At 40.5% G+C, this 72,089-nt stretch overlaps 1 protein-coding gene and 1 long non-coding RNA gene across 4 annotated transcripts; both read left to right on the plus strand.

Moving 5' to 3' along the window:
- Positions 1-6,314: 6,314 nt before the first annotated feature.
- Positions 6,315-32,192, plus strand: ACTR3B (actin related protein 3B). 3 transcript variants are annotated; one of them, XM_005150036.4, is made up of 12 exons: positions 6,315-6,494; positions 14,566-14,621; positions 16,382-16,506; positions 17,762-17,872; positions 18,237-18,332; positions 18,484-18,591; positions 19,871-20,014; positions 20,610-20,783; positions 23,395-23,487; positions 29,989-30,114; positions 30,556-30,639; positions 31,234-32,192. In XM_005150036.4, the coding sequence occupies exons 1-12, from the start codon at positions 6,451-6,453 to the stop codon at positions 31,327-31,329; spliced, it is 1,257 nt and encodes a 418-aa protein (XP_005150093.1). In that variant the 5' UTR covers positions 6,315-6,450; the 3' UTR covers positions 31,330-32,192. The 3 variants fall into 3 exon arrangements, with proteins under 3 accessions (XP_005150093.1, XP_030905701.1, XP_030905699.1); XM_031049841.2 differs by having other exon boundaries at positions 31,238-32,192; XM_031049839.2 differs by lacking the exon at positions 6,315-6,494 and adding an exon at positions 14,446-14,464.
- A 32,736-nt stretch (positions 32,193-64,928) lies between these two features.
- On the plus strand, positions 64,929-68,556 carry LOC117436765 (uncharacterized). The gene is made up of 3 exons (XR_004550096.1): positions 64,929-65,067; positions 66,724-66,946; positions 68,059-68,556. It is a non-coding gene; the product is annotated as an uncharacterized lncRNA (long non-coding RNA).
- The last annotated feature ends 3,533 nt before the right edge of the window (positions 68,557-72,089 follow it).

The raw sequence follows: 72,089 nt of genomic DNA on the forward strand, positions 1-72,089 counted from the left end.
TCTCTGTGAGCGCGATCCTGGCCTCTGTAAGCTTACTGGTTATTTTCATTACACAGCTACTGGAAATGTTCACATCTTTCAGGCCTAGCCTTGAAACAAGCTTGGTTGAAGTTGCCCAGTGAGTAAGCTGGAGGGAGGAAAGAAGCTATCAGATAATATAAGCTATTTTTCCTAAGAATACCAAAATGAAAAGCCAAAGACAGAATTTGAAGGTAAATACTCCAATTAATATAAACACTTGACAAATACAGCTGACTCTATGCTATTCCCATGTTCAATATTTTTTTTCATTAAATTTACAATTCATAAGTGTATTGCTGGTAATGTTTAGGGAGATAGGGGTGAATGGAGCAATCCAGCCCTTCCCTAGATACTAGCTAGACCTGTTGTTTTCTACATTTCTTCAGAAGTGCAGGGATAAAATCCTGATGTAAAACACAGTTTCTGGGGGATTATTTTTAAAATCTGAGCTGTAATCTATGCCAAAATCCATGGTGCAGCATCACAAAGCAAGCAGAACTGAGTATATGGAGCAAAAGTTTGTGTTCTGTTTTAAAGCCATGTAATGCAGTTCTGTCATTGTATATATACATATACACATATATATGTAAAGCTTGACTGTATCATTAATAATAACCAGATTTCAAGGCAGACTGTTTTGTTAACATAGGTGAAAGTGAGCATGAGAGTTTACAGCAAGTCTGCTGGCTTTGCTTGAGTTTGAGGAACAGCTGTTTTCATTTATCGTGAACATTCTGTATCATAACATTTACCTTAGAGTAAGAGAACTATCACAATAAAAATTGATTATTTACATAGGTGTCAGAGTTACTGCAGTTGATATTCTCAGCTAAAACTGGGTCTCAAGTCATGCTGGACTGGCTTCAAATTTCAGACTTGCTTGTGAAGCTCAAAGGGGTAGTTTCTCAGCTGGGGTAAGATGAAGTTGTTAAAATTCAATTTTAAAGGCAAAGAATGAGAGTGGTTTAAAATAAGCTTTGCATAGCCTCTACCTCAAAGATACTTCCTAAGGCATTCAGCTACCATGGTGATGAATGTGGTATAAATAGAAAATAGATTAGATAGATAGAATCTTAAATGTTTCTGAGTAGATCTAAATTAGCCGTGGCCCTTCAGGAAAGAGAAGTAGGAAGTCACCATGCAAAATTTAAGAAAATACACATCAGTAGTAAATCTAGAGTGGTTTCTAGAAAGAGGAAGGTAGGAAGCAGTTGATAATATCATGGCTGGTAATACAATATCAACAGGATTATTGGATTCTGATTCTATTAAACCCTAGCACAGCAAAAGCAGACACACAAGATGTTTTAGAAACTTGAGAAATACAGAAGGATTTTTACCTGTGAGACAAAGCCCTATTTTGAACAGAGAGGTGCTAAAAATTGCAATATTCCCCCATGAATCTATGAAGCAAATAAAGGATCCCGCCACAGTGGGATATACAATGAGGAAAGACACTCAGAAAAAAGTTACCTATTACCCAAAAGACATACATCTTTGTCTCCCATCAGCCAAGTTAACCCTCTTTAACTTGCCCTGTAACGTATGACCCCAATATAATTTAAAAGACAGAAAGTACTTTTTAGTCTGTTTGCATAAGCAGCTTGTCGTTTTCTGACACAATATATTAAGGTCAATTGTTCAGTAGGAATGAGTTTGTTTAGGCCCCAGTTTACAGACTTACTTAAAAGACATACAACTTTAGGTACATGGGTAATTCTGTTGTTTTCAGTGGGACTATTTATGTGCTTTAAATTACAGCTGGACTGAAGTACTCTGCTGGAGAATGGTCTTAGAAATAGCTGTGTACAGTTCTATGTAGACATAAAGACTATATAATAGGTTAATGTGTGCTCTACAAGATAAGTCTTTGTATGAATAGTTTGTACGGTGTTGCTGGGTTTTTGTTTTTTGCTTTGTTCCACATGCCAAGGGGGAAGCTTAGCTTCTCCAGCAATTTACCTGCCAGTGATTGAGCAATACTCAGTGGTTGCTAGTGTGTGAACACCATCTCTTGGTGACCTTTCCTAGTGATTGTATGATGACAACTGTGTGACAGCTGCCCTTGAACTAGCCTCATGTTTGAGATGATCAAGGGCTTAAAGATCTGTCTTTCATGCTGTTACTTTTTGAGCTTCTGACTTGAGTCTTTTTTGTGTGGTCATCAAATTAGAAAACAAGTTGAGACTTCAATCATGTATTTGCAACTAAGATGCAAGCACTGTTCTTGCCTGGTTAAATGAACAATATCAGAGGGTGTAGTTTATCTCAGTCAGAAGTACTTCACTACACATGATCTGGTAACAGTTGTCCACCACTTGGCAAAAACTAAAGGATGCGTGCTGACCAGACACTATCTAGCTGGACAGAAAAGAAGTTTTAGGGGATGTGTGGTAGTGCTCCCTCACCCTCATGTTACTTGATTCAAGATAATGATGACCTCTCTGTGAGGAGGCAGAGATGGAGGAAAATGTTCTCTGAGCCTCTCTGATGGTATCTACTAAATGAGAAGTGAGGGAAGAACATACTCTTAGAACTAACCCTTTAAGCATATGGCCTGCAGGTAAGTTCTTTGGGCAATGTAAGCCTAGTGCCAGCAGTAATCCTTCCACAGATCTTAGGTCTTATCAGTACCGTTAAGATAGCCTAGTGCTCTTATAGATCAGCTCAGCAATGAAGACAAGCTGACTGAAGCTGACCTCAAGCAGGGTAGAGGTTATGTAAATAAATAACCCCTTTTTTGTAGTCTCATTTCTTTGAGGGCATGCAAACACAGCTGGTTAACTTGCTAATATTTTGTGGTGGCCCTGGACTCTGAGCTGTCACTAAGACAGTGCCTGCATTTTATTTAGGCACTCTGACTCCTCATGGAAGATAATATATGTAACCAAAGCTGGGTTTCCATTACCCATCCTCTGAAATAGCAGTGTGATATATCTGGGTATGACACTATCAGCTTCGAAGATGCATGACCCAGAACACAACATGCAGTTCATTTTCATAACACAAAGCTAGCATAAATGCATCAAAAGCACTCTCTCTTACATACTGGCATCTCAAAGCTAAGTGCAGGCTTGCTTTTTCAAAGTTTCATGGGAGTTACTCTGTTACCGTTGAATAAATTCTCATGGGAGTAAAGGGTTATCAAAACTCCACCACCTTCTACTCCTGTAGATTACCTTCTTTATTGTAAACATACAGTAGCGTCAACACTTTAAGATAAAACCCTAAAATAAAGAGTAAAACCATAATCCTCTCCTGCCTACACAGTTCTCTTTGAGACTGAAATGAAAGAATGGCAGGTATTAGCTGCATCACTTAATGCATTCCTGGAAGGCATTTGGATGCTGTGGTGAAAAGGGGTGTAGACACACCAATGTAAAACAACATAGCTTCAGTTCTGTAACTCATGGTAGGCTCTATAGATAGTAAAACTGAGACCACATACACTTCTTGGGTGTCCATTTCCCTTTCAGTATACCTTAAACTCAGCTGACTGTTGTGGCCTTTATTGTGCTGAGAGTGGAAGGACATAATGATCCCTGTGGACTTAAAGCATGAAATGTCAACAACAGTGGCTGTGTTCTGAGGGAGAGACCATGATATCCTCCAAATACTGATGATTTTGGAATAATCTGTCATTCTCTAAACTGTATACATCAGGTGTCTCCTCCTTTCTTTTCTACCTGAGGAACTAGTTATTATTGTCACTTAAATAGACTCATAGAATCATAGAAGAGTTAGGGTTGGAAAGGACCTTAAGATCATCAAGTTCCAACCCCCCTGCCTTGAGCAGGGACACCTCACACTAAACCACATCACCCAAGCCTTTGTCCAACCTGGCCTTGAACACTGCCAGGGATGGAGCATTCACAACCTCCCTGGGCAACCCATTCCAGTGCCTCACCACCCTTACAGTAAAGAATTTCTTCCTTATATCCAATCTAAACTTCCCCTGCTTAAGTTTGAACCCGTTACCCCATCATATCACTATAGTCCCTAATGAACAGTCACTCCTTAGCATCCTTATAGGCCCCCTTCAGGTACTGGAAGGCTGCTATGAGGTCTCCACGCAGCCTTCTCTTCTCCAGGCTGAACAGCCCCAACTTTCTCAGCCTGTCTTCATATGGGAGGTGCTCCAGTCCCCTGATCATCCTCGTGGCCCTCCTCTGGACTTGTTCCAACAGTTCCATGTCCTTTTTATGTTGAGGATACCAGAACTGCACACAGTACTCCAGGTGAGGTATCATGAGAGCAGAGTAGAGGGGCAGGATCACTTCCTTTGAGGAGGTCACACTCCTTTTGATGCAGCCCAGGACACTTGATTTCTAGTATGTCCCTGAGAGAATGAATGTTTTCACATTCCTCATCCCTGTAAGACCATCAGCTGATGTATGTTATAGTTTCGTAGCACAATTTTTGTTCCAGGTTCTCCATTCAATTGTCTCTGTGTTACTTAGACTACAGACAGATGTCTTCTTCTAGATTCAGCTGGAACAGCTTAAGATGTTACTGCGCTTTACTCCTCCCCTCACTTCTGCTAACAAAGCAACTTGTTTGAGCACTTCTTAACCCACTTGAGGCACAATCAACTGAGTTAGGGCATAGCTCTTATTTAAACTGTTTGAACTATATCAGCTGATTGTGCATGAACTGGGTTAGGGAGCACTCACACAAACAGCTGGGAGAGCTACTAGGGTAGTAACTAATGCCCCAGGGACCCTGAAAAACAGCTTGAGTAGGGAAGGGCAGGACACAAATGTTTCAAACCTCTGCAGCTGTCTGCAAAGTGAATGTCTATATAGAACTTGTAGGCTGCATGTGAGCTATGGCAATAACTCAGTTTCTAGACGAGATGTTCTTCTCGGCTGTAACAGCTAGCGAATTCTTTAAAAAAAGGAAAGTTGTGAATTATAAGAAAGTTTACAGTGATGTGCCCGGATAGCGTATGAGCAGATATTCGCTGTGCCCAGCACACCATATTGTGCAACAGCATGGGAGAAGGGAAATTTTGGCCAGAAAAGTCAAAGCATATTCTTTCTTTTATCTGATGGATGCTAAAGCAGTGCCTTTCATGTGTTGTTTTGATTTGACTGGCCTGAAGATGGGGGCACACAGTGTTTATCAAGCTTCAATCCCCAGTTCTGGAGCCTACTTATTAGAGCCTGAGTGTTAGCTGTTTTAACCCACTGATAAGGGAGCCCTTCCAACAAACAAATTGGGCTCCTTTCCACCACACTCTGTATCTTCCAAAATCTCTGAGGGGAACAGAGTGAACAAATATGTTGAGCAAGTGTGCTCAGTTTGTGGTAACGGCTGAACAACCCCCTCCAGGGCATATATGCCATCTATAGCCAACCCACCAAGGCTAGGTATGAAGACCAGAGGATATGCCTCATTAATTCTCTAATACAACCCCTTGGTCTGCATGTGTTTCTGGTGTAGTGATGTGGAGTGGGAGAGGGTGACAGGAAACTACACCCTCATGGGAATCACACTTGTTCTTGTGGTTCATACTTAGGCCCAGGCATCTAGAGGGTCTATTTCTGGCATTACCACGCACTCACAGTATGACCGGGACTGAGTCATGTATGAGACATCATTATCCCGTATGTAAATTAGGCATCAACAACTTTGCAGGTGATGTTTGTTGCTGCCTGTTTTTATTAAGTGCTTTAAGCTTACTAATGTGATGTATTCTGGAGCCTGTTTACAGCCAACCCGGAGCATCTGTGGGCTGCAGCGTGGCCACCCGCACCCAGAGAAACACAGCTTTGTGGGGTTTTTACAACTGACTGGTTCAATGTTGGTGTTTTTTCCTGGGGCAAACCCCATTTTCAGTGAAACGTGAACTGTGAGGCAAGTCTTGCTCTGGAGGGAAGTTGCATCTGCAGTGTTTGCTGAGGGGTGGTGAACCCTTTCTTATTCTTCCTCCCCCTCACTGTATCCTTTGTGGTCATACCTGGCTTGAAACAAGCTTTTAAGGTGATGAGATCCATCTTGGCCAATGTTGGGACAGACAGGTACGGAACTGGGTGATGGAGAACCCCTCAGACAGCAGGAAGGCAAGTACAGCATCAAGCCCAGCACAAGGCTAAGGCCCTATTGACACACACGGCCTCTTACGAGCTTCCCCACCCACTTCCATGGCCCAGGACCGCGGACTCTGGAGCCCCTTCGTAAGCCCCTATCCCTTCACTGCCCTTACCCAAGATGGCGTCCCATGAGCAGCGGGGGCGACCGGCTGCTGAGCCCGCGTCACGTGGTGGCGGCGGGCGGCGCATGCGCTCTGTGGGTGGCGCTGACAGGCGACTGTATGGTACCCGCCGCCCCTCTGCCGATGCAGTGAGGCCGCGGTGTGCCGGGCCGGGGGAGCCGGCGGCGGCCACCTGGATGGTGGCGTAGCGCCCGCAGTGCCGGCTCCCCAGCATGGCGAGCTACCTGCCCCCCTGCGTGATAGACGGAGGCACCGGGTGAGTGCGGGGACGGAGGGGACCGGCGCTGCCAGTCGTCTGTCTAGGGAGTGGGGGTGCGTCCGCCGTGCCGGCGCCCCTCAGCCGCCTCTCGCTCCTTGCGAGGGCCTCAGCAGCCAGTCTGCTCCCCTGCCGCGGGTCCGGGCTCCTGCCAGGTGTCCCGGTCTCCTCTTGACGCTGTGGCAGAGGGTCTCGCTCCCTCCCGGGTCTTTCCGAGGCTCGTGCTGCGCACCGCTCTCCACTGAATATCCTCCTTTTACTCTCCCTCCCTGTTAGGAGCTTGGAGCGGGGCAGTCCCGCCTTGTGCCCCGGCAGGCCATGTGCCTCTGGGGAATGGCGTGTTTCTATGTGCCCTTTTCTCCTCTTGGGTCCAGTTCTTCCAATTCAAAGCTAGGTTGGACAGGGTTTTGAGCAGACTGGGCAAGTGGAAAGTGTTCCAGCCGGTGGCAGCTGAAATGGAACTAGATGAGCTTTAAGGCCCCTTCCAACCCAAACCGTTTTATGATGTTTCTACAGTTCTTGTTCGTGTTGTCTGACTTTGAAGTATTGCATGATTAAAATACTAAAATTGGGGATAACTTGGTACAAATGACGGGCTGGAGAGAGGAGACACATGTTCACTTTACTTGGGAGCTACACACTGGCACTGATTGTGATCCAGAGGCAGGTGAGGTGTGCTTGCTGGATGAGGTGTCTCTTTCATGTACAGCACCTGGACTGTAGTGGCCCTGCTGGGTTGCGTCTGGCTGTGCTTCTAGACAGCATTCACGGCTTCTTTAACCTTTCTAGCCATTACCTCCAACTGGCAATGAGATGGGAACTTGCTGCCTTATATAAGTGCTGTTTCTTGGTCATCCCTTTTTAACCTTTGTCAAATCAGTGTGACACTTGTTCTACATTAAGCTAAACCAGAAGTTGTAACTCAAGTGTTTGAGGACTACAATGAATCTAGATTGCAAAGTCTGTGCTCGGGAGGCATTTCAGGAACAGGTCTTTCCTACCTGTCTATGGCTAGAGAATACCCATATATTATCCAGTAGCCCAGTTCTGTGTCTTAGAAGTGGGACGTGTCAGAGGGAGCTATAATGCAGGTTATACTGAATATGTAGTTTGCTTCTGATAACATCTTTCTTTTGGCCCAACAGTTATGGACAACTCTGAGGAGAAGATGCTCGTCCATGAGTCACTTGTTAGGCTTCACCTGGATATCACTGCATTAATTTATTGCAGTAATAGACCTTTCCTCTGCAGGGAATAGGCAGTGCTATTTTCATTTCTTTAATGCTTGGAAAGATACTTTTAGAATTTCTGAAACTGAGCCATCTTAAAAAATCCCAAAGAAACTTAAAGCATAGAATCATAGAACAGTTAGGTTTGGAAAGGACCTTAAGATCATCTAGTTCCAACCCCCCTTCCATGGGCAGGGACACCTCACACTAAACCATGCCACCCAAGCCTTTGTCCAACCTGGCCTTGAATACCACCAGGGATGGAGCATTCACAACTTCCCTGGGCAGCCCATTCCAGTGCCTCACCAACCTTACAGTAAAGAATTTCTTCCTTGTATCCAATCTAAACTTCCTCTGTTTAAGTTTTAACCCATTACCCCTTGTCCTGTCACTACAGTCCCTAATGAATAGTCCATCCCCAGCATCCCTGTAGCCCTACTTCAGATACTGGAAGGCTGCTATGAGGTCTCCATGCAACTATGAGGTCTTTTTATGAGCACTTTTCAATGATGTGGTGTCACAATGCCTTCTCCTGAAAAAATGTTTCGTATTGTGAAATACGTCTGTATTAAATTATCACAGAACTTTTACAAGTCTTCTGTTTATATACCCTGTTTTATCAGAAATCAGCTCTGGCCCCCTCAGTGGGGAATACTGGCCTTCACAGCTGAGAACTTTGGGAGTAGACACCAGGTTCCATCTTGCATGTAATTTGGTCTGTGCATTACATACGTCTTGGTAGTTTCCTGGGTTCCTTCTGTTTCTTTAAAGATATTTAAATACCTGTTCTCCATAGAACTGTTGGTGTTACAGGGATATTAACTTGACATTTTTAAAGACTTCTGATTGACTTTGCTGCAGGGCACTCAAATATGGATGACTTTTCAACAATTAAATTATTGAATTTGAAGTAAGTTATCTTGCAGAATTCAAGAAGAAATGAGTCTGAACCAAAGCAGGCAGAAGAAGTAGCTTGACTCACTGAATACTCAGTCTCTGGAATTTTCCTCTGTGTGGGCTGAAAACCTTCTTATTGTTAGAGTGAATCTAACAATACACAAGCTTCAAACAATTCATTCAAATTATTCATCAAAGGGCTTTCAGATGAAAAACTTGGGAGAACATATAGCAGAAAGGAAATGTACATGCAGGCATGCACTGTGGAACATTGCGTATATAAAATACATTCTTCTGTTTACATCTCTGATACCGAATGAGGTGCCTTGTCCAGGCACTAATCCCTCTTCTTTTTTTATAAGGGGATTTAAGAAATTAGTGGGAAAGACTGTTGTTGTTGTTGTTTATTGCCTAAGGAGCCTGTTTTAATTTGCTGTTGTTTGTAGGCCTTGGTTCTGTAAAATCCTGGAATTTTTTAAGAAAACAAAGCAACAATGGGCGCTATAGAAAATAGGTACAGATTTACAGTGAGACACATTGTCATAGCAGGACAGGATAACATTCCTTTTTTCTGTTAGATAGATGACTTGAACTTTGTTATAAACTGTTCACTCTGCATTCACACATTTTGTAGAAAGCCATAATAGTTTGCCATCATCTTTTCCATTAGTATTTGCAGATGACTTGTCCTACTTCAGTTTTGATGCACTACATCTTCGTTTTCTTTGCATGAGTTTTTCCTCGTGATCAGTTTACACATTGCTATCAGTCTTCTTGTGGAGAAGGGCATGCTATTTTTAGTTTCTTAGGACTAGCATGCCTTTTTTGTGTTGCTGTTTTAGGTAGCTTTAAACTTCATAACTAATTTTATGAACCATATATTATAACTAGTTTTATTATCATTTAGCTGTGGGATGTCAGAATGCTAGTAGGTGGGTGTGTGAAACAAAGATATCTTAAAATACCTCTTTCCTTTTCAGTGTGTCTGTAGACACTGCAGGGTAGGTACTTCTTTTTGGGTGTGTTTTACTGTAGTCTATTTTTCTTTTATTAATGAAAAATTGGCAAAGTCTTTTACTGATGAGCTTAGAGGTAAACACTTGATTTCTGGGAGAAGTAAGCTGGACTTGGATTTAAACTTGAAGTTTAAAGTGTTTGTAGATTTTGCTGTCTGGAACAGCCAAATGTAGCTGGAACTTCAGAATGTGTTATGTTGCTTTACCCAAGTATTATCTCTGCTTTTTACATGTGCAGCTTGTGAATAGGCAGAACTGTAATTGCTGTTCTGGATCTAAGGAGCCTGAGTTAATTAACTGTTGTTTATAATCACAGACTTCAGTCCTGCAAAGTGCTAGACTCCAAAAAAAAAAGCAACAGCTCTAATGTGGACTTTATTCTTATGGTGACTGCTGATGCTTTAGGGTAAATTGTGCAGACAGATTTTATTTCTATTTGACATTTCTTCCTTCATCCCTTTTTTCTTTATTTCTATTCTTTCATGTCATCCTCCTTTGCTTCAAAAGTAACTTTTCACAGTTTTATGAAGAACTTGTGCTGCGAGTTTCTCAGGCATATTTGTAATAATGATAATCCAGGTTGTTTATGGCAGCATGGCATCACAGGGGTTCTGGTGGTAATAACTGTTAGCTATTTTAGTATCCTGGCTGTCAGAGAAAGTGTTGTCTCTGCAGAGGTTACCTTTTGTTTGTTTAAAAGAACTTCTTAAAGCATTTTGCTGTTCTCAGTCACTTAAAATCTGTATTTCAGAGTTGTTTTGTGGGTTTTTTTGGTGTCTGTGATGCATTGTTTTAAAGATCTGGACCAAAAACCAATAGAAACTGAGGAAATGCTAAAATGTTCACAGCTGGGCATTGGTCTTTTGCATACTTGTCCAGAGAAAAACTGGATGTCTTGCATTCTGAGTTAGATAAAGCAATTGCTCCAATTTATGATTTTTAAATGCTTAAATTACATTGTTCTTATGCTTAATAAGAGTTTTTCAGTATGTTTCTCTGGTCCTCAAAGTGGTTGAGGGTGCAGCATCTGTTTTCAAGTTTGGTTCATTTGTATATCTTTATGGTCATTTTTCTATTTTTCTGTGGTAGGACCTCAGAAGAAAACAAGGTTAGGACAGCCATTCCTTATGCAGGAGGTAGTGAAAGTGATTTGTGTTCTAACTAACCACTTGGGAAAAGTGGTACATAGGAGACAACACTATTTTTAGAAACTTCTTGTTTCAACAGTAAATAATTTATAATGATTTTTGAAAAAATTAGTAGTCCCTCCAAAGTCCATTGCGTGAAATAGCCATAGCCTATTGTATCAGTTTCCTACAGATCTTTAATGCAGCCTCCAGTATGATATATTTCTGAGCGTTACCAGTTGGTTCCTATCTCACTGGTAATAAATCTGCTACTTTTAATGAAATTAAGTTGCAATACTGATTATCTACACATTCCCTACAGCTGTCTCTGTAATTTACAGATCACAAGATGTTGCATTACCATTAGAGTGCTAGGCTGTAACCCAGGAGAAAGAAAAACATGTATTAGGTGCTTAAATATTCATTGGAGAAGGGACTGGAGACCAGGTAATCCCTTTTAACTCTTAAGTCCAGAGCCTTTCAGGTCAATGAATATTTAAATATCTTGTATAAAAGGGACAAATCTCTGTAGGAGATACTGGAAGTGGGTCACCCAAACACTTTAGTGTGTTCATGGTTTTAGCTCTGGAAGGTGGAATGTGTTTGGGGCCTGCTGGGCAGAAATAAAATCTGGGACCAAGTCTTCCATGTCCTGAGTGAATAGGCTACTGGATAAGAAAGGGCAGCCCAACTGCATTATCTGTTTTCCTTCTCTTCCTCAGTCATTCTGAGAGTAGTTTGATTTTTTTTCCTTCCTTTTAGTTTTGTCAGAACACCTGAAATACAGCTGCGTGTCAAGTCCATCTCTGGTTTGATCTTAAATAGACTTTAACAGTGGGTTTTTTTCTACATCCTTGCTTCAACATTGAACTGAGAAATTAGTCTTGGGTGATATGGTCAGCCTTGGGTGATATGGTTTAGTGTGAGGTGTCCCTGCCCATGTCCTTTCCAATCCTAACTATTCTATGATTCTAGTTATTCTCATAGTTCTAGTTATTAAGCTTCATGGGTTAATAAGGTGCAAAAGCAGTTCTCCTAGGTGTTACTTTGTGCGATATGTTCACTGAAGAGAACTGTTTTCCAGTGATACTGAGAAATAAGCTTCTCCTGTAGTTTTAGCCAGGGTTAATTCACCTAGTGAAAAAATAAAGCTATAAAATATTGAGTTTTGGTAACTTCAAGTAATTCTAGTAGGAAGATCTGATCCCTGCTTTGGAGGGAAAGTAAAGCTGTTGCAGATTGATAGTCCATGTCGAATTCTAGAGGGTTTTGTCTTTTTAATACCGTGAGTAGGTATGAGTTTAGAGTTAGTGGGTGCATAGAGGGGGGAAAGATGTCAAACTGAACTCTTGGCCAGACTTTCATTTAAGAAATGAGTTTGGTTACATTGCAGGAACCTTTTAATTTTATATATATATTTGTGCACACACATAAGAATAGTATAAATATATATATATATATATATGTATTTACATGCTTGGATATATACATGTGTATGGATACATTGACTTAGTTTTTTGTCACTGGGGCTTGAAGGGCTGGTTTTTTGACGTTTATGCCTGATTGCCATTTCAAAGTCTTAGAACTAGGTCTCTTGAATTCAAAACTGGTTTCCTTGGTTCTTGCTGTGCATTTGAGGAAAACTGACCTCAGAGGGAGAAATGAAGTATCCTGTTACGTGTCTTAAATCCCAGTGTAACTCCTGTTGTTGCTTGTTATCATTTAACAATATTCCCTAGTTAGGCCTCATTCTAAAATGTAAAAAAAATGTAATAATAATAATAATAATAAAAAGAATTCTTGCTAGTAATGGCCTTCTCTACAAGTCAGCCTAATCTAATGACCTGATTATGTTTAAGAGCCACAAAAAACAAAAAAAAAAGCATAAACATTTTGGATTAGACTGAAAGTCTATGCCCATATAATGGTGGTTAAAAATACTACAAACCAATCCTTGCCCTCAGAACATTGTTGTTGTCTTTTTAGCTTTGGTGAGTGTGGCTTTTTTAACTACTGTTTGAAGTCTGTTGAAGCTGTAGCTTTGAAAATAAGTTGAAAATATAATATTTAAATTCCACTGTCATTGCTAATTCACTTTTTATTTGATTCCTTTATCTAAGCCAACTTGACTCTTAAGGAGTGTTTTTATACAAGTTCCTCCATAAAGGGGAACTTACTGTTTAAGCTGTTGAAGAAGAAGCAACCCTCTGCTTTAGCAATGGCATAATGTTTGCAAATACTGAGATGAGGGTGTAGGCAAAGACCTTAAATTCACTTTAGGACCTAGACAGTGATTGGTCTCATTTAAGAAAGTCATAGCTTTAGTTTTCATGGTAAAAATGGATATGAATAATGCTGGTTTCCTTCAAGTCATGCTGTTACTGTACTTTTGTTTGAAATCTTTAGTCTCTGCAACCATTCAATTAATTTGCTGGGGTGTCATCCTTCTCCCCTTTCCCCCCCAGGAACTAGAGCTGTTTTCCATAGTGTGGGTTGTTAATTATTTCTAGTTATTAAAGACCTGAACTAGTTTGCAGCCAGTAACACCATGGAGATGTTTCAAGAGATTTGAGATTTTCTGTGGGAATTCCTGTTCTTTTTTTCTTCCCCACTTTACCAGTTTCTTTTTTCTTTTGATCCTTTACTTGTTAAAATAGGTACTATATGTATATTGAAAGAGATGGACAAGTACTTCACACTGCCCATTTCTAAAGCATTTTATTGGTGCATGCTTACTTTGGTGTAATGTGTGTGTATTACCACACATAGGCACTAAATCTGTGACAAAGTGAGTAGTTTGTGCAAGGCATAAAAGGGAATTGTGTCAGGATTGCAACTAGAGTTTTGAACTGTAGTTTGTATTTAAGACACACTTCCCTCCCCCCACCCCGTATTTGACAATGTTAACCAAATATGCCAAGTCTAATGACGTTTTTTTACCGAAGGATGGAGTGTGGCCTGTTTGTCTTTTTTTGTTCTCGTGAGACCTCACTTGGAGTATTGTGTGCAGTTCTGGTGTCCTCAACATAAAAAGGACATGGAACTGTTGGAACAAGTCCAGAGGAGGGCCACGAGGATGATAAGGGGACTGGAGCACCTCCCATATGAAGACAGGCTGAGAAAGTTGGGGCTGTTCAGCCTGGAGAAGAGAAGGCTGCGTGGAGACCTCATAGCAGCCTTCCAGTATCTGAAGGGGGCCTATAGGGATGCTGGGGAGGGACTGTTCATTAGGGACTGCAGTGATAGGACAAGGGGTAATGGGTTAAAACTTAAACAGGGGAAGTTTAGATCGGATATAAGGAAGAAATTCTTTACTGTGAGGGTGGTGAGGCACTGGAATGGGTTGCCCAGGGAGGTAGTGAATGCTCCATCCCTGGCAGCGTTCAAGGCCAGGTTGGATGAAGCCTTGGGTGATATGGTTTAGTGTGAGGTGTCCCTGCCCGTGGCAGGGGGGTCGGAACTTGATGATCGTAAGGTCCTTTCCAACCCTAACTATTCTATGATTCTATGATTCTTTCCTTATAGCTGGTCAACAAGATGGAGAAAGTAAGAGCTCAGTTTTCAGACTTTGAGGAAACACTACCAAAATTTGTAAGCTGAAGGTGTCTGAAAAACAAATAACACCTAAAATATTTACCACTTCTGAGTTTTCTTCTCAACAGGATGACACTTGAAAGCATAACCCAGAAAATGTAGACGTGGTACGTGATGTATTTGGCCTTCTGGTTGTGTAGTGAATTATAACTATTTTTATTTTTACATCTAAGTACATCTGATGACCTTGTGATCATTCTTTTTTTAGGTATACAAAACTTGGCTATGCAGGGAATACAGAACCTCAGTTCATTATCCCATCATGTGAGTAATTTTTTGTCCTTCCAAATTCTAATATACACCACTATCACTGACCACTTTCATGAGTAAATGATGTGCTTCCCACTCCCAGCTTGGCCTTCATAGTCTCTTGTCCATCTGGGAAGTGATACTCATTTCATTAGCATCTTTGGCTTGAGTGTAGCTAAACGGAACTCCTTGTTTGCAGTGAGCTAGGACTGTTGCTCATTAAATCAGCTCTTGGTTGCTATGACAAAGATGAAGAGAACTCCAGTCCAATTTCCTTTTTATCTCTATTATTTTTCTGCCAGGACTCTTCAGTAGACAGAGTGCAATTTACCTCCTGTCTACCTGACACCATGGTTACTGCCTGGGTAATCTGGGAAAGGTTTCCAATCAAATTAAGTACTGAAGTGCAGGTGGTGTCTGTGCTATTTACATTGTCTGGGACTGTAGACAGTTTAATAGTCAAAAAAGTTGTTCCTATTAGAAAATGTTCTTTTTGGGTGTGCATTTACCAATTAAAATGTTTTTGCCCATTTAGCATGCTTTTGTTGAGCAGATTTACTCTTAATTTTTTGTATGTTAAACTTGTTTAAAGTGTTTTACCTTTCAGGTGTTCATGATTTTAATTGCTGCCTTAGCTATACATATTTATAAATAGTAGCACAGACAACAGATGCTATTAGACATAAATATGTAATCTCCACTTAAATTAAATATTGCCTTTTACTTTTAGTAAGCTTGGTCAATTAACGACTTATTAATGCATCTAGACTGCCTTGTAGCTACTCACTGTAGAAGGTAAGAAAAGGAAATAATAGAGGTGGACATGGTCTTTACCAAATGTAGCTAGAGTGCTGGTTGTAGTCTTGCTAAGTAAAGTATTGTAAAATGTTCAAACCCAAACCACTGGTAAAGATGCAAATGTCTTGTGTTAAAGAAGTGGGGTATCGGGACTTTTCTATGAATTTATTATATGTCTCACTTTATAAAGCTATAAACTTGGGATTTTGATGTGTTTTCAAAAGAATTGTTTGCCTGTCAGTAATTTTTGGTGCTGATAGTATTTGGTGTGTTTGTGAATACCTGTCTACTTTCCCCTGTATGTTATTTAGATCTGATTATGACCTATTAAAGGAAACCTTTATATAAATAAGGTTATATTTTAAGAGTATTTAATTTCATTTTTATTTATAGCTTGCCCCAGATTTGTTTTGCTGTCTCATCTTCTTCCCTATAGCAGCCATCATCTAATAATTTCGGTGATAGTTGCAGCCTACTAATGGAAAACATAAGTGTCTCCAAAGATTTCTCTGTAGCGCTGCAAATTGCTTTTTCCCCTCCCCCCTTTCTTCTCACCAACTGGGATAATGACTCCAATACTTATTTCTGAAGTACATAGTTTATTTTCTTCTCCTCCTGTGCTCTTTCACTTGATTCTAGAGTTGAAACTCAGAAAATCATGTTGCTTACTGGAATGCTGCACTTGCACACGTTCAGTGACTGCTGCAGTCTATAACAGAATACATTTTTAAGATGTGTTAAGATTTTCTCTAAGCTCTAATTTACATTAATGAGGGTGACCAGAACCCTGTGTGATGCAATGAGAATGAACTCTTGGTATACTGGCTTGTCAATGAATCACTTACCTAATTTCTTCTGGAAACTATGCTTTCTATATCCCAATTTTTTTTTTCTGGAAAAGAATCAATAAATAAATAAATATTTATTACTTGGTATTTAGCAGTTTTAGTTTTGATTTATTTGGGTTTTATTTTAAGGTATTGCAATCCGAGAATCAGCCAAAGTAGGTGACCAAGCTCAGAGGAGGGTTATGAAAGGTGTTGATGATCTGGACTTTTTCATAGGAGATGAAGCCATAGATAAACCTACCTATGCTACAAAGGTAAGCATTGAGTATTTTTAAGACGTCTTTCCAAAGTTTCACATTTTTATTATATAATGTTGTAGGACTTTCTGATTGCCAGTTAAAACACACATTTGCTTTTTTGTAAAGTGGTTTTGTTGCTCTTAAAAATTGCACGATATGGTTCATGGCTTTACCTTTTTTGTTATTATCTGTTTTAATACTACTGTTCTGTGTGCTTGGTGCTGGAATCCTTGTGTAAATACCCATTGATCTGCTGCAGCTGTTCAGTTTTCAAAATTACTAGCTATTAAAACAGTCATAAACACTGAATATTTAAATTCTTGCTAGAAGTGTATTCTCTTAGCATGGCATATGAACTGGGGAATGTGTTGGATACTTTGCTTCAGGGAATGTCACAATTGTTTTGTGGAAGGCTGTCTTCAGTGTGGCTTTTCTGTGAGTCGTATTTTCCATACCCTAGTGAAAGACTTCTTGTACTCAGAAAATGTTACCGACTTATGAATTTTGTGGAAAAAAATCATATTTCATATGTCCTACTGTATTACTTAAATGTCGGCTGTGTTCCTAACATTGAACAAAATGTAAACATCATCCTTGCCAGAATTCTTGCTGAAAAAACATATAGCCTGTATGATCTTTATTACTTTTTATAGATTGGCAGGCATGTTGAAGCCAAGTATGATTCTTGACTTTATAAATTGTGAAATTTATACAAGAAGAGATTAAAACACAGTCCTGCCATAGAGCAATAGCAGTATTAGGAAGAGTCTGGATTCTGGCTTTTAGTCCTGCAAGCTAGAATCACAATTTGAAGTACCTGGGAGCAGGAGATAACTTCAAATAGTGCCTCCAAATTAAAATGAAAATGGAGGATTTGATAAGACAACCATGAGAATGAGGTGTTTTCATTCTTGCAGAAGTTCATAGAATCAGTTACGTTGGAAAAGGTCATCAAGGCCAGCCATTACCTCAGGACTGCCAAGACCACCACAAAATCATACCACTGAGGGCCTCATCTACCTGTTCTTTGAACACTTCCAGGGATGGTGACTCCATCACTTTCCTGGGCAGCCTGTTTCAATGCCTGAAGTAATTTTTCCTAATATCCAACCTAGACCTCCCCTACTGCAGCTTGAGGCTGTTACCTCTTGTCCTACCACTTGTTACTTGGGAGAAGAGACTGACCCCCACCTCACTATAGCCTCCTTCCAGGCTGTTTCTGGGTTTGTCTTTATATGGTCTAGAGTGTTAACAGGTTTTCTTGCTTCAGTGGCCTATACGACATGGTATTGTTGAAGACTGGGACCTCATGGAGAGATTCATGGAGCAGGTCATTTTTAAATACCTACGAGCTGAACCTGAGGATCACTATTTTTTAATGGTGAGTTAATGAGGCTGGATAAGAAAATATTTTTGTGTTCCAAGCACAAGCAGTGCTGTTGGAGGGTTTTTTTTCTGTAAATGTCTTGTAGTTCTTCAGCAACCTGGGGGGTGGGAGGAGAGGGAGGAGGAAAGCAATCAAAGCTGCATTATGCTTAAATTGTGTTCACTTTGTGATGCAGGCTACTGCAGGTTGGATTTTGGTTTTGAAAAGCTTTAATCACTTTGTTTAAACTGTTTGAATTACTTTTGGAATTTTCTGTTTTGAGTGCACTGAGTATGATTGCCATACCAAGCCAATCAGTGCATGAACCTTTAGCACTCTATTGAGGTGGTTTTCAAAACTTTTTTTTGTTCGTTTGCAGACAGAGCCTCCTCTGAACACTCCAGAAAACAGAGAGTATCTTGCAGAAATCATGTTTGAATCATTTAACATACCGGGACTTTACATTGCTGTTCAGGTGAACAAAGTGAATATGTACTTCTCAAGTGCAGTATAACTGCAGTATGTATATTCTTCTATATGCATGTCTAAAAAGTTTGAAACAGTGTTTTCTGAGATTGTAAATTAGCACAGTCTGTATGCTTCTAAATATAAAATTTCTCACGTAGGCAGTGTTGGCCTTAGCTGCCTCTTGGACATCACGACAGGTTGGAGAGCGCACTTTGACTGGAATTGTCATCGACAGTGGTGATGGAGTGACCCACGTAATCCCTGTGGTATGTAGCAGGATGCAGTCTGAAATAATCAGTAGTTTGGACAAGTGCAGGGTTTGTTTACTATGGATTTAAATTAGAAGTGTGAAATGAAACTAATCTTTTTTTTTCCTCCCTTATAAATGTTTTTAAAACTGTATATTTTATTTTGTGAACTTATTTATGCAATTAATTTAGTTTGCAGACTATGGGAAGGTCACGATAAGATATTTTCAGACCATCTTTTAGAGGCTTTTTCTGTGTGAAACCTTGTCTTACTGTCATGCCTCAGTTCTGTTCAATGTTAATGCTTATCATGGTTTTGGATCTCCTGCATGCCACCAGTGTCTGACAAGAAATGTCCTGCATTTTTGATTGTTTAATATAGGTTATAACATGTACTTTTTGTATGATTTTACTGTATTTTAGAAGTTAGTGAACTCTGCTTATATGGAAACAACTAAAAGACTGTATGTTCATGTTCATATAGAGATATATATAGAGTTGATCTCATACAGCTTAATTATGTTAGGGTGTTAAAAATACAAAATTGTCTTTGCGTACTGACATCTGTTCTGTTGATGTCATTTTGTGTATTTCTGAAGCATATAGTATGCTTGAATGATCAGTTATTTTAGAAATGAAAATTTTATCCTCTTTAACTTCATCTTGCACTTTGTTATTAATCTGGTTTTCTTAGTATTTTTTTTCATATGAGAAATGGTGGGGAAAAAACAGCATTTACCATAATAAAACTCTGAAAAGTGTAAAAAAAGGCAAAGGAAGAAATAATATTGGTTCAGCAGTACTAGAGTTTTCAGTAAAAGCATACTAAAAAAAAATATTGGTAAATAGGTTTCCTGCTTTTATTGTGCTTATTGATGCTTCTGAATTTATCTTTTAGTGTCTGAGAATTTTAATACATTTCATACCTTTTTCTATTAAGTTTTCAGTGGCAAACAGGACACAAGTGTTCTATTTATATCACATGTGCTTTCTGGATCAAGCCTAAAAGGAACCATCTGATCAAACTGTCTTCTGATGTGTGCAGGATTTTTTTGTCTTGCACCTGGTTATCTATTAGATAACCAGTACCTGTTTATATGTGGTTATCAAGGTCTTCTAAATAAAAATAATATCCCCTTTCCTCTGGGTTTTACATTTTTACAGTGATTTTACAGTTTCAAGGTTTTACTTCTAATTAAAAGTCAGAACAAAGTATTATAAAAACAAATGAGTTTCGTTATTAATTATTGACACAGTAAGTCTTTCCCTAAATATTTTTTCCTCTCCTCCTACATAGGCAGAAGGCTATGTAATTGGAAGTTGCATCAAACATATTCCTATTGCAGGTAGAGATATTACGTACTTTATTCAACAGCTCCTAAGGGAAAGGGAGGTGGGAATTCCTCCTGAACAGTCTCTGGAGACAGCAAAAGCCATAAAGGTACACCCTTCTTTATCTCTTAATAAATACATAAATAAAACTCTTTTGAGCTAATTTTTTGTCTTTAATAAGTTGCCAGTGGCTCTCTTAAAAATGCAGATGTAGGCAGTATATGTAATTATGCAAACTTCTGGTGGTTTATCAAATCAAGTGCAGAAGGAGAAAGAGGAAGAAAGTTTTCATGCTAGACTGTTTGGAGTGTTCTGCAGATTAAATCAGCATTTTAAGCTTTAGATTTGTTTAATATTTGCTTTTTAATAAAGAATAAATGTATGTAATGTCAGTAGGATGATTGTGTGGGTCTGATCTTGCAGTGAAAGCTTGCCAGTGAACTTCTTGATCGTCACAGATGTAATGGTTGAGGTGTTTTCATTTTGAGAGACTAATCTAGATGAGTCAGCTTGTAATCTTACTGAAACAAATAGGTCGTGCAGTGTCTTGTAGGGTTGAGTCTTCAGTAGTCATTTGGGTGAGAACATCTCTTGAACAGCCCCATCAGTAAGAATGCTTATGTTGTTTTCTGGTTGTGTTATACTTGATTTTAATGATGGAATAATTATTTTGGCAATCTTAAACGTATGATATTTCCTAACAGGAGAAATACTGTTACATTTGCCCTGACATAGTGAAAGAATTTTCTAAGTACGATGGAGATCCTCGGAAGTGGATCAAACAGTATACTGGCATCAATGCAATCAACAAAACCAAGTTTGTTATAGATGTCGGTTATGAAAGGTTCCTTGGACCCGAAATTTTCTTTCATCCCGAGGTAAGAACAGGGACTAGCAATATTAAGTTACAGAAACTTTACTATGCCAGTGAAGAGGGGGGTGGGGGGAGGGAGATATTATGATTTTTGGTGCCAGTGCGCCATCACGTGGCATTAAGGTATCAGTAAGTCTCCTAACTACAAGCAATGTACAGTTGCTGGTAAGTTAAGCACAGAACAACATGAGCACAGTAGATAATTGTTTTTAAAATGTCCCGTGTAACATTTAAAACATCTCACTCTATTTCTTTAAAAGCAGCCTAAAGTTGAGGAGAAATTGTTTGGGCTTACAGACTTTACATAGTATTTTCCTTCATTCTTTCATCGAAGGTTTACACCAGTGTGTCTGATTATGTTGCCAATCCCTTTGGGCACTACACTGCATGATAGTGTTGTATTGATAGTGTTCTAAGTCTTGAAGACTGACTTTTAATACTGGGTAAATTTATAAAGCATGATGCTAAATTTGTCTTTAAGGGAAGTCCATTAAAACCTCTGTTAGTGTGGTCATAAGTAAGATGTAGAGTTCTGGGAAACATTACAATACCTAATCTGTCTGGGGTTTGGTCCTTCAGTTTGAATGAGTTTCAGGATATTGTGGAAGAGGGAAAAATCAAGTTTTAATATGTTACAGCATAACAGAGAATGTCCTCTCTGTTCCTGTGCGCTCCATTGAGTTTGTTGCAGGCACCCATAGCCTGTATTAAAGAATTTAGTCAAGGTTCTTGTTAACACTGGTGAAGTTTCCCATTGTCTATTCTCCTATCAGAAGAATATTAAAAACCCTCAATATTAAAAACCTTTTGACTACATTTCAGCCTTAATCTTTTTGTGGTCAGTTTGTAGCTGTCTAATCTAGTGCCAACATTAAACCTCTGTGCTAAATAGTTTGTCCTGTCTGTTTATTTATTAAAATGATTTTACAGAGAGGCATTCAATACCATGTGAGACACCTTTTTAATAGCTTCCCTTTCCATAGTCCCTTCAAAGACTGTTAGGAAAAGGTTATAAAGGACTAATTTCTATTTTCTTCATTTCTTGATAGTTTCTTGGCTCTGTATTGAAAAAAAACCACCAAAAAACCAAAACAAAACTGACCTGACTTTCTAGACAAGCGAAACACACTAGATGATATGTACTGCATCCAAATAGAGTTTCTTGCTGGACTTTAACTCCTCACTTCAGAGGGTATCAAGTTAGCTATGTAAAAGCTGCCTTTGGTAAAGCTGTCTTGTAATCTTTTCCTATTTTCAGTTTTCAAAATTTTGTTCTGAAGTCTTTAATACTTTTGAAGTTAGGCTTTGGTGTTTGTAGTTACCCAAATTATTTCTATGCTTTTAAAATTGGGTATTTAACTTGCCATTCTCCAACCATATGGTGTTTGCTAGCAGACTGGAATTTTACATGTCATTTCTCTTGTCCCCATTCTGGGAGCATGTTATACTCTGCTTTGGATGCCGTAAATCTCATTTTTGCTTATCCCTTTTGCCCTGCTGTTTTATCAATACCTTTATGGAGAGCTTGGGAGCTCTCCATGCATAGTGACACTACTTCTTTCTTCTGTTTTAATTTATGCAGCTTCATGGTTTAGTTTCTTGCGTGATTAATTCCTACTATGGGAATTAGCTTGAATTCTTGGGGATTTTTCACATCATTCTTATGGCTTCTGATCTCCAAGCCACTTTCTTTGCTAATTTCTCTTTCAGTTCAATGTGTAGTTGTGTTTTGGCTTTTGTTATTTATCCAGTTAGATATTTCATCTTGTTTAGGATGTAAGAATGGAATGGTTTCTACAGCTTTGGGAAACTTTTAAAGTTATATAATCTTTTATATATCCCTATATATGTATATAAAAACTAATATGTTACTATGTATTGATAACTAATTTCTCAGCATTTAATCTCTGAAAGGGCAAAACTTAGGCTATGAACTGGTCTTCTTTTTTGTTTAGAACTCGTCAATTTTTAAGTGGAAAATTGCCACTGGTACTTGGTGTTTTCTAGTGTTAGCAGCTCTGACTGTCTAGTATTTATAAATGGCAAAATTTACTTTAGCAGTGTATTGGTGCTTGCATTGATGGGAATTTCCACTGAAGACCTTAAAGTATTTGTGCTTTTTTGAATGTTAGAGATTTTTCATGCTTTGGAAAAAAAAATTAAATTTTTGGTGAGAATTTAACATACGTATTTTAGTAGGTTTGAAAAATTTTTACAGGGGAATGTTCAGATTTGCACATGGATGTTTTTGATTTAACTTAAAATGAATGACAAGACCACACTGGACAGTAATAGTGTGTTTAATATTGCAGGACAACTCAAACTCATGTCACATGCAGTAGTAGGTTCATAGTGCAGAAACTGTAAATACTGAATTTATGAGCAAGGAAGATAATCTGAATTTCTCATCAGAAGAAGGAATTCTCATTTCCCTTGTACAAAAGTGAATTTGTTATAATGTAGAATAAGTGATGAGCAGGGGTAATACTGACTTTGATTCCCACCCACCCCCTTTTAAATGTGCTGTTACAAAATCTCTTTTCAGTCTCACTTCTGCCTTTTTGTTTCTCCATTCTTCAGATGAAAAATCTAATGCCTGTTCTATTTCTTTTTAGTTTGCTAATCCTGATTTTATGGAATCCATTTCGGATGTAGTTGATGAAGTTATCCAGAACTGTCCCATTGATGTCCGGCGTCCATTATATAAGGTACAGTCTACCTGTTGTAAGATTAACTTATGTGAAGACTAAATATCAATATTACCATGAAGTATGTATGTAGCTACCACTTCCCCCACTGTGAGAAATGTGAACTTTGAATAAAGTTCAAGTTAAACAAAGTGCCACTTCTGAATGAAGAATAATTGATATTTGTGGCTTTTTATTTTTGAAAGAAGGGTTATCTGTAACGGGCTTGATACGTAGGTAAGTATTATCCCCGAGGAACTGTAGCAGAAGGGTGTTATTGTATGTGTAATGTGAATTCTTGTGCATGAAGATCTTTGGCTTTTGCCTCTTTCAAGGGTTGCATCATGGTCTCATCCCTCTCACTCCCTTCCACTTCCCACTTTATTAAGCAGTGGTTTCAAATATGTTCTTTTTTTTTTCATAGTCTTGACTTGATCTGCCCATTGTTTGCTGTTTTAGCCAGGTATGGGACCCAGTATTAAAGTATACAAAGACTTAAAGTCTTTCAGGAGACTATAATTAGACCTGCTTAAGCTTGCCCAGGGTGTAGGCCAGAGACTACTTTCAGTCACTGATTCTTTCAGAAATTAGAAGGAAGGTACTGACAGGCATAGCCTACGGCAAGCTCTTTCTGTATCGGCAGCAGATCCTACGCTTCCTGATTGTGTTCTGCTTGTGCAGCAGCAGTGCCCTTTTGGAAATAACAGCTTAAAGTAATAGTATGGAGATGTTTGCTTGTGTAAAAGGTGGTAGTTTTCCTCACCTGTTAAAGTTAAGCTCCACTTAAGTCAAATCTCAGGGTAATTCCTAACTGTTAAAACTTTGCAGTCTGTTTTACTTGTCTAATAAACATATGCTGTCATTTAGAATGAGGAATAGTGCTTGAGAACAAATTTGTGGAGCAGATTAAAACAGGAAGTTAAACTACTTAAGAAGCTCATGTGTGGAATGCATTTTGCAGTACATGTCTTCAATGGCTTCAAGCTTAGGTGTGTTGCAGAAGGTTTTATTAAACTCTTAGTGTCTGGCTGTGCTTAGGGTCTTTGGTTTTTTTTCCCTGAAAGCCCAGAGTACCACAGAGCAACAGTTTCATTGCTCTGTAGAGCCAGGGATTAGTACTGACTTCAGAAAGTGGTATTTAAAAATGGAGGTTAAGTTACTCTTTCCTCACTATAATCAGTGTGGTGACCAGCCAGAGCCCTGTGCTTTGAAGCTGGGTTTCCATCAGATGTATTTGGATACTTCCTGAGTGTCCTTGCAGATTGTATGTGGAATGTAGCCTTTGAAGCATTTTCACAACCCATCTTTTGATGTCCTATTGTATCTTTTTTTAGCCTTATTGCCAGTATCCATGTTTTCCAGTCTGATCAACATCTCTCTTATGAGGCCCAGTTATCTTACCTTATGTTGATGCTTGGACCAGCAGGACCTTCATAAGACCAACTGACTTCAGCCAGATAGCTGAATAGCCTGTAGCTGTTCAATGCGAAACACAAGCATTCTTTCACATGTGATGAAGGCTTTTTAATTGTGTAATGGTTGCCAGCAGTGCACTCTTTTAATTCCCATGATTACATCATCTTAATGTGATTGCTTGGAAGAAATGATTTTTATTCTGTGTCTTGGACACAAAGTTGAGAGTTCTGTATTGCTTGGGATGAGCTGCTTTCTGCTGAAATGGAAGAGGAATGCTGCTGGGTTTAGAATCGGGGAATTTGCATTGAAAATTGAAGAAAAAAAAGGTGGATTTTCTCTTTTGTTTTAATCCAAATCTTTGGAAAGCAGAATGAAATTTAAAGAGAGTGCTCAGGTGAAATGATAAGAAGGGTAATTTTGGATCTTACCACATGGCTGAAATATTCTGGTGGCCTTGCTTTGTTAATCATTCCTCTGTGGAATTCCATTGAAAAGCGATGCATTCTGCTTGCAGCTAGAAATGGTATGAAACTTTTGTGGAGCATAGTGAGGCCTTGCATCACCCTTGGCATTCTTTGGGAAGAATGATGTATAGCTCATCTAGTTCAATTTTTTTGAAAATTCTTCAGCTTCCTATTTTCTTAAAATATTGTTCCGCAACCTTTCCTTACAATTATCTAATTCTGATATCACAGAAATGTGAAGAAATTGGAGAGAGCAGTGAGTGCCATGATGGGGGCCTGTGGTCTGCAGAAAAGTACGGTACTTCTCTCAGCTTTCAGGTTACTATGAGAATACTACTAAACACAGTGTAACTACTGCACACCCAGCTTGCATCAGTGGGAAGCATCTGCTCTGTGGTATAGCCACAACAGATGCCAGTGTTCGATGTTTTCAATGCTAACTGCTATTTAAGAGTCTCTTGAGCCTGGAAATACTCTGAAACTTGTCCTAATATTTGTCAGTTAAGGCATGAGTTTTGGCTTACAGTGTAAAATAAGAGTTACAGTAACTTTAAAGTTGGACAAAGGGCTTTCAGAAGTTCTAAAAACTACTTCTAACTTGGATTAATGGTAAATACTTTATGCAAAAACATCTTGTCATGCGCTGTGTGGTGTGTAGATGGCGCTGTCAGACTGCTGTGGAGCGTCTGGCTGACATCTGTGAGCTGCAGGGAGAAATCCAGCCTGTGATGAGTACAGTTTTTTTTTGCTGTATCGACCCTATTCTTGCCTTTTCCCTCAGAAATTGTAGGAATCTTCAAGCAGAAGACTGGACAGGGTTCAACTGACTTTTGTTTGTCTGGGCTTCAGCAAAGTGACATTTGCTATTAATTACTATGTGCAGAGCAGGGAGGCTCTGTGGGTGAGGTAAGGCTGGAAATGCTGCCAGGCCATTAGATCTGCATCATATCAGCTCTGAAGATAAGACATGGGAAAGGAGAGGTTTTTCCTGATACTTTAAATGGAAGCCTCAAGTGATTAACAGTGTTAGCATAGCACAGAAATACTGAGAAGTAATTAAATGTATGACATTACCTGTGCTAGCTGGTTTAGCAGTGGCTCAATACATCTACGGTGTTTTGTGGTTACTCTTGTGTCTGACTGCAGGCATGTTTTTGCATAACAGGATGCTCGTAAGTCATGCTGAAATCTTTTGCTATTAGTCAAACTGTTCAATGAACACTGAAAATTGTGATTTTCAAGAAACAAATTGTTTTTTTCATCATTAAAAGTCAAACTTATTTAAAATATTTCTCACAATACATTTACCTCTTTGTAATATGTTTGTTGTTTGATGTGTATAATACTTCTCCTTATAGTTTCCATACAATGTTGGCAAATACTGCCTCTTTTAACTAAATTAAGAGGCATATAGCTTGATTCACTTGCTCATTAAGTGCTTGGCTTCAGCTTGTGAACCTTCCAGTTTTTACCCATAACAATTTTTATTAACTGTTATATATTGCTTTCATTCCAAGTCTCTGGTGGTGTGGTTGTGTCATGTTAAACAACTTTAATTTAGACTATCATTTGGAAGGAAGGGAAACTGGGATGTGTTGTTGAAGTTTGTATTTACCAGAAAAGCAGTGGATGCTTCTCAGTTTGGTGCTGCAGAGTCTGAAGTGTCCAGCTGAGAGTGAGCTTATACCATGTTACAAAGTGCAGTGTAAAGATGCAGACAAGTTCAGTGCCTTGTGTTTCGTAGTGCTGAGTTCTGCAAAAGCTAATTTAACTTTATGTAATTTTTGATGTAAGCTTTATTTAGGTAGAGATTTCTGTTCCAGTAACTGTATTGTTTTTTTAGGTAGAGTCGTATCTCTGCAGTGTTACACTGTGCAGGCATAATACCAGAAATGGTGTGGAGAAAAGCTCAATATGCTGGAGTTCATATGAGAAACAAAGGGTATGGATGAGAAGTGAAAAATTTCTTGCCAGCCCTCTGAGACAACTAGTATTTACCCTGGTTTCCTTCTGGAAATGGCCTACTTCCATTACTTGTTGTGGTTAGCTTTTTCAGGTGTATGGAAGTTCTTGTCCCTCTTGGGGAACACACTCTTTTGAAACAACTTATTTTTTCAACCGGGTAGCTATTAAACTAAAAATCAGCTGGAGCTTCTTTCCATCAGATGGTATGCTAATCGGTGTTAGCTCTGAAACCTGTGGTATGCTCAGAGCTGTTAAACCAACCAAAGAGTGTTTGAATAGAGTAAGATCAGAAGCCTTGTTTAAAGGAATCAGATGGAAACAGATACTTGAAATCCTAACTTCCTTGATGTCTTTTTCTGTGAGGCCAGAGAATTCAGAGGCAGGCTGAAAACCCAAGCATCACTAGCAAGTTTTTTTTTTTTTTGGTGTGTTTGTTGTTTTGGTTTTTTTTTTGTTTTATCTGACTCTTTCTCCCCACCTTTATTTGGTCTTCTGTAAGTGGTGTTGTTTAAGGGTGACAACTGTGTACGGATTCTGCTTTCATTGTGAGCACGGATTACCTAGCTTCAAGACCTTGCAGAAGACAGCTCTACTGAGTTGTGATAACTGACTGAAGCCCATCCTTGTGCAATCCCTCTACTAAGGAGTTAGCACAGACTTGGGCCAGTGCTGATTAGAAGTGCAGGTAACAGGGGAACTGTAATTAACCACCTTATAACCACGGTTGATATCACCTGGTCCCTTATATCCAAAGTTCTGCTTGGCTGGGTTTGTCCAGTATGGGATAATGAGATGACTTACCTTTTCAACAAGCCTATCCCAGTGCTTCTGTTCTCCTTGACCAATGTTATTGTTACTTATTTCAGTGTGTAGAAGTACTTTAAGAATCAGAATCTGAGGAGCATGTAACCTCTTATCTTGTAACCTTGGAATCATAAAGGATCTTCTCAAATATTACTGTGAAATCTGTAGTTGCTTTGAGTTGGTCTGGGATATATTCAAGCAATTATTGTCAAGTGTATTCTGAAATCTATTTAGTGGTAGCATTGTCCACTTTATGGACATCCACTTGAAGTTTAATTTGCTTTGAATAGAATTACTGCTTTTACCCTCTTTGCCAACTTCATTATCTCCAGGTAATATTTTCTGATGGCATCTTTTTAATTACTATTTCATCACTCTAGGTAGGCTGTTGTCTTTTTTTTTTTCCCCCCATTACCAATTTTCTATTCCCATGTGGAGCATGTGACCACTTTGAGACAGAGGGAAGAAATGTGTGTATGGGGGGAGCAGGCAGAATCTCCCTCCTGCTTTTAATTTCAGGAGCAGCTGTGGTTTTTGAATCCTGCTTATACGTGTGGCTCCTTTCCTTTTCCCTGTCTTTGGAAAATGTTTCAGTAAAGTTATGGGTATGTGTGCTTTTCTTTTCAGTAAACCTGCCTTGTTATGCATTTTTTTATACTGTTGCTTATCCAAAGGTATGAAGAAACGCATTTTTCCTACTGTAATGTTTTTTATGATGTTCAGAGACTTTTTTTTCCTCAAACAAACAGCTTTCTTCCCACTTTACAAGTTACAAGCTTTTCCTTGTTATCTGTTGCTCAAAATTCAAGCACTTAACTTCTGTGCCCTACAAGTGTGAATGCTTCTTATATGTGTCTTTGACTCCAAATCTGTATGCAGGCTTCCTGGCTGAAAATGGTGGTTCAGGGGTTCTTTAGTTATGTGGAAAGTCTTGGTGTGAAGTGTCAAAAACTATTATTGAGAAAGAAACTATATTGAGAGATAATTTGACCTGTGTGTAATGAACTCTTGATCTCAGTTGAGTCCTCTGTGGACGTGTCTGTGGCACAGAAGTGGTTTTCGTAAGCATTAGTTAGCACTTTGATTTGCAGTTGCAGCAGTATGCAAGGGCACACATGCAGTTTTGTCATATAAATTTCATTCTTCTGATTATGAGTTACATTTTTTGCTGCCACCAATGCTTTAGGGTTCCTGTTCTGAATCTCCCCACCTTTAAAATTACTTTTCTGTTAGTGTATAATCCTGCAACATTATCAGAATTAAGGATGGGATGTTCTAAAACCAGGGTAAGAGGATTTTCATTCTGCTCTCAAAACTAATTCCTGGCAAGCAGGTATAGATAAATGAAAAGGAATTGTACCTTTCTCTGTACTGCAGTCTGCTTTGGAGGTGTGGTACCTTTTTGAAGAATCATTGGACTTGCTGGTTGCAATGTTTAGAAGTTTAACTCTGGAGAGGAGGAAAATAAGTTCTAGATAACTTTACAACTTTTGGGAAGGTGCTAACAGTAGTATGATGGGGCTAGAAACTTCTTTGGTATCAGGGCTAAAACTGCTTACAGTGAGCATCCCTGGGAAATATCTTGAGATGTAGTGTGTTTTTTTTTCTGCTGCTATGCACATGTAGAGTACTAGCTCGCTATTTTAATGGAATCCTTCTTGTTTGTAACAATATATCTAAAACTGTTCCTTAAAGAGGCAAAAAAGAAAGTAGGGGGACCATGGGCCTCATATGGAAGTTGAGCAGTGCTTAAGGTGTTCAGTATAGCTTGTGAGCTTCCTAATGATGTTAAGATCCGAGTAGTCACCTCTGCAGCTTTTGGGAAACTTGTTTGAAGTTACATTTAAAGAATGTGTCTTTAATTTCTGCACAGAATGTGGTTCTCTCAGGAGGATCCACGATGTTCAGGGACTTTGGACGACGACTGCAAAGGGATTTGAAAAGAGTAGTGGATGCAAGATTGCGACTTAGTGAGGAACTCAGTGGTGGTCGAATAAAAGTAAGTAGCCATTTGAAGTGCATTAATTACATGAGTAGTGAAACAAAGTTCAAAATTTTCATCGCACTAATGAAAATGCAGTGTTGTCAAATAAGTAGTGCATATGTATGTGTGTTGAATGTGTTGGTAGCCTTGCAATGTACGACATGTCTTCATAGAAATCTACTGTGAGCAATCCTCTAAGGTCAATTCTGGTTTCCTTTGGAAACTTATCTTAGTTATCTTAGCAGTAGGCAAGGGGGATTTAACTGTTGTGTCCTTCAGCATACTAATCATAAAGAGTTTTATGACTTGGTCTCCTTGGGTATATGGCAGGCTGAGTAGTAAGTGTGAGATAGTGACAAAGGGGTTAAGATGCCTGTGTCTTCAAGAATCAGATGTCAGTTTGTCAGGATCTTGACTGAAAATTTAAACCAGCTAAATATGAACTGTTTTTCCTAGCCCAAACCAGTTGAAGTTCAAGTGATAACGCATCACATGCAGCGTTACGCAGTCTGGTTTGGTGGTTCCATGCTGGCTTCAACAGTAAGTATTTATCAAAGTTGTTCTTTTTTTTTTCTAATTTTATTTTACTTGCATGTTGTCTTCTGGCTATGTTTGATCTCAGTACTAAGTTTTAAACCATTTCATTGTGACAGCCTAAAGTGTTCCATATTCCTTTACCCAGTTTGTATCTCAGTAAAATTTGTTCAGCACAAGTGGGAGCTTTACTTGAGTAAGGTTATCATAATTTGATGTAATTTTGAAGTAGTTTTTTGTGTTAGTTTCAATATAGTTCCTTTATTCTTTCAAGTCAGCACTAGAGATTAGCTAGGAGCTTAGGGGTATAGGATCCAAATCAGTGGTCTAAAGCAAAAGAGAGAAGCAAATACGCAAAAATGGGAGCAATTCCTGTCTCCCAAGTGGGATTTCTTATTGCTGTGTTTAAAAGCAGTCTTCTGTCTAAGCTTTTCTTGATTATATTTATATCCCAATATTTCTTGTTTTACTCTTTCAAAAATGTGATACTACATCGTAAAGCTGCAATCTACAAAGATACTAAGACATTAGTTTATTTGTTGGTTTTTCTACTTGATATATTCTTATGCTTTTGAGGATATTTGTTTTATATTTTCATAGCCAGAGTTTTTCCAAGTATGTCACACCAAGAAAGACTATGAAGAGTATGGCCCTAGTATTTGTCGTCATAATCCTGTTTTTGGAGTCATGTCATAATGCTCGTCTAATGGAAACAAGATCTCTGATATCTTGCTGGTGAAGAAACTCATGTAATGCAGAGGAAGGCAGCAGATACTGTAAATACTGAAGGAAGATGTGCTTAAGTCTTGGAAGCATTTGGATCACCACTGTGCACTAAAGCACGACTTACAGCCCCAAGTCATTTCAGTAGAAGCCATTTCTCTGCTGACTACTTTAAAGCCTATCCTTCCTTTTTCTTAAATGTGAGGTAATTGAAAATAGGTAAGTCTTGGTTTAAGATGTTGTGCAAATACTACTGAAGCTGAATCTAGAAGAGTAAGGCAGTGTTTTACTGCTTGTGGAAAGTTTTAAACCTTTCCCACTTGTGCCCTGATTTTGCAATTAAATCTTTAGCAATGGAGCACTGAATACCACATTGCCTTCAGGGAAGTTGGAGCGGATACAGGTACCTGCTCAGATGGATTAGATTGCAAGACTGGGACTGTACTTTGTAAATGTAGGGTTTTCATATCATTTTGTATTTTATGATATTGGTAGGGTGAATTGATGACTAGTTCTAAGCACGAGCAGCTATCAGTGTCATGGAGTGATGTTACGCATTTCCAGGTGTAAGGCATGTATTGGAGTTGTGCTGGTATTTTTTGGAAAACAAAAAAAAAAAGCCATGTATGCTAGAAACTTGATTTGTTCATGTTTGGATGACACAAACTAAGCAATTTAAAATATTGTTTGAAGTTTATTATAGCCACTGTTACTTTGTTTTGAATTTTCTGAAGCTGTTTTATAGAAGATGCTGTTTTGTTTTGATGTTGGTGAGTGGTGGATGACACATGGGCCTTGCACCAGTGAAATAAAAGCTGTTAACATCTTTATGAATGTCTGTGGTAGTCCTGATTCACATGCTTTTCCAGTTTATCTCACAAGGTTACCTTTCCTTTTATATGTTAGTATACGTGGAATCATAACAATGCTGAAGTTGGCAGGGACCTCTGGAGATTTCTGGCCAAGTCTCTTGGTCAGTGCAGGGCTCACGTCAAAGGCAGATCTGGCCAGACAAGTTTCAAGTAATATGAACATCTTGGCAACCTGTTCCAGGGCTTAACTACCCTATTATGGGTACATATCCTTGTGTTACAAACATGATGTTTGTTCTTCTATGGTTTAAATCTAAATAGAGTAGGAAATACTACTTATTATGTCTGTGTTAGTACATATCTGATCTGTCAGCAGAGGTTTTGTATCTGTTTGTGTAGCCCAATAAGAATTTTGCAAGATGCAGCAATTTGGCTTTAGCTGGCACAGAGGTATTGAGACCATGCAGTTATTTGTTTAGCATAAATTAGAAACTAAACAAAATGGGACTCTGTGACTCAAGCCCAGTCCCATATACTTTTGAACTTTGAGCTCGGCTGTCAGGAGAAACGCATTGAAAGGTACTTTGCTCAATCCTCTCCAAGAAAGAAGTGGGTAATCTAATACAAGGTGTATTGTTTCAGCTTGTTCCAGTGTTACATCAGCTTGTCTGTGTTTATGTTTCAAGCTTTGCCACTGCTGGTGTGCTGTGTTCTCAGAGTGTTCAGCACAGAGTTCCTGGGAGGCAGTGGCTATCTTGTGTACCAGCACTTGTCACACTGTTCAAGGAGGTGATTTTGTCCACTCTATATACAGCGCAGTTTAGGTGGCATTCGTGTCTTGCAGTGCTCTCGTGCCAGGCAAATGAAAGGCTCCAGAGCCAGCCTGAGAATGTCTGCTGCTGTCAGCTATTGTTGAAGCAGAGGTCAAGCTAAATCCAGTTCATCTGGATTATTTTTCAGCTTCTCTCTGGTGAAATTGGGAAGAAAGGGGAGCACTTTGTAATTCCTTAGGGATTTAATTGAGACTGTTCATTTTACACCAGTACATTGCAATATTGCTAGGTCTCATAACTGCAGAGAGGTATGGGGTTCATAAGTACATGTAAATAATTAAACTCCCTGTTACCTCTCCTACTTCTCTAGTGTTATTTCCTTTGAGTTCAGCTGATGAACATAACTGGGTTACATTATCACTCATTGTTTCTTACTTATATCTAGTTTGAAGTTTGGTGCTGCTTTGATTCTTGTCCCAGGAGCCCATTACATCTTCTCAGTTTCATCAGCTATTCCAAAATTGAAGATTTTATATTCCCTAACAAACACAGCATCTCGTGTTATAGATGAGTATATGGAAAGTCATGAAGGATTTTCTCCTCATTTTCAATTTATCTTCTTCTAAGTAGGGCAAGGAAGAACAATTAACCTTTTGCATGGGAAACAATGAGATGTGGATTTGAGAAGTCAGATAATAGAGGGCTTTTATGAGGATGATCATCACCATACATCTTGTGTTTCTGATGCCTGTGCAATCATACACATGTTCACTTTAAGAAGTAATCCTTTACAGTGTTTGTTGTACAGCAGTAAATTAAGGAACAGTGTTTAACTGGGGAGCCCAGCATTCATTTCAAGCAATTTTTCAGCGGTTTCAGCTGTCCTATTTTTCTAGCACCCTGTGGGGTAATGAGAAGAGTTGCAGTCCCTTTTACAAAGGGAAGATTGTTCACTGCCTGTGACAGGTGGTAGATACAGGTGTATGAAAGTGAGATAAATTTTTAATGTGAACTTGTATTGTTTGTAATTCTGTTGCTACTGGTATTCTGTAGTTTGGTGCAGGAGACAGATGGTTTGTGTCAGTTCCAATAAAGATCTAGTCAAAACAAGATAGTCTGCTGAGGCGCAGGAACCTCCCTGGCCCACAGAGTAACACAGAATTGCCAGCTGGATGATAAGGATCCCGTGATCTGGACTTAGGTAACTGAAGTTAATGAGCAGGGACAGAACCAGCCTTTAGGAAATATGAGGTACAGCTGTGCCATGGAATCATAGAAAGATGTGGGTTGGAAGTGACCTAAAAGATCATCCAGATCCAAACCCCCTGCCATGCACAGGGACACCTTCCACTAGACCAGGTTGCTCCAAGCTTCTTCCAACATGGCCTTGAACATTGCCAGGGATGGGGCAGCCACAGCTTCTCTGGGCAACCTGTGCCAGGGCCTCACCATCCTCACAGGGAAGAACTTCTTTCTAATGCCTAACCTAAATCTACCTTCTGGCAGTTTAAAACCATTCCCCTTTGTCCTGTAACTACATGTGCTTATAGGTATTTGTTGTCCTTTCTCTGAAGCATCAAAGCGCTTCAGGGGACTCTGTATCCAGAGGCAGGATGCACTTGGGAGAGGGGGGAATTACATTACCTTCCTTCAAAGTTCTCTAACTTGGGAGGGCTCAGCCTTTCTAGTGTGATAGGTGATGTCTGCCTCTGCTGGTAGGGACAGCTGCTGTGGAAACTTCTCATCAGGTTGAAGTGGTCTCACCTGCTTTTGAACTAGAACATATGAGAAGTTGGATCTAGGATCCAGGACTGGAGCAGGCAGGTTCTATTTTCTATATTTGAACTGATAATGCATCTGTAGTAGTAATCGTTGGTTAAAAATACATTAACTCTTGGATCATAGATTCTTGAACACTGCATTATGTACCTAGGAATAATCACTAGGCTCCAAATTACGTTTCCTTTTAAGCTTTTTGTTTATGGTCCCATATGCTGTATATGCTGTTAGGCTGTAGATAAGCAAAAGGTTTAAGCAAACTGTTTCAGCTTCTTTGGCTCTTATTTTCCAGGGTAAAAATAAAATGTTGACAGTGTTAGTGTGGAGAATACAAATAAGAGATGACCAGAAGAATATTCCTTAACAGCACTTGTGTGCATGATCTGTTATGGTTTCACTCCATTTTGGACTGGTTCAGCATCTACTGCATTTAAGTCCTCATAATGTCTTTCCAATGAATTGCTAGAAATCTATTTCTGTCCTTTGCTTCATGGTCGATGGACATAAGTAGCAGTTTATGCCAGTTTTCTTTCAGTAAAGATTTCACCAGTCAGATTTCTTTCTTTTTAATTGTTCATGCAATCAGGTACTCTTGAAGACCAACCATTGGTGCAGCCAACATGCAAAGTGAGAGTAGAAGTCCTGATGTTTTTGGGTTTTGTATTCTGATGGTTGTTAATTGTGGTTCTTTTTTTAATAGCCTGCATCACTGGCTGTGCTATCGCTTTTATTGTGGCTTGCTTGCAGAATGTTTTAGTACGTTTGTTCATCAAGTCATATGGTATGTCTATAATGCATTAGATGATATTGGCAATTAAAGGATTACAGCTAGGATATAATTATGGCCCTGTGGAATAAAGTTTTCGAATTATTCTGCTGCAGTCTGTAATTATACTGAGTGTGCCCTGATGCCAAGGATTAATAGAGGGATTACAAACTCTTTTCCTCTTAACATGCAGTTCACAGATACGCAGTTTGCAGTTCACTGGCTTTAAGGAGTTAGTGACCTATCATGGGAAATGTTGTTAGAGGATACCGTCTAGTGAGATGTTTTTCTTTTATATTATGCTTGCTTCCTTCCCTCACCCTGAGTTTATCATGTGGTGACTAGTTAGAGTAGCTCGGATCTTGAGTAGATGACCCTTAAATTGGGGTATTAAGGAAGTGAAATAGACAAGCTTCAGTGACAGCTTTGCAGTGTTAAACTTGCTCCTTTTTTGCATTCTTCCTTCAAACCAGAGACATTTCAGCTAGATGCTCTGGATTCTTCATCTCTGTGGAATGTAGAGGGGAGTCTTCATGACATATTGTTACATATTACACAACTAGTAGGATTTAAGCATTATACTTCTGTATATCTTAAATTATTTACTCTAAGAACCTCTGCAGTCAACACTTCTCTGAAGAACTGCAGTTGTTTAGTTGTAATGAAGGTAAGCTAATGTTGATGCTATTTAGAATGGATAAGAATTTAACTAAGGTTCATTTTTGAAATAGCAAAATAGTGCTGAACTGTTATTTGAATCCTCAAATGGGAAACTTAGGCTTCTTTCTGCCAAATTGCAAGTAAACTAAATGCTATTTAATTTTCCTCGAACTTGGATGATTCTCTTTAAGGGTATTATCAAACCTAATACTAACTTCAAAAATGCAACATCTTGCGTCTTCTTGTCAGTTCTGAGTGGTTATAGCAATGCTTGTAAACTAACTGTGCTCAAAACTCTTCTTTGGCACTGAGACACACTTGCATGAAACAGCCTGTTTTTAATGAAGATTTTGCCAATAAAGTGACTGCATGATGGCTGCTTTTTGGGCTGCTCTCTGGACTGCGTTAATTCCAGAGTTTTGCTCTGGCATTAGTTAGCTCAATGATGATTGGCCATGGCCAAAATGGTACTATGGATCATGCTTATGATTGAACAGTACGGATGTTTAATTTACCAGCATAAATTGAACCTGTGTATTTTCAGTGGTGGAGTGATACCAAAGATTTCAAACAGCCTATTTTACTTTATTAAGGCTTCAGATCTTTGCCATGTTGTTTTTCACATGAATCGATGTTTTAGGAGAATACTTCTACTCTAGTTGCTGAAGAAATGTGGACCTTGGGCTGTCAGATAACAATGACAAATGAAGACTCTCCAGTTGGTTTTGAAACAAATATTTTAAAACCAATGTCACAATTCTTAATGTCAGAAGAATATTTAAAGGTATAGGATTTACATAAGTAAGAGTACACATCAGTTTATACTCTTAACTTTCTGTAGTCTGGGTTGGTGGGTTTTGCAGTTTGTCATGGTTAACAGTGTGTTTTCCTTAGATTTTTCACTATTCTGCATGAGTTACCTCAGTAATGCTCTCATTACAGAGATGTGTCAAGCATCTAATTTGTCTTTGAGAATCTTTCCTCCTGGTCAGAGCATGTGAGAAGGCAAAAGAACCCAGCTTGACTTTTACATTTCTCTGGATGGCTTTACGGAACTATAAATTGAAGAATCTGTTCTGGAGTATTGCCACAAATAAGGCCTGGCAGCTGGAACTGGCCTGCTATGTGCATTGCATGAACATTAAAGCTCTAAAGTCTTTCTCTTCAAGCAGAAGCTGCTTTGAAATTGTAGTCAAAATTCTTCTTTCTCTTTTTTGTCTGTATGGTGTTTCCTGTGTTCATCGCTGCCCTGGTTTTCTTCTGTCTTGGACCTGAGAAGATTGCATGGAAATTCTGATGCAATGATTAAATTAACTAAAAAGATTGGCTGTGGCAAAATTGCACTTGTCATTGGAAAGGGGATGGCTTTTGGGGCAACTCTGCTAGAAATAGTTTTCTTTGCATAGTCGTTTTTCAGAACAAGGAATACAATTCCCAGTGTTTGGCAAGTTGCAGTCTTTTGAACCTGTGTGTTCCCAAATGGATCAAAGTTAATGAAATTGTAAAGCAGAATTAAATTTGCTACTAGATGCAGTAGCCATCCTGGTTTGCATAGCAGCAGAATAGTACTGAAAAATGAAGCGTTAAGACCAGCAGATGACAAGTTTAGTGGTGTCATTTTTTTCAAAGCTAAGCATTGCTTTCTTAGGCTTGGCTGTATGCGTGTAATAAAAACCAAAGAAAGCAAATCTTTCACAGAATACTAACTTAAATCTGTCCTGTGCATTAGAGACACTGGGTCATGAGTAGTCCAAGGTCTTAATAACTGAAGGTATCGCTGAAATGAATTTCCCGTTACTCTTCTGGGGCTAACTGTAATTGGGCAACAGATCAGTACTATCATGAGTTAGACTGCATAGATATAAATATCCAGAAATTACACTAAGTAAATTGCAGCAAGGCCAGCTCAGTTCTTTCCCAAGGGAAGGACTGCTTGTTCCAATCATGATTTGGGCCACAGGCTTTTATAGCAGGACTGCAAAAGTCTTATAAAAATTGTATTAGAGTAGGATCAGCCACCCTGGAACGTATTATGCTTCCAGCTGTGAGCAAATTTGTCCCAGAAGCCCAGTGAATTTTGTGTGAGGTTCCTAATTTTCTCAAAATCCTTCCTTAATGACGTCTATTATTAAAGCTATTTCTTCCTCCTGGGTGTGTATAGAGAAACAAGCAACCTGTGATTAAATGTATGTTGGGGTCCTGGCCATAGTACTTACTGATTCATGAGCAGTTGTGTTTTCAGAAGCAAAAAGACAATTATGCTCCAGAGAGCACACTTTAATTGTTCAAATAGGTACATTAAGCTTTTACACTTGAATAATAAATTATCTGGAAGTAGATCTTCCTCTTTGCAGCTACTTTTTATCTGCTTCAGACACCACTAGAAATCACCAGGCAGATCAGCAGCCCACTGAGCTTCTGACCATGTCCTGGGGGTTGGTACTCACAAATTGTCCTTTTCAGGGTTGGGTTATGGCTTCTGCTGCCTTCGGAGGGATAGTTCTGTAGTTTCTGGAAGCGAGATGCCCTGCATTAAGCATTAATGTTTTTTTTAAATGCATGCAAAAAAAAGCAAAGGGCTGGCTGGAGTGGAAAAAAAAATAGCATTGAAGATGGCTTGGTTACTGTATTTTATGATCACAGGTGTAATAAGCACAGCATTTATAAGCTGGAAAATGAACATAACAGGCAAGAGCATGCATACGGCATGGACATCAGGGTAAAAGCCACCTTTCTTTAAATGAGGCAAGTTTGAAATCTAAAATACTCCATTTTCCTTATTCACTGCATTGTGGGTTCTGCTGAAATTCCCAGTAACATATCCAAGTAGCATCAATTATGATGATGATTTCTGGATTAGCACACCTGAGAGTTGAAATGGGATCAATTAGATTGCAGGAAAGGCACAGTCCTTCACCAGAGCCCCATTAGCTTTGGCTGTCCCAGAGTGGTACGTGTTTAATGACTTGAGGAGGAGTCACAATGGGCTGCTTGCCATTTTCTCAGCCAGATTAGGTTAGTCCATAAAACATTTTTGATTAAGCACTCTTTCAGGTTGTCTTTTTTTTTCTTTCTTTTATTTTTTTTTTTTTTTTCTTCCTGTGGAAAATAAAGCATTCAAATCCCTAAACTGAAATTGTTCTTTTCCAAAGGATGCTAATTTAAGTGTCATAAATCAGATATGACTATTACACTGTGCTTTCACAATGATTGGGTCTGGCTGGGGTTTACCTTTCCTTTGGGACAACAGGCAAGTGGTTCCAGGATTTCTCACCACTTTCTTCTTCTTGCTCTGTTTGTTTGTTGGAAGGTTTTGGAGGATAAGTTCTCATTTCATTTGAGAAGCTGTCTCAGAAGAGTTTGGTCAGTGCTTGTTTGGTTTTGTGAGCAAGACTCCAATAAACCTAATATTTTTGCTAATATTATCTACTGTCAGAAGTGCATTCAGTATGTTACCAGACCTTTGCAGCAATAATTAATGGTAGATACTAATTTTACTCAATCCAGATGATTTTTGATATTATTGCTGAGCAGTAAGGCAAACATACCACAGCTTGTCCTGCCTGGTCAACACTCTCTTGTCAACCATGCTGTCATGGTTTTTCAGCTCTCTGGGCAGCTCTGTGGAAGGTTGCAGAGTGGAGCTAGATGTGAGCAAATCCACCTGGAAGGGGAAGTGTTACGAAAAACATGTTACTTTACAACCATTCCTTCTTGTGAAGGTGTAAATTCTCATGTGAGGAAAATAGTCCTCACATTTGATAGTCTCGATTTCTTTGTGGGTAGTCAAATAACTTAGTTGCATGCTGTGAAAATGGGGTTATATTCCTCAGAAGAGATGCCTTTTTTTTGACAGAATTCATCTGTTCCACTTTATGATTCTCAATGATTTCTAAATCTGAGCTCATCAGTTTAGCTTTCTTTTGTGATCTAAGGAGAGGAGTATGTGCCCATGAGTGCAATTTGGTCTGAAATAGGTCAGATGAATGTGGCACTGCCTGTTTCTTTCCATGAAGTTAGAACAAGATATGCAGCTGAGCTTAGGTGAGAAGAGTTTTCTTTCCAGAAGCTCAAATCTGTGTTGCAAGCTTGGGCTCAGATTTTCTGGTGGTATATCTGGTCTCCAGCAAGAACAGATGTTTGCTAACCCATCTTCAGAAAAATTGGACTTAGTTTGAGAGTATCAGGTTAGAACTAAGCCCTCTGAAATGCTGATAAAACTGATTTACTCCTAGAAGCAGGGAAATGCCCTGTATTTCTTAATGAAATTTCTGATAATGTTTTCATGTTGTCCTGAATTTGAGTCATCCATGTACCAATTACCAGCTGATACTAGCACTAAATTGAGTATAACAGTCACAATCAGATAAACTGAGTGTTCTTTCTTTCCATGCATTCTTCATTATTCAGTTGTACTTCATGATGCTGTATTTTAACTGTAATTTATGTGAGTCTGAATATTATGTCTTTTCAAAGGCATTGGGTTGATGTGCAGTGTCAGAGCTGAGAAGGTTCATTTCACATTGCTGCTGTTTATGACAGTACTGCTTATGTTCAAAGATCTTCTTATGACATAGAATCATAGAATAGTTAGGATTGGAAAGGACCTCAAGATCATCTAGTTCCAACCCCCCTGCCATGGGCAGGGACACCTCACACTAAACCATATCACCCAAGGCTTCATCCAACCTGGTCTTGAATACTGCCAGGGATGGAGCATTCACTACCTCCCTGGGCAACCCATTCCAGTACCTCACCACCCTAACAGTAAAGAATTTCTTCCTTATATCCAGTCTAAACCTCTGCTGTTTAAGTTTCAACCCGTTACCCCTTGTCCTATCACTACAGTCCCTAATGAACAGTCCCTCCCCAGCATCCCTGTAGGCCCCCTTCAGATACTGGAAGGCTGCTAGGAGGTCTCCATGCAGCCTTCTCTTCTCCAGGCTGAACAGCCCCAACTTTCTCAGCCTGTCTCCATACGGGAGGTGCTCCAGTTCCCTGATCATCCTCGTGGCCCTCCTCTGGACTTGTTCTAACAGTTCCATGTCCTTTTTATGTTGAGGACACCAGAACTGCACACAATACTCCAAGTGAGGTCTCACGAGAGCAGAGTAGAGGGACAGGATCACCTCCTTTGACCTGTTGGTCATGCTCCTTTTGATGCAGCGCAGGATACGGTTGGCTTTCTGGGCTGTGAGTGCACACATCTTTGAAATCATCTTACTCCTGGACTGTAGCTGTTCTTGGGTCCTTTGTGTTTCATGATTCTGTTTTTAAAGTTATTTTGCTTCTTAACTTCATTGAACTATCAACATCTCATCCTTCTAACAAGCAGCACTACAATGACTTGCTATATTGGAATTTATCAAGTGCTAGAGATGTCAACTGAGGCATTTATTATAGCTTTGTAGTTCAGTAATAGGGAGTTCAGATTCTGGGGTTCTGTTTTAGTATCATAAAGGCAGACATTAGTTTATCAGGGACTGTAATTCCTGTTCCTGTCTCTAGCTGTTGCCACTGAAGGTAAAGACCAAACTCCTAAATAGCTGTATAAATTAATTTTGTATCATTTGGGATTGCTGTAACCTTTTCTCAAACAAGAACGAGAGCTTCTGAGGAAAAGCAGGCAGGAGGAGAGCAATGCGTTAGAGTTTAAACATGTGCAAACTGAAAAAAAGATGGGGACTAAAACCTGAGCAACCCGTAAGGGGAAGGAGGACCATTTGGAAATCACTTATAGCCAGTCTGAAGCATTGCCTACAGTCAGCTTAACACTTGCCATTCAGGGCATTTGGACAGCTACAGCTTAGTCATGTTTTCACTGTTGCTATAAAACTGTACACAGTATTTCCATTCTCTGCTCTCAGCTGCTGTATGATGGTTTTTATTATACAGTTGCCATCTGTCATTCAGGCTATTCAACTGCACAGTATCCAGCTATTTGTCTTGCACTGAAAATTACTGCCATGTGTCCTGTTGTTTCAGTCATGTTTGCTTCTTGTAAGGTCATTACCTGTCTGATCCCCTTACGCTCTGTAGTGGACAACAGCAATTGCCATTGACATCAGACTGCTGTAAGTCAGCTGTCTCTAAATTTTGAGGCACATCCCAAGTTCCTCATTATGAAGCCATGATTCGTATGGTGAAGGTAAGTTAACCTATTAGGAATGACTACAAAGAAGAAAAAGACATGAGCTGTTACCTACACTTATTTGTACTATTATACTGGCTCTTCAAACCACATCATGACTTGTATGGTCAAAAAAGTAACAGAGAACAAGTGACTTAATCACCTAAGTATTTTTATGGCCTCTTTGGAGAAGGAGAAGCAAAGGCAAAGGACAGTAAATTTCTTGCTGTAGAGCATACAAAGGATCAGTGTCAGTGGTAAAAACAGAGCTGAAGCTCAGAGTTCCTCTCTGAGCTCAGACTGGAGCATTTTCCCTGCTTGCACACAGGGTTATTAATATTCTCTTGCTGTGGGCTGCCGTTGTACTAGCACGTTACTCTGAGGATAGGCTTCTAATTAAATTGTTTACAGATGGGTGATTTGCTGGACTACCCACGCAGTGTCTTAATAAAACTGGCTTTCCTGAGGGTGTAGGGTGTTTCAGTAAAAGAGGTCTTTCAGCCGCATTGATCAGTAGGGCCGAGCACATCATGGGGATCTTGGGTTCTCTGGAGGAAAATTTTCCCTGTGAATGCACCAGGGGAAGTGTGGCAGCTCAGCCTGTGCTCATTCTCTGAATGACTGAGAAGCAACACCAGCAGCTCAGATGTTGCTACATCTATGTTGATGCTCTTTCAGACAACACAGTCGTCTTCATCAGGACACCTGGAAATCCATCATGTGGGTTTCTGTTGTGCTGTAATGCTGTCTTTTGAAAGCATACCATGGGTATGGGGGCTGTCAGTGGTTGTAGAAGATCAGTATTTCATGGGTTAGTGTTCATGAATAATGTTCATTTATTTAGTTATCTGTTGGCAACATTGGAGCAGAGTTTGTGAGACACCAGCTTGTACTCACAAGAGCTAATGTTTCTTGTCTCCTTGGCTGGGAAGGACTTTGCCAATAGATGTTTCTGGCAGCAAGGTGGAGCCTTGGGCTGCTTGGGGAGGAGTCACCTATAAAAAGCATGTACTGGTAGCAGCCAGGATGGAGTAACTGTTGTTTTTTCCAGGCTGAAAATAGAAGAGCAACAACAGTGGCGGCAAACAGTATCTCCTGTCACTCAGTAGTACTGTGAAAGGTGTCTTTAGTTTATCCTCTTGCTTGGGAGCACAGTGCAATTCTGTTAGTCAAGCTGTTATAATATGTCATGCATAACTGTAAGAGCTTTCTTAGGGAGTCAGAAATAGTGTTAATTCACTCAGATGGCTGCATTACTCTGGAGCGTGTTGATTTTTGAACACAAAGAGTTGTGGGGCACAGAGGGACAGGGAGAAGGGTTGAGCTGACATTTAGTATAAAGCCCATGGGTTGTTTTCTGGGCATGCCTTTACTCCATAGTTATGTGGATCTGCTGGGTGAAATTCTGTATCCATCTTCTCTTGGAGATTGCTAGGTTTATCATAGCATAGCATTTTGTCCTCATGATTATCACAGTACTTCTGGTAGTCCTAAGCCAAGAGCCTGAGTTGCTGTGTAGGCTCGCAGTGGGGGAGAAGAAAACTTGTAATGACAGGACAAGGGGGAATGGTTTTAAACTGATAGAAGGTAGATTTAGATTAGATATTAGGAAGAAATTCTTTACTGTGAGGGTGGTGAGGCCCTGTGTCGACTCCTGAACCCAGGACACCTTCACACAGGTTTCCCAGTGAAGCTGTGGCTGCCCCGTCCCTGGCAGTGTTCAAGGCCAGGCTGGATGGGGCTTGGGGCAACCTGGTCTAGTGGAAGGTGTCCCTGCCCATGGCAGGGGGTTGGAACTGGATGAGCTTTAAGGTCCCTTCCAACCCAAACCATTCAGGGGTTCTATGGTCTATCGCATATGGAAATAGGGGTATTTTTATTGCTCTGTAATTTTCTCTAGGGAAGTTTTTAAAAATTCAAATGCTTTTGAAAAGGTGATTTACTTCTGCCTATTCGCTGTTGTTCTAAACTTGAATAAGAACTTGAAATTTGTTTTTTCTTAAGTTTGTATGAAAAATTTCCCAGCTGTCATCTACCATCACTGTCTTGAAGAGTGTCCATTAACCTATCAGTTCCTGCTTTCTAGTCAGTTTTAAATCCTTGTAAGCATCAAAATCCTGCCATTACACTTGATAATGCAAAAAAAAAAAAAAATCCAAGCTTCTGGCCAGTTCATTGCATGAAATTTTAACTGATGCAGATCTTTTTCTCTCCAGCAAACATTTGTATAAGCAAAACTAAATTGCACCACTGTGGTTAGCCTACCACAGAAGTACAAAGTCATAGCTATTGGGCAGCTAATTCCTTCATTACTCTGATTTTTTGTGTGGGCAAAGTACTCCTGGTATATTGCCAAGCAATTTTTTCAAGGTCATTTCAATTTAATGTATCATACTGCTTAATTCTGCTCCAGCTTTCCCTGATCTGCATTACCAATCCCTGTATGCTGTAACAGTTTCTTTTGAAAGCATACCTTAGTTATACTTTTCAGGGTAGTGACATGGCCAAGTATTAATAGGGAGCCTTTTCAAGGATTTCAAAGATGCTAACAAAATCTGTCATTTACCTCAGTGTTCTTTGCTGGAATATAACTGGGGCACTTGATGGAAGTGTGAAGGCAGCCCAAGAGCCTGGATTTGATTTACTTTCTCCTTTTCAGAAGTGCGAATCTGCAGAGGAGAGCTTTCAGGCAATGTTGTTAATTAGGAATCTGATTGACAGATTTTGCCAGTTTCATGTGCCCTTTAGACAGTCAAAATGTGTCTCTCATCAGTCTTACCAGGATCCCTCACTGTCAGTAATGATTCCATGTAGCACTGTTCAGTACTCGCTGTCTCACTGGAGATCAAATGCAGAGTAAAATGTTCAGCAGTCACTTAAACTGGGTCTGGGAAGGCTGCTTGTTCCTCATCTTCTATCTTTGTCATCTCTAGAAGAGCACAGCTTAGGAGAGGTGGTGGGGTAGGAGGATTCACTATCCAAGGGGATCTTGCAGCTTATCTGGGGGAGAGTGGTCTTGGTTCTCTGCTGGTTGTATAGGATCCTGAAACTGCCAGGTGTAAATAGCATCTTCCAGTCAGTGCAACCAAGAGAAACTTTTATACAACTCGGTGTTTGATACATCCCATACAGGTCACATGTGGTGTAACGCTTTGTAAGCCTAGATATACTACAGATCACATACACTACCTCTCCTTTTCCCAGCCACAGAAATGGCCGCATAGCTATTAGCTCTTATAAGTAAGATTTATGCCTTAGGTTAAAACAAATCTGGTAAGAAGCCCCTTCATTAGAACAGTTAAGGGTGGCAGGGTGGTGTCATGTGTTTTTTGTAGAAAACTGTTATTTAGAAAAAATCAAAATTCTGAATCCAAGATGGGGAGCATTAAGGTGAGTAGCACTGAAGGAGCAGGGAGGAATAGCTCAAAGCTTCAGTAGAAAGCATGTTTTAGTTCTGCCTGCTCCTATTTACACCTGCTTGTCAGTCTGTGCCACAGACAGAACGTGCTGCTTGCTGTAATAGCCTTTCTGTTGTTACGTGCATGTATTCATCTTGTGCTACTTGTCATCCCACAAACCACTCTCATCTAACACCACATTAGCATCCAGATGGCCAGGATGAGGGGTCTTCTGGTCCCAGGAAGGATGTGATGGTCTCTGTTAGAGTCAGAATTGTGCTGACCCTTCTAGGAAAATCACTCTGTCTTTCAATAAAACACGTTACCTTTGGGAAAGCTGCTGAGTAGCAGCAGGACTTTTTCATTTGCTTTGCTGGCCAGCATAGGGAAAGAGTGCCAGGAACACAACAAGTGTGAGTTTGTATATCCTAGTTTCTGATTTCTTGCTTTTCATAGTTGGGTACTCTGAGAGGACACATGATCATAGAATTGTAGTATAGTTTAGGTTGGAAGGGAGCTTTAAAGTCCATCTCCTTAAGCCCCTCTGCAGTAAGCAGGGATCTCTTGAGCTACATCAGGTTGCTCAGATATAGTCCAAACTGACCCTGAATATTTCCAGGTATTGGGCATTTGCCCTCTCTGGACAACCTGTGCCTGTGCTTCACCACCCAGACTGTAAACATTTTCTTCCTTATATCTAGCCTAAATCTACCCTCTTTTAGTTTAAAACCATTAACCTTGTCCTATTGTAGCAGGCCCTGCTAAGAAGTCTGTCCTCATCATTCTCATAGGGTCTCTTTAAGTATTGAAAGGTCCCAATAATGTCTCCCCAGAGCATTCTCTTCTGCAGACTGAACAAGCCCAGCTCTCAGCTTGTTTCCATAGCAGAGGTGCTCCAGCCCTCAGAGCATCTCTGTCGCCTCCTCTGGACTCATTCCAACAGCTCTACATCTTTCTTATATTGGAGCCCAAGAGCTAAATGCACTACTGCAGGGGGGATTCTCACAAAAGTGGAGTATAGGAGAGAATCATCTCTGTCGACCTGCTGGTCATGCTTCTTTTGATACAGCCCAGGATATGGTTGGCAGTGATCTGAATGACAGTTCAAAATTTAAGCTTTTTATCATGGTATAATGAAGAAACTTTAGTTTTTGATCTGACTGAAGGCAAGCAGGAAAGCATATGTGAACTACAGCCTGGCAGTGGTGAGATTTCACACCACCCTGTCTCATCCTTCAGCTGTCCTTTCTGTGCAGCCTATGCTGTGCTTGACTTGACAGCCTCCTGTTCAGATTCAGTGCAGTAAAATGAGTCTGTATTTGATAATCAAGTCAAGCCCAAAGTGCCAAATGCCCCTAAGAGTAAAGCAGGAGTATTTAGGAAAGCCTTCTTGTGGGGTTATGTTTTCCAACAGCCATATTGTTTGCAAAATATTTTTACTATCTTTCACCTACTTCTTTTCTCCTCTAACCAGAAGTACCCTGGCCTCCTAGGTGATGATTGCTAATGGGTTTAATTTCATAGTAGAAATATTCCATGTAGCAGTGTTTGGACATCACTGCAATAGAGTGATTTACCCAGTTGGCCAGCTGCTCATTGGTAGATAGGTGTTAGCATGCCGTGACTCTGTGAATTAAAATAAACCAGCAGCCAGCACTAGTTTGTTAGTTATGGAAAGGGAATTAAGGTACTAATTGGAAATGGAGTGCATAAATTTGACTGGCATGAGTTGGAAATGCCTCAGGAAGCTGGCAGTCCATCTCTGCAATGTTGTTCCTCAGAAATTCTAATTAGAGATAGCGATTGGGTTCTTTTAATTTTCTTCCATGTGCACTCCAAGCAACATGAAACCAATTAACTTTCTTATTGCATCAATCTATTACTTTATGTACAGAACATAGTGATAGAAGACATTTCTATTTGAATTTTTGCCTTTTGGGCCCTTACTAGAAAATCAGATAGTTTCAGTTTATTAGACTATTAGAGACTATATAGGAACACAAATTTTTATCTTATTTTTTCTACCAGAAGAGAAATCCTAAACCTTTCTGCTTCTAGAAACTTTCTTTGTACAGTGCTGGTGATTTCTCAGCAATTCTCTAAAACTTGATAAGGATGCCAATTAATTTAGATGAAGGAAACTGCTTTGCAGTTAATCTCTGAAGTCCAACTGCTATTCTGTACATAAAGCTCTTCTTGGCTAGGAGTAGGTACTTAACTAGGATTTTGTTTTGAGGCAAGGAAACATGCAAGCCTGAGTCTGAGCACTGTGTGCATTCATACAGAGGATGAGCTTTAACTAAAAATAAGTGTCTTGACACAGCTTTGGATGACGAATAGATTTAACTTTCACCTTCCTGGCTTTCTTCTCTTATTTCTCAGGGAAAGTTATATAAAGCTATTAGCTAAAGTTTTACAGTGTCTCTAATTACTTGATTAGGTGTTGCCCTAATGAAGAGAAATACTGAAGTGAGTCCTGTGGGAGTTGGGAGAAGGCAGGAAGAGATCTGCATCAAGACCTCGTGTTACTCTAAGTTCTACGTCTATTAACTTTCTTTATCAGTTATTCCTTCATGGCTCATAAATCAAGAACAACCATAATGACTTCTGAGAAAAAGTGTCTGTATTTGGGAAAACTCAATAAAGGTGAAAACTGGAAGAGACTGAAGTACCTCATACTATCTAGGTGTAGATATATGGGATTACAGACCCCAAACCATGCCCCATCATGGCCTCACATGTTGCTGCCTGTGCTCTGTGATGCAGGAGAAGGAAGAGGCTGGCTGCTTGCCCTGTAGGACCCTCCCCAGTCTTTATCACAGTTGTGTCCAGCTCTGCTAGAGATCCAAACCCAGCTCTCCCCCAGACAGATGCAGCAGGCTGAGAAACCAGTTTCTCTGTTGCTCACTAAAGCAATACAGGGCAGCTGTATTTTATTTTCCTCATAAACTGTGCTGAGGTCCTTGATAGAAGATTAAAGCATGACACGAGTCCTCCTTATTTGCAACAGCACAGTCCAACCTTTGCAAGTGTTAGATTTAGGAAGTGTGACCCCATCTCCATGGATCTAACCTTCTTTGCTCTCTGGAAAATCATCTGTTTTCATCTCCTCTCCCACCTCTTCTACCCCTCCAGCAGTCCTTCCAGCCACTTTTTGGTACCTACTTCACACCTGAGGATGGGGAGAGGAAAACGACAGGGTAGGATGGTCGCTGCCACCTAATACACAGTGCAGGGATATTGCTGCTGGGCATGTAGGCATTTCAGAAGCAGAGAGAGTAACTTGGATCCCATGTGTCTGCACAGGCTCAGGAAAAGGGTGTTTGGGGCTCTTAAGATGCATTAAGATCTGTGCCCTATTTCTGCTGGGGATGAGGCAGCAGTTTGGGCAGTAGGTTGGTCACAGACCATGAATCAACCCTGAATTTATCAGCATTCAGAGGGATTTAAAACAAGTGGAATCAACCTTTTTGAGAATGTGGAATGATGTTAATTACTATGACTGCAGTGAGTGTAGGCTCTGCCCTTGTCAGGTTCCCAGGAGTCTGTTTTGCTGGAGGAGCACTTATCCCTTTCTCCTGGCCAGTAAGTAGCTGTGTATCATAATGAATATGCTTCCAGTGTGTTGGTTACTAGGGCAAAGCTCAATCTCCACATTTGCTTTCTAAAAATGGGAGCCATCCTTTGGCTAGTGCTGCCAGATGTGTTTGAAGAAGTCCTGCACCGCCTCCTTAAAATGGCCGCATTTTGGAGGTGATGGAACAATTGCTGTTTAGCCCTCTCTTCCTGGTGAATCTAGAAAGAAAACATCAGCTGCATTACAGAGATTGACATAACAATATTGAGAGCTGTGGGTTTTTTTGGTAAGATGCCAAGAGAGTTACAAGAAGTGGCAAAAACTCTCTTAAGCCAGATTGGATTTAACATTAAGGAAATAACCTCGGAAGTCACATCTCAGGAAGCCAAACTTAATGGCTTACTTGTTCATATTTATTGCTGTCCTCTAACCTGTGGGATGATGAGAAGTAGGCTTTCAAACTGCTTGTACACTATACTACTTGCTGTAAGGTGCAACTTGCATATGTGCAGTGTTGCTCTGTGGTGCAGTAAAGAGTTGTGCTACTGAACATGATTTGATTAGCTAGATGGAGCTCTTTGTCTAAGATATATGCAACTTCATCCCTGCTTTTTCTCATCATTATACAGTAACTTTGATATCTCCGACCTGTCATGACTGTTTTTTCCAAACTTATTTAAAAATCACATTTAAAGATTTGGAATAGGTTGTCTGTATAAGAAACTGAGATTTACTAAGTTTGTTTCCCTGTCTGATCTCCAGAGAAAGTTTGGTCATCCAGATAGGGGAATTTTTCAGCTCCCTTTGCAATGAATTCCTGCCATAGTGGAAAGGCAAATAACTCAATAACTGCTTAAAAAAGAAATCTCCCTGAAGTTGGTAGAGCTGTATGGAGGTGGTATTTTCTGGTGAGAAGCACATTTGCTCATGGAATGTTCATGCACTAGTGTGCTTGCTCTTCAACAGCCTGATCCAAAGCTCTTTGCTGTCTGTGGGATGATACCCATTGACTTCAGCAGTTTAACCCCAGGTGTGTTCTGCTGAAGTTTTGGCTTTATACCGGAAAGATTCTGTGTCTGTTTCCTTTAAAAGCTTGTGAAGGCTCTGCAGATTTCCTCTTATAACAGCTTCTGCTTCCTCTCACGTTCGCATTTGGTAAAAGGTTTTGGTGCTTTCTGAAGATTGAATTATCACCTTTCTCTGCTCAGATCTTCTTGCAACTGTCAATGAAATAAGCCCTATAAGGTCACTTGAGCCCTGCAATGCTGGTGTTCCCAATTTACAATGAGGTGTAGCAAGAGCCAGGAGTGTACATCAAAACACGCAGGATTTCTGTGGCAAAGCCATTAACCCCCAAACCTTCCTTATTTCCTGTCTTTACTGTGCAGCTTCCAGGCTTTTAGATGTTTGCACATGTATAAAGAGTACAACTTGTGACCCTTTTCCTTTCTGGTCAAGTCGTTCACTGTTTTATTTCTGAATATCAGTACCTGCACGGAATTCAACGTGCCAGAGACAAAATAAACTGCCTGACTGCCCCATGCTTCAAATTCCACTTCGTTGAACTAGAGCAGTAGTGAGATGTCTCAGATGTGTGTGAGGGATTCATATCTGTACATCTTTTACAGCAAGCTGATCCAAAAATCTAATGCCTTAAAACTGGCCTATTGGCATTTGCAATTCAAGGTTGCAGGATACATTTTGTGTGTGGAGATAATGGGTATCAGGTCTAAAAGACTCCTGCACAAAAGCAGCACTAAAATCAAGTGGAGCATGGAGTACTTTTCAGTGCAGATGAAATCAATGACTCTTTCAGCTCCAGCCACACATCATGTCCCGGCCGGGTTGATCTGTGCAGAAAGCCAGTGATACTGGGAAGACTTCCATAGGCAGAGAGTTAGGTCAAGAACTTGATTTCACAGAGGGTCAGGAAGAACTGAATGTGTAACTACATCACTGCCATGAGCCTTCTTTCTCAGTGAGCAGTTTGTTCTGGGCAGGAGAAAACATCATTTCCATGTTTTCATTTCAAAGTTATGAAAAGCGTGTTTCGTTTAAACACACACAACAAAATAAATAATTAAAAAATGAAAGTAAAATATGTCAGAGCCCTTGAAAACTGCCTAATTTTTCCTTCTCAAAACGAATCGAGCAAACTCATGCAAAATTTTAGTCCCCCAAACAGAATTTTCTATTTTTAAGAAGAGAATAGTCTGGAATTTTTTTCCCATCTCTAGGTTTCAGCCTCTGCCCAGTATTACAGAGCACTGAGAATCATAGAATTGTAAAATTGTGTTGGTTGGAAAAGATCATTAAGAGCATCAAGTCCAACCGTTAACCTAACCCTGCCAAGTCCACCACTAAACCATGTCCCTGAGTGCCACATCTACTCTTCTTTTAAACACCTCCAGGGATGGTGACTCCTCCACTGCCCTGGGCAGCCTGGTCCAGTGCTTGACGTCTCTTTCAGTGAGGGAATTTTGTCTAATATCCAGTCTCAACCTTCCCTGGCACAACTTGAAACCTGTAGTTCCCTTGTTCTTCCCTCTGGTCCTTCTTGTAGATGGGCATCACATTTGCTAACTTCCAGTCAAATGGGACCTCGTCAGTGAGCCAGGACTGCTAATAAATGATTGAAAGTGGCTCAGTGAGCACTTACACCAGCTCCCTCAGTAACCTTGGGTGGATCTCAGCCGGTCCCATACACTTGTGTGTTTCTAAGTGGTATAGCAGGTTGCTAACCATTTCCCCTTGGATTATGGGGGCTTCCTTCTCCTCCCTGTCCCTGTCTTCTGGGGACCTCCAGTTTGAAGGGAGGATGCTGCACCTCAGTTGTGAAAACCAAAATCACAGTTTGAACTATTCCTTCTGAACAACTCAGAGAGGCAAGGTGTGGTTTGCCCTTTCCTGTGCCTCAGGTGACTTTTGCAGGAGCTGCTTTCTTTATGTTCTTTAGGAGCATCAGTCAGTCAGTTTGGTCTGTAGGGGAGCACAGGCAAAAACAAAATCTTCTCCCTTATCTGCAGCCAAAGATGCTTCAATTGGCAGCTGTTGCTGGAGTCACTTCCAATCTCATCTTCCAGAAATATGCTGCAGTTACCATGTGCTGGCTTTCACTTCTCCCTGTTATGGGCACAGCTGCCAGGAGCTGGGGCTGGTCCCACTGGGTAAACTGTCCACCTAGTCTACAAGGTGATGTGTGTATAGAGCAAGAGAGAGAGAGTGGGCAGAAGGAGGAATGCTTTTTCCTATGGATCTCATGCCAGACTGTGGCTCTGGATCTGGAAAGGATTTTCCCTTTTGTTTGTTGATCTCAAATCTGTTTTTCCTGTAGGTGCCTGCCCTGGGACTGCCTCTTGCTGTGTGTCTGTGCAGGGGTCGGCATTTCTGTAGTACAAGAACTGACAGCAGTGGTGCAGAGGCTGCTCAGGTTGTGTGGGTAGCAGTACCCATGTGAAACCTTTCTGCAGGGAGGAGAGGCTGCAGTCACATTCACCACAGCTGCATCTGTGGACCATACATGTGAGCATGGATTTACAGGGGACAGGCTAAGAAAGGAATGGTCCACCTTGATCAGCACCAGATGCTGAAGTGTATTTCCACATCACCTGATAAGGACACAGCTATGTAGCTGTGCAGTCCTCCTGCTTATGTACAATATATCTGGCTCTGTGGAAAGGTCAGAGGGATTCCCAGTACCACTAGAATTGTCTGGCTGATGAAGCACTAAAACTGCTCCACAGTCCCAGATTTAATCTCTTTCAGATTCCCAGAACTGGGACATCTGCCATAAAAAAGTGCTGGATGAAAAGTTCCTGCCAGGATAGGGGTCTTGTGGATTGTCTGTGATGTAAATAACTTATTATACTTATAGAACATGTACAGAAATAATTTTGGGGAAAATTTTTAGAATGCAATTGTTGAAAGATGTAAGCCAAATGGTGTAGGCTGGAAGTCCTGGAGCTGTGCCAGAGGCTTGACTCCACTGGATCAGTGGGAAACAATGAAAATTATATGGGGATTATTTGATATCTTGTTTAGATACTAAAGATTTTGTGGCTACAGTGTAAGCATCTGCAAGCTGAGCAGATGTCTAACTTCTCATAGTTTATGAAGATGGAGGCAAAATAGCCAGTGGAGACGTGTGCTTTATAATGGATGGAATAATTCTCTAAACTGTTGACTGTCAACTACGTTGGGATCTTAGACACCTGGCTTTCATGTATAGAGCTGTAGGTGGTCACTTACATATAGCTTCATTCATTTGTAGCAAAATCCTACTGTAAATTAGTAGAAAATAGAAAGTGGAGAGATTGGAAGCAATGCAGTTGCTCAGCCTAAATATGAAAAGATTGAAAAGGAGTAGGGCTAGTTTTCAAATACACAGAGGACTACTACGAAGAATAACTTGTTTTTCAAACCTCTGGAGATTAAGATGAGAAATGAGGGATTTTCATTGCAACAAGAAGGTTTTAAGATCAACATCACAAAAAACTTGGTAATGAAACATTAAATAGATTTACTCGGAGGGAAGTAGAGCTGTCAATGGTCGAGGTGTTTGTCAATAGGTATAGAAGAATATCTGTTGGTGGAGGTTTAGATTCCTTCCAGTTCAGTGACTGAAAGATAAGGTCACTTTACAACTGTGATTTAATTGAAAGACAATGCATAAAGCACTACACAAATCATGGCTTCATTTACCTAGGCAGTTCTTCACCCTGGAACTGAGGATGTCATCAGACTGGGATGGTCCCCATGTGTATGTTACTGACCATGCTCACAGGTCCTTGTTCTCATGGGGGACTTCAACCACCCTGACATCTGCTGGGGCAACGGTACGGCCCAGCACAAGCAATCCAGGAGGTTTCTCGATTGTGTGGAAGACAACTTCCTTCTGCAAGCAGTAAAGGAGCCGACAAGGAGAGGTGCCCTGCTTGACCTCGTGCTCACCAACAGGGAAGGGCTTGTTGGAAATGTGACTCTCCAGGGAAGTCTTGGATGCAGTGATCACGAGATGGTCGAATTCGAGGTCCTCAAGACAGTGAGAAGAGCATGCAGCAAGCTCACTGCCCTGGACTTCAAGAGAGCAGACTTTGGGCTCTTCAGGAACTTGCTTAGCAAGGTTCCATGGGATATAGCCCTAGGGGGCAGGGGGGCCCAAGACTCTTGGTTAACATTCAAGGATCACCTGCTACAAGCTCAGGAGTGTTGCATCCCGACCAGAAGGAAGTGCAGCAGGAGGACCAGGAGACCTCCTTGGATGGATAAGGAGCTGCTGAGAAAAATTCACAGGAAAAAAGAGGCTTATAAAAGGTGGAAACAAGGACAGGTGGCCTGGGATGAATACAGGGATGTTGTCAGGGTAGTTAGGGACCAAGTTAGGAAAGCTAAGGCCCAATTGGAGCTAAACTTGGCAAGGGATGTTAAAGATAATAGGAAGGGATTTTATAGGTATGTAGCGGCTAAAAAACAGACTAAGGACAATGTAGCCCCTCTCCGGAAACTTTCGGGAGAACTGGCTACACAGGACTTGGAGAAGGCTGAGGTTCTGAATGGCTTCTTTGCCTCGGTCTTCACTGGCAAGGGCTCTGACCACAGCACCCAAGTCTCGGAAGGCGGAAGCAGGGACTGTGAAAACCTAGACCTTGGGCCCACTGTACGAGAGGATCTGGTTTGAGACCATCTTAAGAACCTGAACATACACAAGTCCATGGGACCTCATGAAATCCATCCGCGGGTCCTGAAGGATCTGGTGAATGAAGTTGCAAAGCCACTGGCCATCATATTTGAAAAATCATGGCAGTCAGGTGAAGTTCCTGACGACTGGAAAAAGGGAAATATAACCCCCATTTTCAAGAAGGGGAAAATGGATGACCCGGGGAATCGGTGTTGGAACCGGTCTTGTTTAATATCTTTGTCGCTGACATGGACAATGGAATTGAGTGTGCCCTCAGCAAGTTTGCTGATGACACCAAGCTGTGTGGTTCAGTTGATACGCTAGAGGGAAGGGCTCTTGTGAGGTGGGCTGATGTCAGCCTCATGAAGTTTAACCATGACAAGTGCAAGGTCCTACACCTGGGTCAGAGCAATCCCAGGCACAGCTACAGGTTGGGCAAAAAGGAAATTCATGGTAGTCCTGCAGAGAAGGACTTGGGGGTGTTGGTCAATGAGAAAATGAACATGAGCCAGCAGTGTGCGCTCACAGCCCAGAAAGCCAACCGTATCCTGCGCTGCATCAAAAGGAGCGTGACCAGCAGGTCAAAGGAGGTGATCCTGTCCCTCTACTCTGCTCTCGTGAGACCTCACCTGGGGTATTGTGTGCAGTTCTGGTGTCCTCAACATAAAAAGGACATGGTACTGTTAGAACAAGTCCAGAGGAGGGCCACGAGGATGATCAGGGAACTGGAGCACCTCCTGTATGAAGACAGGCTGAGAAAGTTGGGGCTGTTCAGCCTGGAGAAGAGAAGGCTGCGTGGAGACCTCATAGCAGCCTTCCAGTATCTGAAGGGGGCCTACAGGGATGCTGGGGAGGGACTGTTCATTAGGGACTGTAGTGATAGGACAAGTGGTAACGGGTTGAAACTTAAACAGCAGGGGTTTAGACTGGATATAAGGAAGAAATTCTTTACTGTGAGGGTGGTGAGGTACTGGAATGGGTTGCCCAGGGAGGTTGTGAATGCTCCATCCCTGGCAGTGTTCAAGACCAGGTTGGATGAAGCCTTGGGTGATATGGTTTAGTGTGAGGTGTCCCTGCCCATGGCAGGGGGGTTGGAACTAGATGATCTTGAGGTCCTTTCCAATCCTAACTATTCTATGATTCTATGATTCTGTGATTTTCCTGAGGAGCTGCTGCTGTGACAGCAATACGAGATACATCATTCTGGAGCAATGCAAAGGCACTTTCATTTCCAAAGTCTTAAGCAAGTCATAAAACGAAGTGTAAGTCATCTTTAAAGACAATGTTATGAGCATTTCTGCTAACATTTTGCCTGTTAAAGGAGTCACATCCACCATGTTGAAACTGTAGGCCATCACATCATATGGAAACAGGTTCTGAAGCTGCAAAAGTCCTAGCAAAACCTCTGTGATCAAGAGCACATTGCACCATTTGTACTCTATTTTAGGGCTGAGAATTTGCCATATGCACTTAAGAAAAGCTTGAATACTGTATTTTCCTGGCAAAAAATAGGGACAAATTAAATCTTCAAAGGCGTTTGACATAAAGTAGTTTAAGCCTTGTGAAGTGCTGAAACAGCATGTTTGGATAGGGCTATCTACTGTAGCTATTATAAATATCAAGCAGTATATTACTGTGGTTGTGTTATCTCTGACACAGATTAAGTGCATTCCTGTTGGAGAGAATTTTCTGATAAAGATTTCAGTGCCTGTTCCCCACATACAAAATGATAAGTGACCCTGATATTTCTCTGCTCTACTTTATCAATAAAAATTGTTCTGGTTGGCTTATTTCTGTTTGTCTCCTAATGAAGTGACATTTTGTGATGTATCAGTCAATCCTGGAATTGAGAAAGACATACCAATTCAAATCCATATCCCAAAAGCAGTAGATAAGTACCACACACTGAAATATGCTGTGCTGTGCTTTTAATCTGCTTTACTCAGAAAAGCATAAATCACCCATTAAAAATAATTACCGAGGTAAGGGAATGGATTATTTGATGGACCAGATTGCTCACTGTGAATCATAGCATCACTTGCTGAAACAGAGATATGATGGCAAGGAATTGGAGACATCAAAACTGATTTAGGAAGAGACACTAGCAATGTTAAATCAAAGTTACTGCTTATAGAACAGGCTATGGTTTGCGGAGTAGACAACCTGAGGACCACTTGGGGTCCCATGAATATTAAATATTCCATATCACATGTGAAAAATGCAACAGAAAGGTCTAAAATATGCACAGGGACCTGAATTGATGACAGTGCCTGCTTCATTATAGTCTAGCATCATGACCTTCTCATCACTCACTCATCCTCCTAACACATCTGTTTCCAGTGAAACTCAGCAATACCATGATGAATGCACCACAATCAATTTGATGTAGCACAGCAAAGCCACTTGGGATTTCCATGCTGGTGGAGGTGAGCTTGCCCAGAATAAAAGTTATCCCTTGGCATCTCCGCAGGGTCGAAACTCATGATGGCTGAGGCTACTTCCCATGGCTTCTTGTGAAGTCTGAATCCCATTTTAAGAATATTTTTAGCTATGAAGATGACTTAGGGGATGCTAGAAAGACTCTGTGGCCAAAGAAGTAGAGCCTGGAATATCTGATTTGCAGTGTTAAGAGACTGCTGCACGTGGTATGTGGTGGAGTAACCAGAGGTACACCTCCACCAGGGACAGATCAAGGCATGTGTTAGTCCCCAAGCATGAGAGGAAGAAGATGGGAGACCATTTAGGAAGGGCTGAGTCTGGTGAGACTGTATCTGACTTAGGGTGTGGAATTTGCTATCTAAATTGAGCTGTGGAGCAAAACGAAGAGCTAAGAAAATGGAGCAATGACCCGTGACTAGAGAACTGACACCACAGCATGAATGAATGACGGATTCCTGCTGTCCAAACAATGACCCATTGGTTCTTCTTAGACCACTATTTGTTCTGGTGGCCTCTGACTACTGGAGTAGCAAGACCAGCGACCAGGAAAGTTGACGTAAGTCTGCAGCGGTTAGTGCCTCTGGTAGTAAAGGATGTGCAGCTGTTTTCATAGGTGACATAGTTTTCATTGCCCATTATGATGTCAAGTGTGTTAAATTTATGATGCAATGTGTTTATTTTAATGTGCAGTGTCTGCATCTCACCAGCCACATATATTTCAGTCTTTAATGTAGCCGTCTCATTGTATTATAACACTCTTGCATATTTACTCACAGTCTCTCAGAATGGAGAATTGATCAGTATCTCATGGCATTTTACTAATTAAATAGATCGTGTGTTTTGCTGGCAGTGTGTTGTGAACATTACTTCTGAAAGCTTTTTCATTTGTCATTGTCTCATTCCTCGGCATTATAATTACTGCAATTTTATATGTGATAAGGCTTTACAGCAAGTTAGACTGTACGTCAGAAATTCCTGCCTGCAGCAATCTGCTCTGTGAGATAGAAGTGTAATGGGATTCATAATGTTCACTCACACTCTCTTTCCATCAGCATTTCCTCCCTCCTCTTGACTGGGGTTTTTATTTGTGTCTCTCCCTGTTCCATTTGGACTGTGGGGAGAGGGGCAGTGCTCATTTTTGATTTCATGCTTTAACCTTGACTATGAAGCACTCTTTCTTATCAGGAAGCTGTTAGGTGATGTTTCATAGAGGCCCGGATGCTGGAGGAGCATATGGCTGTGAATAGGATATGTGCTCTCACAAACACTTGGAAATCTCTGCCTCTTAGAACATGGAAGAACCTACTCTATCCCTAAACCTCCAGTTCAGTGACACTACACTGGCAGTGTGTGAGGCATAAAACCACATGGCTGAGCACTTGCTTGTTCCTGGCACTGTGTGAGGTTCATGTAGCAGTTTGTAAATCCCCATGTTGTCTTTAGGGTTGACACTGCTGCTGCAGTATAGTGGTGTTGATACCTGTTTGTGCCCATTTTCTACTCTAGAAAAGCCATGGCCATCAGTCTGAGTGGTGTTTATATCCCAGAATTTAGGATATGTGCTTTACAAAAATTTGCTTCAACTCTACTCCAGTGTGGAATGGAAAAAAGATTTATCTTTGGAAGAAGATATTCTAGTTCTGATCTCAGAAACCACTGGTGGGACTCAATCTGTCCTACATTTAGGGATAGATAAACTCTTAGATCAAGGTGACCATGTGTGAGCCAGGTGCCTGAACTCTGATTTTAATCCAGGCAGATCCAGTTGATGGAGCAAGCAGAATGCAGACAGCTGTTTAGTTCTGCATAAATAAAGGTGAGGTGAGATGTATACTTTCTAGATTTCACTAACTTCATGAGCTGGTTCTCTATGAGATATAATGGTAGCTCACATATAGACACCTTCATGTAGACACTGACAGGATGTAGTGCACAGAGGTGGTGATGCTGCATGATGAAGCTACTGTCCTAGCTGCAGACTGCAACTGTGATGTCTGTCACTAGGGATGGCTGGGACCTTGAAAATTGCCTTCTCCATGCACCTTGTATTTCCTCATCTGAAAAATAGCCCTTCTAGAAATGCTGTTGACATAAACCTCAGCCTGTTCGTGCGTCTTTAATCCTTATTGATGTTTCCAAAGGCCATGTGGCAGACTGCCTCCCACCTGAACAATGGAGTGTGCACAGCAGTGTGCATGTTGCACTGCTGTTTCTGCAGGATTATTGTACCTTGCTGCCTGTTCTCAGCTGCATTTGCAGGAGCAATCAGTCTCCTCCAGTCTGATGAAGTACATCCTTCTTCTTCCTCTCTTGGTGGCCTCATCTCCTGATGACATGCCTGTCCATGCATGTATGTTTTTTGGAGCTCTTCTAAGCACTCTGATATTCAACACTTCATATTTGTTACATCCCTCTTTTTCTTTAAGGTAGGGAGCTGCTCTTGTAAGTTATAGTTTTTTGAATTGATTTTTTTTCTCAGACAAAATAAGATCAATTAAATCATATGGCTAATAAAATTGATAAAGAGCCAATAAAAGCTCAGTGACACACCATCTGGCCCACTGAAGATGAATGACGAGAAAACCAAGCCACTGCTCAAATCTTCACCTTCCTTATCACATTAGAAGCTCATTCACACTTCATAATTGCCCAACATTTCATTTCAGATGCTGAGATTAATGCCGAAGAATACATAACCAGACAATAATTCTCTGTGTCTTTCTATCCAGATGTGTTGAGGGGAGTCATCAAAATAAACAGATCAGCCATTTATTCTCCCCCTCCATCCGTATTCACTAACACTGTAACAGCAGCAGCTGAAACAGAACCTCTACAGGAACAGAGAATCCCGCTGTTAAACAAAAGGCAACTAGAAAGAGCAGATTTTCCAAAGCATGGAATTTATTTAGGAGGAAAACCCCTGTTAAAGTCCAAAAAATTTCAGCTTGTAACTCATGGGCCTCATGCTGTCAAGCCATCAGTGGGCTTTTGAAATATTCACCTGACCCTGCCAAGAAGGATGTTACCACACAATGTAAAGTTGAGTCTCAGATGGACACCTGAGGTGATCACACTACATTGCAGTCAATGGAGTTGGATCCTGCCAAGGATTGATTTTGGCTTTCAAACTTCAGACAGAAGTTGCAAAAGCCAAATAGGGGTTATTGGAAGTTAGGGCACTGAACAGCCACATCTATAAGGTGAGTGACTTTTCAGAAACTGTGTATGAATGTGTCTTGACCTTTGAATTTGGATCTTGACCCTGCTGCACCCTGAAAACATGGGGTATTTTAACAAATATTGACAAATTGTTGGTATAATCATGCCAGAAAGGGCTGGAGATTTGACTGCATATTTAGAGTACAGATTGCTAAAGGCTCTTCCAATACGCCTGTCCCAGTACTGACCATTCCTCTAGTAACGTAGGACATCATGTACACATCTGCTGAAGTACTGTGAGCTGTTCATAGTCCAAGTGACAGGTTTTGGTCATCTATCACTGCAAGTCCTAATCGGAGTGCTGCTCTGCTCGTGATATGTTGGTGTAATACATCTGCACAGAGACACGGATGAAGATTGCATACCCACACATCTGGCAAATGCATATGCCCTGTGTGTTTATAGATGTGTGTAGAGATGTGTATGGGCATAGACATGCAGCTGTGTACTATTGCTCTCTTTGGCTTTAGATTAAAATTGTATTGATGTTTAAGGCATAACTCAGGCGTCCTGAAAGAGAGGGGTATGTATCTCTTGAAATGTCTGTAGGCCAAAGTAATCCTTGGTATATCCGCCCTGGGGGATGACATAAACTGGGGCCAATGACATTGGGGAGAGTATTACAGCAATCATGTATAGTGGTATTAGATGATCATTAAACCATTTATTAGGTTTCACAGTAAATGGCATATTAAACCATGCAAAATATCTTAAAAAGCTGACTTTTTAAGGAGATCTCGGTGTGTAGTTATACAGTTGGTGTAGCTCAGAACAATGCATTCATTAATGATCTAAAGGAAAAGACCAGCTCATTACTATCAAGGTTTACAGCTTGGAGCAATAGCTGGCTGTGGTGAATAATGGTAAGGGAAGGGCAATTGTACATTGTTTTGTAATGATTTAAATAAGAACTGCTTTTAATGTAACCAAATGTCAGCGTATGCTTCTGGGAAGGGGAGATGTGCACAGCACCTACAGGATGTGGGGCTGCCTTCTGGAAGGCATTGACATGGGGAGAGGGTGTGAGATCATGGTCAATAAACAATGTACAACAGTTGCCCAATATAATGGTGTGGCTAAAGGGAGCCTCGGGTGTATAACCAGGGGAAAACAGTAGAAGGAAGAAAGTGATATTACTGCTGTTTGCTGCAGTAGGATGCCCACAGGTCAGAAGTGATTCTGTGGTCTGGATAAAGGCTCAGTGCAATAATTACTACTAATAATTTTTTTATATTATTCAAGTTTAGGAAACAAGCTTAGCTACAAGAGGAAGTTACTCAGAAATAATATACTTCTTACACACTGTAAGCACCGATGTTGGGAAAAAAGTTACTGAGGGCAGAGGACTGGTGACATGAGCAGGTAAAAACATAGTAAAATCCCTTGCTTGGAACTTCAAGCTGGACATATTACGGGTAGCATCACGAAGTAACTTTTTACAGGGCAACAGCCCAGTAATGTTACATTTAATGATTTTGTGGATTCTCCACACTGCTGGATTTCTCTTGGTGAGCCTTACTCAGTTCAAGCAGAAGTTATGCAGGAATTACCAGGTGAAATGTTACGCCCTGTGTTATGGTGCTGTCATAGTGATCATATTGTTCCCTTCTGGCATTACAAATCTATGAACCTAAGAAATGCATGACTGAAGGGCAGCTGCGGTGCAGCTACTGCATTCTTAAGTGGAGAAAGTTATCTGGGTCATGTCTTGGGAAGGGAGACTGTGTTGTGCTGGGGAGATGAGCAGAGGTGAGAACTGACCTTTGGCTTGTTCACAGTGACAGGAATTGCAAATATATGTGCTCTGCAAAAATACATCTTTTCCTGCCGGTCCTAGGAAGCCTTGCTTCGCAAAGGTGTGCTGTAGACAGACCCTGGCTCATTCTGCACTAGGGTTTGAGGGGGAGCACCTGGGGGGAGAGATTTTTGCAGGGCAGTGTATGTAAGTGCTGTCATGGAGGAAGGCTGAGTGGTCACTGACTGAGCCAGCATATTTCTAACCTATTCAAGAAACATTTAAGACCAGTTTTGCCTGTAATTAGCATTACATTGCCTGATGGCAGTGCTCATAATGCAGCCCAGGATATTATTAACCTTCTTAGATACAAGGGCACGTTGCACATTGGCTCATATTCAACTTGGTGTCCACTAGGACCCCCAGCACCATTTCCTCCAAGCTGCTTTCCAGTCAGTCAGCCCCCAGCATATACTGTTGCATGGGGATGTTCCTCCCCAGGTACAAGACTTTGTGCTTGCCTTTGTTGAACTGCATGAGGTTCCTGTTGGCTCATTTCTCTAGGCTCCTGAGAAGGCTGTACCCTCTGGCTGGCAGCACAACCTTCTCATGCATCAACCACTCCTCCCAGTTTTGTATTGTCTGCAAACCTGCTTACCAGTTATCTAGCTTCAGTAGGCAAGTTGCTGGTGGACATGGTGCCGTATGAAAGATCTATCAAGAGTTTCACCAATTCAAGGAAGGCATCATGCTCAGGCAGCATGACCTCCCCAGGGCTGAGAGTTGAATGCCACATTTGGAACACCTGTACAGAGCAGTTTTGTGTGATAGCAGCCCCCTTCACTCACACTGGTAAGTGGCAATCAATGGAGCAGGACCACAGATATCTAGGAGGGAACTGATAGCTCCTGTACCTCATTTTTGCCTGAGCTGTCAAAAAACGCCATGTCTTCTTAAGCCCCTTGCATCCCTGCTTAGTGCAAAGCTACACTGGAAGACTGTTGCTTGATCTACCCTGTCTTTAGTCATGTCTGCACTTTGTAGCTGGTTTCAGTGCAAACATCAGCAAGTAAGTATGGAGTTATCTGATGCAGACATTTATCATGTGGGCTGTTGAGTCATGCAGAGATACTAGCTCAGATCCTAAGAGCAACTCATTGCTCTTGGCACAGTGATAAACACAAACTGATAATCTCTATCTCGTAGCAAAACTAATGTACTCAGAGTTAGGGCTGCACTGTTCCAGAGCCTGGGTGGGTATCGTTTGCTCTGGTATTTCTGCTCTCTTCATCATGGTGCTACGTACATGCACTCCTAGATTCTTTTTATGCTCACTAAATCATGGAACTGAGCATGAAGCTGTATTCCCAGCTACCTGGAAAATTAAGGCTGTTATATTGTCACATCAGAAATTGGACAGGCATTTTTACAAGCAAATAATAACAGATCAGGTGGGGAGATTGAAATGTATAACCAATAAAAAGAACAAAGCAATAGTGATGGAATATAGTTGCAGTGAAGATTAATTGCAAAGCAGTTAAAGATGTGAAGCACAAGTCAAGCAAGTCAGGTAGGCAAAAGAGCGCTTGATAGACAAGGAATAAAATGCAAAGTGCAGGAACAAAAGCAATTTCAAAAGGAAGTTTTATGATGAATTATTGCTTTGAGGTAAAGAATCTGAGGCTGGAAGAAATAGCCGATAAAGCAGAGAGAAAGCAGTTTATTATTTGAAGAGGTTAAGGTTTAGGAGCAACATCTGTGATGGTCCTCTAATATCAGCAGATAATCTGAGTGCCATTATTCCCCCTGGGTAACCTTGAGACACCTCTGGGGCTTCTGCAGCCTACAGAATGAGACCAGCAGTAACCTTCCCTGTTCATGAAATGATTGTAGGTCCCTCTCCATAATTCAACAACAGAGGACAGTGAGAAACTCAGAGGTAGAAAATGTGAACCTGAAGGCTGAATAAATCTGGTGAATATTCAACTTGTGAAATGTATTGCCCTTGGGCTGTCATGGATCCCACCACACTGAGACAACTCATTGAAAAAATAGTGATAAGGAGAAAGGTTACATTATGTTGACAGGTTAACATCTCAGCAGAGCCAGTCTGGTGTAGGCACTGGGTACCTTTGTTTTAGAGCTGCTAGGCATGTGATGCTGCTGTCCTCTGTTCATTGTAGGTAGCAGCTCCTGCAGTATTCACAGGTAACATACCTGTCACTGAGGATACTGGAATTGTTCCACTATAAGACTGTCATATTAAGCTGGCATAACTTTTCCAAACAGTAAGTTAGAGAGAAACTTTCTTGGGCTGGCAACACAGGAAGGAAGGGGTTAGTCATTTTTGTTTTCCTTAGCTTGTTTCTCAACCATGCCCAGCTCAGGCACAGGTGTATAGTAACAGGCTCATTCTGGGGTCCCTGTGGAGCCCCAAAAGCCACTTGCCTTCAGTCCTTACCATATTACTGATGCGTTAATTTTTCTCATTGTGGCAAAGAGTTCCAGCACACAGTTACAGAGGGTGTATGTGCAGCATTTGTGTTTCCAGGGAAAGAGGAGTTTGATGTCTCTCCCTCCTGGTGACTAATGCAGAAGATTGAAACCTTTCACATATACTGATATTTGACCCAAAACCCACCCAGCCAATGGAAGCCTTCTGATGAAAACCATTTTATGGAAGGTGCTTGGAAACCTCCTAGAGATTACCAGTGTCTTGTAGACTTCATGCTGCCCTATACTAGAGGTAAGTCCTTGGAAAGCTAACCTAACAACTCCATCCCTTCATGTGTAAATGGCTGTCTTAAGTATGGAAAAGCTTTCTGAAAAAGAAAAATCCCATTCATACCTTTTTAGTTTGTTATAACATGTCCATATAGTATGAGGAAACCCATGCTGACTATCAGTCTGATTGGCATGGAATAGTTTCTACTATAAACTTTACTGAATGAACAATTCATAAAAACATTAAAATGACTATACAAGGTCAGATGAATAGTTCATCCAAGCCTGCATTTAGCACAGCCAATAAAGTTTGCATAGGTAAAATGCATAACAGAAGAGCAGACAATATACCTTCCTTATCTCCAGCAGTCTATGGTTTCCTTCTGTGTATATTGGAGGGTTTTTTTGATGGTTTATTCTCTTACCTTCACAAAAGCAGATCATGGTGCTGAAGTTAGTAGCCATACTCTAGATTTATATAAAAAAGTCTGGTGCTGTCATCAGGCTGGGGTCATAATGCAAGTCATCCCTAGGCAGACCTGTCATGGTGATAAAAAGCCCTTTCTGTATGAAAAGTCGAGACCTGGAGGTTTTTGATAGTAGATTTAGACACAATTAAAGACTAGGTAGAATTGACTGGGAATTGAGATCCTGACTTGATATTCTGTAAGAGTAAAGATAGTCCTGTTTGACCTACCAGTGATTACGTTTCACTAATAAATATACTTTGGTAATGAATTCCCTCAAATAGCTGTCAAAGATACACATTGTTGTTTCAGTAAAAATCAGAAGCCTTGATGACATGACAAAGCTGATGCACTAGAGCAAATGAAATTTCTGCCAATGAGTGTTTGAGATTCAGCTAATCAGTTCTTTAAAGCCAAGAGCATTTATTCTTTTCATTACTGACTCTAGATATATTATAACAGTAAATACAATAAAGCTTGCTGTAAATTGTGCTAGTCGTGTATGGTCAGAGTATTTGTGGGAATGATTGCTACATGGACTAGAATTGCATTACCTTAGGTTATTAGATTATGTATCATGTCCTGCTGAATTCTAATATCATTTTGTTTAAATGCAAATGATAAAATAAATGATAGCTTCTGCTTTAGGGCTGTGGATTAGTTATTCAAAATGATCTTACTATTAACTGTGCAGGGAAGATAAATCGGTTAAAGGAAAAACTTGACATCTTATCAATTTTTTCTATATAGAGGCTTTAGTGGAAAAAAATGCTTGTTGCAGCAGTTTCCTTTTATTTCCTTAATCATGTATTAAGTAAGTCTGTACTAGAAGCTTAATATAGAATTTTAAAGTGCTTAGACGTAATGAAACCGTGTTGGACAGTGGCACTGCGGCAGCAGCAGGACAAGGGGGCCGTACGATAGGAACAGCTCAAACAAGTCATGTCAGCATTCCTCCTTCCCAAAAAACAAATTTACCAAAGCAATTGGAAAATGAGGCAGAAAAAAATGAGACAAGAGGCAATGTTGAGAAGAAAAACATGTCACAAACCCCAGACTCAGTGGAATGACCAAGCACAAAAGGAGTAGTAGGGAGAATTAAGGTTAGGGGAGAGAGCATGGGTGTTGTAGCAGGGTGTCATGGGACAAGAAGGCATTGCTTCCACTGTGCCTGAGCTGCTGTGCATTGAATTTTCTGTCTCCTTGGACAGGTCATAACTGGGACACATTGATGGACTGAAAAGAATTCAAGCACAGATAATAATAAGGGCTGTACAGCAGGATTTATGAAGAGAAGTTAAGCATCGAATGTGCACAGTTTGTCTCTGACAGCCTGACATGAGAGCAGTGTAAATACAAATGAAAAGGAAGAGGTGTCGTTTAACATAATAGAAAGATGTTGTCAGCAAGGGCTTTCCCTGGTCCTTACTTCAAGTAAGTCGGTGTATTAATGAAGACTAAACTCAACCCTTTCTCTATGCTTGGCTGCTGCTTGAACTCCTCGTCCCCTGCCCAAGCTCCTCAGCTTGTACACTCCTTGGAGGGAAATCACTCCAGTGATTTCATCCAGTGGGATGGAGTCCCTCTCTCTCCTGGGAGTCAGCCAAAGTCCCTTCCCTTTTCTTCAGAGGCTCAGTATAAATCCCCTTAGTCAATGTTATGCTGTATGCAACCCTTGCTTTCCTATAGCTTGTAGCTCAGGTAATGTTTGAGTTGTAGCTGTTGAGGTTCTTACCTCCACTTACCGGAGTGCTGTAATCAAGTACTGATCCTTGGGGCTATTGCACATAAGTGTTGGCCCTAAGGAAACCATTAGCCAATGAAAAGTTACCAAACCTCAGGGAAAGCTTTGAAGGCCATCAGGTAGGAAGAAAATCCAGTCCTCTGGATCTGTGCCTCCTCTCGCTTTCTGCAGCTCTTTTTCCAAACCTTGCTGTTTCCTTGCTCAAGGGTAGCAGCTGCCTGAAAGTTCCTACAGCTCAGAACAAGGAAACTGGTGCCCAGCGATCAGGAAAACATCCAAAAGTAGTAATTTCCCATTATTTCTTAGATTGCATTTTAATTATTGACAGGCAGAAAGCCAGCTGAGAGCCCAAAGGCATTCTGTAGTAGCGGGTTAAATTTGGTTAATGATCTGAGTTTCTGCCAAACTCACTGCCGCATATCACGAGTGACACTAACTAGACTTGGAGGCTATTTCAGTTAAGTGCTTGCACTGTATTTACATGAGCTATTTCATAGACTGCCACTCAGAAAATACAGAAGAGCACAGAGAAGAAATAAGGATGAGCGAGTACCTCTGGGTGGCTGACCAATTTTCTTCCCGCACTGTGGAGTTACTTTTGTGCAGCTGGGGAAGAAATTAGCTATTTCATTGTCACAATTATTTAAGAAACCTCCCTCTTTCCACTGCTACCTGTCCTTCTGCCTCCCATTCCAGGAAAGAGATTTACTGAGGAGTCAGGAAATTTTGTACGAGAGGAATGTTAGGATTTCTGGGTCCCTTTCTTAGGTGCTAATGTGACTGTTTTATCTTTGTTTGCAAGGTGATTGATTGGAGATTGAAGAACATCTAAAATGCATGCTTACTGCCTATACACAGCTTGATTACAAACCCAAAACACTCAAGCAGGATTTAGGACTGAGAAGTGTGAGAAATTGTGTGACTCCTTACTTTAAATCAAGAAGGCAATCATCTGTCAAGGCAATCTATTTTTCCTGGTTTATCTTCTAAGAAGAAATGTACAGCTGATAAATTTATAGAAGCTAACATAAGCGGGTAATTTTAAAGGAAACATTCACCATCTTCTAGGAATCCTTTCTGCTCAAATTTGTCTGGCTACCAAATATCCTACAGAAGGGCTAGTACTGACTGCTTTAATTCTCCCTCCAGTCCTCCACAGCTATGGATTCTCAATCCCTCTCTTCAGGTTAACCTCTACTTTATTCTGAAGGTTGCTCTACTGGGGAGAGGAGCTATGTTTGATCAGTACAAGAACTTGGAATCCACATATGTCCTAAATGCTACAAAAGAAGCAGCAATTTCTATCCTGTCAACTGGTTTTAAGCATGGTGGAAACCATGATGAATGTCTGACCTGTGATAGCCAGTCATTCATTAATGTATCTCTCTTTGATGCTTACAGTGTTGCATGAGTCCCTATAAGCATGTTATGCCTGATGTGCTATACAGAATGAAATGGGGCTTCCTCTTCTGTCAGCCTCAGTATTGCTGCATCTTGACCCTGTCTCTTGGTTTCTTTGGCCTCTGGGTCTCTGAGTGGCTGCACCACCTGCACACTTGATGAATCTTCTTGTCTTAATCTCCAGTAGTGTTTACCATGAAGCAGATGTCCAGAATGGATCAGATGAAACATGTCCATTAAGTATGCAAAGACACCAAAATGGTTAAATTCAGCATTAAGTTCTTCACTGTAGACATCCAGAATCTTGGTATCTGATAGCCCTGCTCTTCCTCACAAGTATGGGATCTGAACTTCTGCTGACAGGCAGTGTACTCAACAAAATGACCACACACTAGCTATATAACATGCACAGTTTATTAAACAAGCACACTAAAGTGCATAAACAAACTAAAATAAACACATACTAACGCAAATCAGGTATATATCTATATATAGTAAGTTCAATAAAGGAAATCGAAGATATATGTATGTGTATAGCAGAGAGGAAAATTAGAAATGCATACCATTACTACACAGGGAGAACAGATTAAGAAGAAATACATCACCAATTACCACCTAATCTTCATCATCCAGGCCCACACTTCAAGCTGGGAAGCCCTGTTGCAGTTGATGTCAGGAGGTTCAGGTAACTAGAAAAATCCCTACATGGTGTGTCCACCCAGAGGTGAGGCTTTGAATTTGGCTACAGGAGGGTCCTGCTTTTACACCCTTAGAAAAACAACTGGCTTTATGCCAAATCTTTAATTGTTTACTCTTGGGGTCCTGCAGTTTCTCATGATCTCACTGTCCATGCTGAGAGCATTGGCCAGGTGCCCTGGTGTGGCCAACTGTGAAGATCATAGAACAGCTGCACCATTATGTTTTCCTGCCTCTTTCTGACAACCACGATGAACATACACATATATACCTTACCAAATACACTTTGACAAAAGCATACTTTATTTTGTCTCAGTCATGAGTGGGAATCAGCTCTCAGGTAGGTTTCCGTCCATTACAACTTCTCATTTTGTCAGTTACATCTGAAAGTGTGGCCTCCTCTTTCTTCCTTGGAGAGCTGTCCATGACCATCCTGAGAGGGACCTATAAGGAACATGAGTTTAACCTACAATTCTCACTCAAGACAGCAGGAAAGAGAAAACTGTCACTTCACTGTGATCAGCTAACATGCTATTACTCATTTGGCTACATAGTCTTAATAAAACCAGCTATGAATGCTCTGACTCTGGTGGGGTTGTTTTCTTCTCTTTTTCCACTTCTTGTATAAATAAAAGTCTAAGTGCAAAGCATCTCATTAGTGATCTTGTTTTATATTAGTTTCGGTAAACCAGAAGGAGACATTGTGTAAAGCACTTAATCGAGTAATAGGCTTAGGACTAGCATACTGGGTAAATAGAAGAAGAAATTCCCAGAAGGCTCAGTGCTTTGTGTTTAGCTCACTACCTTACCCAGTCTTTATCCTGATAATAGACTCCCAGTAAAATAACGCTTAATAAAACTTAAACTTGAAAGAAAGTAATTTGCTTGGGCTATTGATTTAATTAACTTGAGTCCATTTGTTGAAGCACTGTTTGTGTTTTTAAATGCACAGCACAGAACCCACAGGAGAATGTTTCTCACTGCAGTTAAGTGCTATACACCTTGCTGCAACGAGGTGAGGTTTTGGTGAAGAAGTTTCACTTTGCCTGTGCCCTGTTGAGGATCTAAAAGTGGTGGGCTAAAATAATCCATCAAGGACAGTGGACACTGGTATAGAGCTAGGCTGATGTCTGTCCACTGGGAGCACTTTGGGTGCTTGGTATAATGGAACATATGGTTCTAGTGGGAAGAACTGACAACTTTACATAAATGGGGATATTTTTTGAAATTGGCTGGCTTTCCTTGTCATTTCAGCAAAAAAAAAAAAAAAAGGCCTTTACCATGAGACCTTTTAGGCTTTGCAAAGCTGATGCCTATGCTATCATCTCCAGCTTTTGTTTTGCTCAATTTACTGAGCTCTATTATTTTGTAATGCAAATATCACTTCATTAGCTATGAGTCACACTGTTCATTAGACCTGATGGAGTAAGTGTTCTGAAAGACCTCATCTGTGAAAGGTCTTTGGGCCAGAGGTGGGTAGGTCCTTCCATTTTGCAATTTGTAAAGTGGAAGCACACTTTCCTACTTGGTTTAGTGCTGGGAAACAGTATTCTGATGGAGGAAATAGCAAGTAAGACAAGGTAATTTTAGGAAACTTAACCCTTTAGTACTAAAGTATATACACAGGTTGCCTTGGCATTATGGTTGCTACTAAGGGGTAAGAAAATGTCAGATATCTCATTTTCCCTTTGTCTATTTTTAAGGCTGAGATATGTAGAATGCTACTTTCAGCAGTGGCATTCTTTATTCCAGTCACTCACTCTGAACTGGGGGTCAGTAGTGTTCTGAGGGAGTATCTCTAAAAACTGTAGAACTGATTAAACTAATAGTTCTGCACCAATTTACTGAGCTAGTGCAGAACAAAAATTGTGGGGGAAGGTTATAACTGCCTATTGAATTCTGGGCATCACTCTTGTGGGCATGAGAATAAAGAATTACAATCACCCTCAAATACTAAACTTTCTTTGTACAGAGACTAGAAAGTAAAGAATGTCCTCTTCTCCGAGCACTGCAGAGCAAGGTACCACAACTCTGTCAGGGCCCCACAGAGTTGCCACATCACAGTTTTTACCGGGAAGTGTCTTCAGCCCAAATTTCTGTTGATATAAATTACCTAAATATATTTGAGGGCTCAGGTTTTGAGGAGTAAGGGTGGTATGAGAACCTAAATGTGATGGATTAAAAAATCTTTTTATCGTTTCCTGTTTAGTACACCATATTCTTTGTAGAACTCAGAAGGTGGTTTTGATTTTCCTCTTCTAGCATGATATAATTATGTATTTTGTCCTGACATTTTATTTCCCTCTTCAGCCACAGAGTTGCCATTTTATACTGCCAGCTAATAGTGCATTATAGTTGAAAAGGGGAGAGGAATTAGACACCTCCAAAGAAACCCAGAAGTCACTTGGTATCTGTGGTCGGGTTCATGTAGCTAAGTGGACAGGTTTATGGCGCAGCTAGTAACCTCTACTCCTTTGACAGTCAAAGGAGATACACTCCATCAAACTGATGAGGTACATCTAATTAAACACTCTCATTAGGTTTTGCAGTGAGGGCCTCATCACATAAGCTATTGATATTTCAGTTCATTTAGAAAACTCTCAGCATCCTTGAAGTGCCTCATGCTTACAAGACTGCTGGCCTTCATGGTCAGTGGTGCTAATGCTCAGTTAGTTATGAGGAGGATTATGTCCAGATAGTTATAAGTGGGTTCATGCTCTTAATAAATGCTAATGA

Source organism: Melopsittacus undulatus, chromosome 1, assembly GCF_012275295.1.
Source record: "Melopsittacus undulatus isolate bMelUnd1 chromosome 1, bMelUnd1.mat.Z, whole genome shotgun sequence".
In the NCBI taxonomy this organism is placed as follows: Eukaryota; Metazoa; Chordata; class Aves; order Psittaciformes; family Psittaculidae; genus Melopsittacus; species Melopsittacus undulatus.

What these genes read in the sequence shown, in the direction of transcription:
- ACTR3B (XM_031049841.2), top strand. Translation starts at nt 6,451, where the DNA reads ATGGCGAGCTACCTGCCCCCCTGCGTGATAGACGGAGGCACCGG. An exon ending in AACCTACCTATGCTACAAAG is followed by an intron (nt 16,507 to 17,761) that starts GTAAGCATTGAG and finishes TTCTTGCTTCAG; the next exon opens with TGGCCTATACGACATGGTAT. An exon ending in AGACAGCAAAAGCCATAAAG is followed by an intron (nt 20,015 to 20,609) that starts GTACACCCTTCT and finishes ATTTCCTAACAG; the next exon opens with GAGAAATACTGTTACATTTG.